This window comes from Pelophylax lessonae, assembly GCF_965119305.1.
Source record: "Pelophylax lessonae genome assembly, chromosome: 2".
NCBI lineage: Eukaryota > Metazoa > Chordata > Amphibia > Anura > Ranidae > Pelophylax > Pelophylax lessonae.
Window position 1 is genome coordinate 236193373 of NC_138769.1, and position 72089 is coordinate 236265461.

Sequence of the window (72089 nt, forward strand, 5' to 3'; positions counted from 1 at the left end):
TTGGCGACCTCCTCCTCCTCCTCCTCTGCCTTGTGCTTCCACTGTGGCCCCGCTGTCAGATGGGAATGCCAGCAGCATGGCGTCTACCAGCGTGCGCTTGTACTCGCGCATCTTGCGATCGCGCTCCAGTGAGTGAATTAAGGACGGTACGTTGTCCTTGTAACGGGGATCCAGCAGCGTGGCCACCCAGTAATCAGCACAAGTTAGAATGTGGGCAACTCGGCGGTCGTTGTGGAGACACTGCAGCATGTAATCGCTCATGTGTGCCAGGCTGCCCAGAGGCAACGAAAGGCTGTCCTCTGTGGGAGGTGTATGGTCCGTGTCCTCTGTATCCCCCCAGCCACGCACCAGTGATGGCCATGAGCTGGCCTGGGTGCCACCCTGCTGTGAACATGGTTCCATCTCCTCCTCCAGCTCCTCCTCCTCCTCATCCTCCTCATCCTCCAGAACTGTGCCCCTGCTGGACAATTGCGTCCCTGGCGTTTGCGTGTGCAGGAACCCACCCTCGGAGCCCCTTGCGAATGACTGCCCTGAAAGCCTTGGAAATGTTACCTCTTCATCCTCCTCCTCCTCCTCATCCTGTGCCACATTCTCTTCCATCATCGCCCGAATTGTTTTTTCAAGGAGGCATAGAAGTGGGATAGTTAAGCTGAGAACGGCGTCATTGCCACTGGCCATGTTGGTGGAGTACTCAAAACAGCGCAACAAGGCACACAGGTCTCGCATGGAGGCCCAGTTAAATTAAATAGCGGAATAGAAAATATGATCCAAAAAAAGTGTATGTATATCACACGTACACAACCACACTAGGCCCCAATTACTATTGTTTGTACCCCTAAAAGGCTAGATGAGGAGTAGGGGGAGTATGGAACAGGCAGCACCCTCAAACCTTCAGAAGTATGAGATGAACCCCAACAACTTGGAAAGGTGGATCTCTCTCACACGTACCGACACAGACTATCCCGCAATTCAATTGATCCTCAAAGGTTTTTATTGAATAGCGGAATAGGAAATATGATCAAAAAAAGTGTATGTATCTCGCACGTACACAACCACACTAGGCCCCAATTACTATTGTTTGTACCCCTAAAAGGCTAGATGAGGAGTAGGGGGGGTATGGAACAGGCAGCACCCTCAAACCTTCAGAAGTATGAGATGAACCCCAACAACTTGGAAAGGTGGATCTCTCTCACACGTACCGACACAGACTATCCCGCAATTCAATTGATCCTCAAAGGTTTTTATTGAATAGCGGAATAGGAAATATGATCAAAAAAAGTGTATGTATCTCGCACGTACACAACCACACTAGGCCCCAATTACTATTGTTTGTACCCCTAAAAGGCTAGATGAGGAGTAGGGGGGGTATGGAACAGGCAGCACCCTCAAACCTTCAGAAGTATGAGATGAACCCCAACAACTTGGAAAGGTGGATCTCTCTCACACGTACCGACACAGACTATCCCGCAATTCAATTGATCCTCAAAGGTTTTTATTGAATAGCGGAATAGGAAATATGATCAAAAAAAGTGTATGTATCTCGCACGTACACAACCACACTAGGCCCCAATTACTATTGTTTGTACCCCTAAAAGGCTAGATGAGGAGTAGGGGGGGTATGGAACAGGCAGCACCCTCAAACCTTCAGAAGTATGAGATGAACCCCAACAACTTGGAAAGGTGGATCTCTCTCACACGTACCGACACAGACTATCCCGCAATTCAATTGATCCTCAAAGGTTTTTATTGAATAGCGGAATAGGAAATATGATCCCAAAAAAGTGTATGTATATCACACGTACACAACCACACTAGGCCCCAATTACTATTGTTTGTACCCCTAAAAGGCTAGGAGTAGGGGGAGTATGGAACAGGCAGCACCCTCAAACCTTCAGAAGTATGAGATGAACCCCAACAACTTGGAAAGGTGGATCTCTCTCACACGTACCAACACAGACTATCCCCCAATTTAACTGATCCCCAGAGGTTTTTGATTAAATAGCGGAATAGAAAATATGATCCCAAAAAAGTGTATGTATATCACACGTACACAACCACACTAGGCCCCAATTACTATTGTTTGTACCCCTAAAAGGCTAGGAGTAGGGGGAGTATGTAACAGGCAGCACCCTCAAACCTTCAGAAGTATGAGATGAACCCCAACAACTTGGAAAGGTGGATCTCTCTCACACGTACCAACACAGACTATCCCCCAATTTAACTGATCCCCAAAGGTTTTTGATTAAATAGCGGAATAGAAAATATGATCCCAAAAAAGTGTATGTATATCACACGTACACAACCACACTAGGCCCCAATTACTATTGTTTGTACCCCTAAAAGGCTAGGAGTAGGGGGAGTATGGAACAGGCAGCACCCTCAAACCTTCAGAAGTATGAGATGAACCTCAACAACTTGGAAAGGTGGATCTCTCTCACACGTACCAACACAGACTATCCCCCAATTTAACTGATCCCCAAAGGTTTTTGATTAAATAGCGGAATAGAAAATATGATCCCAAAAAAGTGTATGTATATCACACGTACACAACCACACTAGGCCCCAATTACTATTGTTTGTACCCCTAAAAGGCTAGGAGTAGGGGGAGTATGGAACAGGCAGCACCCTCAAACCTTCAGAAGTATGAGATGAACCCCAACAACTTGGAAAGGTGGATCTCTCTCACACGTACCAACACAGACTATCCCCCAATTTAACTGATCCCCAAAGGTTTTTGATTAAATAGCGGAATAGAAAATATGATCCCAAAAAAGTGTATGTATATCACACGTACACAACCACACTAGGCCCCAATTACTATTGTTTGTACCCCTAAAAGGCTAGGAGTAGGGGGAGTATGGAACAGGCAGCACCCTCAAACCTTCAGAAGTATGAGATGAACCCCAACAACTTGGAAAGGTGGATCTCTCTCACACGTACCAACACAGACTATCCCCCAATTTAACTGATCCCCAGAGGTTTTTGATTAAATAGCGGAATAGAAAATATGATCCCAAAAAAGTGTATGTATATCACACGTACACAACCACACTAGGCCCCAATTACTATTGTTTGTACCCCTAAAAGGCTAGGAGTAGGGGGAGTATGGAACAGGCAGCACCCTCAAACCTTCAGAAGTATGAGATGAACCCCAACAACTTGGAAAGGTGGATCTCTCTCACACGTACCAACACAGACTATCCCCCAATTTAACTGATCCCCAAAGGTTTTTGATTAAATAGCGGAATAGAAAATATGATCCCAAAAAAGTGTATGTATATCACACGTACACAACCACACTAGGCCCCAATTACTATTGTTTGTACCCCTAAAAGGCTAGGAGTAGGGGGAGTATGGAACAGGCAGCACCCTCAAACCTTCAGAAGTATGAGATGAACCCCAACAACTTGGAAAGGTGGATCTCTCTCACACGTACCAACACAGACTATCCCCCAATTTAACTGATCCCCAGAGGTTTTTGATTAAATAGCGGAATAGAAAATATGATCCCAAAAAAGTGTATGTATATCACACGTACACAACCACACTAGGCCCCAATTACTATTGTTTGTACCCCTAAAAGGCTAGGAGTAGGGGGAGTATGGAACAGGCAGCACCCTCAAACCTTCAGAAGTATGAGATGAACCCCAACAACTTGGAAAGGTGGATCTCTCTCACACGTACCAACACAGACTATCCCCCAATTTAACTGATCCCCAAAGGTTTTTGATTAAATAGCGGAATAGAAAATATGATCCCAAAAAAGTGTATGTATATCACACGTACACAACCACACTAGGCCCCAATTACTATTGTTTGTACCCCTAAAAGGCTAGGAGTAGGGGGAGTATGGAACAGGCAGCACCCTCAAACCTTCAGAAGTATGAGATGAACCCCAACAACTTGGAAAGGTGGATCTCTCTCACACGTACCAACACAGACTATCCCCCAATTTAACTGATCCCCAGAGGTTTTTGATTAAATAGCGGAATAGAAAATATGATCCCAAAAAAGTGTATGTATATCACACGTACACAACCACACTAGGCCCCAATTACTATTGTTTGTACCCCTAAAAGGCTAGGAGTAGGGGGAGTATGGAACAGGCAGCACCCTCAAACCTTCAGAAGTATGAGATGAACCCCAACAACTTGGAAAGGTGGATCTCTCTCACACGTACCAACACAGACTATCCCCCAATTTAACTGATCCCCAAAGGTTTTTGATTAAATAGCGGAATAGAAAATATGATCCCAAAAAAGTGTATGTATATCACACGTACACAACCACACTAGGCCCCAATTACTATTGTTTGTACCCCTAAAAGGCTAGGAGTAGGGGGAGTATGGAACAGGCAGCACCCTCAAACCTTCAGAAGTATGAGATGAACCCCAACAACTTGGAAAGGTGGATCTCTCTCACACGTACCAACACAGACTATCCCCCAATTTAACTGATCCCCAAAGGTTTTTGATTAAATAGCGGAATAGAAAATATGATCCCAAAAAAGTGTATGTATATCACACGTACACAACCACACTAGGCCCCAATTACTATTGTTTGTACCCCTAAAAGGCTAGATGAGGAGTAGGGGGAGTATGGAACAGGCAGCACCCTCAAACCTTCAGTATGAGATTGTGTTCACTGTACCCCACAAAGATTGAGTTCACTGCACCCCACAATGATTGTGTTCACTGCACCCCACAAAGATTGTGTTCACTGCACCTCACAAAGATTGTGTTCACTGTACCCCCCAAAGATTGTGTTCACTGCACCCCACAAAGATTCTGTTCACTGTACCCCACAAAGATTGTGTTCACTGCACCCCAAAAAGATTGTGTTCACTGCACCCCAAAAAGGATGTTGTTCACTGCACCCCAAAAAGGATGTTGTTCACTCCACCCCAAAAAGATTGTGTTCACTGCACCCCACAAAGATTGTGTTCACTGCACCCCAAAAAGATTGTGTTCACTGCACCCCAAAAATGATTTTGTTCACTGCACCCCAAAAAGGATTTTGTTCACTGCACCCCAAAAAGGATGTTGTTCACTCCACCCCAAAAAGATTGTGTTCACTGCACCCCAAAAAGATTGTGTTCACTGCACCCCACAAAGGATTTTGTTCACTGCACCCCAAAAAGATTGTGTTCACTGCACCCCAAAAAGGATGTTGTTCACTGCACCCCAAAAAGGATTTTGTTCACTGCACCCCAAAAAGATTGTGTTCACTGCACCCCAAAAAGATTGTGTTCACTGCACCCCACAAAGGATTTTGTTCACTGCACCCCAAAAAGATTGTGTTCACTGCACCCCAAAAAGGATGTTGTTCACTGCACCCCAAAAAGGATTTTGTTCACTGCACCCCAAAAAGATTGTGTTCACTGCACCCCACAAAGGATTTTGTTCACTGCACCCCACAAAGATTGTGTTCACTGCACACCAAAAAGGATTGTGTTCACTGCACCCCAAAAAGATTTTGTTCACTGCACCCCAAAAAGATTGTGTTCACTGCAGCCCAAAAAGATTGTGTTCACTGCAGCCCAAAAAGATTGTGTTCACTGCAGCCCAAAAAGATTGTGTTCACTGCAGCCCAAAAAGATTGTGTTCACTGCAGCCCAAAAAGATTGTGTTCACTGCAGCTCACACACAGAAAAATGGATGTGGATCACTGACACCTGCCTATCTCCAATCCCACACCACACAGCAATATCGATTGTAGTTTGTAGAACACAGTTTCCCTAAAATTCAGCAGACTCTGTCCCTAACAGGATTGAGAAGAGATCGTAGATCAGGATTGAGTGCAGACCCCACCCCCCACACAGCAATATCGATTGTAGTTTGTAGAAGACACTGACCCTATATAATTCAGCAGACTCTATCCCTAAAATGCCTACAACTCGCCCTGCCTAAACACTCCGACCTGTCCCTCAATTCTATCCGGACACAAATGGTTTTTTCCTGCCTATCTTTCCCTAATCAGCAGCCAGCACGTTGATGTGTGCTCTGTCCCTGAATCTAAGCAGCATAATGACGCCGCTGCGGCTGCCTCGAACTTATAAAGACTTGGTCACATGCTTCAGACGGCCAATCACAGCTACTGAGACATTTGCAGGCATGGCTGGGATGGCTTAAGGCACACCAGTTAAACGATTGTTGATTGGCTGTTGAAAGCCCGCCATGAAAAGAGCGCCAAAGCATGCAAAACCCGGAAATAAAACGACCGAACACGGATTTTTACCCGAACATACAGTAAAGTGTCCGTGTCCGTGTTCGGGTACAAAAAATCCAATTATTCGGTACGAACACGAATAATACAGTCCGTGTTCGCTCAACACTAGAAGTGATACAAACATACATTTAAAAAAAAAATTGAATATGAATCCCAATAATTTAAATATGAAAAACAAATGTGACAAAGTCAGTATAATCATATAATGAAGAAAGTGTCCATATCCAATAAAGGAATAAGAATCCACTCCAGTAAAAAGAAGGGGGTATCTTTGGAAAAGGAACCACAAGTCCAAGCATGCATAGAAAGCCACACTTCCCAGCTTTTATAGTGGAAAGTCACCAATGAGTGAAACAAGAGGACTGGCTGCTTACCAGATGAATGTGGCAAATTAATGGGTAAGCCTGAAACGCCTACAGAGGATGAAACTCATTAGATGACAATCATCAGATGTACCATTCAATAGGTGGAACAGTGGTGTATATAATCCAAACGCCATAAAAATAGATAAAGAAAATCCATAGTGTAATAAAATATTATAAAGATGAAATTTATTAAAAAGGAGATGCACTCACATGTAACAGTGGTAAATGAGCATGGATAAAAGTCCTAGTAGTAAAACACAGCTGCAGCGTTCCAATTCAGTTCGGCCGAGGGGCATGGTGATGTCACCTCTGGTCCCACCCAATGCGTTTTGTCATAGGTTTGACGTCATTATTTTTTTAAATGTATGTTTGTATCACTTCATGTTAGCGCTGCACGTATTGTTATATTCCTGACTTTTATCTGAATTCTGAGATGTTTGCAAAGCAAGTATTTTAGAAATAGACCCCTAAGTCAGATGAAGGCCTCTTAAAGAAACTCAACCTGACAAATGCTCTATTCTTTCACCAAATTATCCAAAACCGAATTAAAAAACGTTCTTCCCGCATACATACTTTAAATTGAAACTTCTTAAATCAGTTCTATGCCCTGGACATTTGCCTGCATTAAGGTAAAAAATAGCCCAGTGTTTGTATTGCCCCCCCCCCCTCTATTATATTTAGTCCTATCTTGATCCAGCGTTGGGCCTATATGCAGCAGCTAATCACCCATTTATTTATGCTTACAGGGGACTCAGCAACAGAGAGAGCCATTAAGGAGGGAGTGGGGGCAGGACCAAGCCACACTGTGTGCCTATAGATGCACACAGCCCAGCTCAGGAACGAGCCTGCAGGTGTGCCCCCATAAGAAGAGGCTATGGCGGTGCCCTGAGAAGAGACAGGGGACCCCAGAAGAGGAGGTTCTGGGCTACACTGTGCAATATGATTATAAGTATAACATGCTTGTTTTTTTAGGGAAAAAATATGGTTTACAACCACTTTAAACAACCATTTAAAAGTAAACTACATTTTTATTTAGCATGTTAAAGTACGACTACATAGCATACATTTTATTTGAATGCAGGAGATAGGAATAGATAAAATCATAAAAATAACCCCTTAAGCTATGTTTCCACAGTGCATTAAATGACAGACTGAGCTATGGTTATCCCATATTAGTTCCGCTTATCTTTAGCAATCTTAATCTAATTAAGCAATTGCTACTTAGAAAATGATTACAAAAAATAATTATCTGGAAAAGACGTAAGAAACCATTTATTGCACTTGCATCTGTAAAGTTGAGTATAAACTAAGGAAAAACCTCTTACATGGCTGTGCTGCAGGGCTACAAATTATATCAGTGTTCATTCTGCCAGAGAATTGGAAATAAAAGACAGCAACATTGTTTTGTTTCATTTACCAGTACCTAAAGAAGACCTAGCATCAGATTTTATGTTCATGTTAACTGCAATCAATAAGTAATGTGTAAGTGTAACACTTTTAAGTATTTATTATCTCTCCCTCTCCATAAGGCCGTGCATCTATTTCCAAGACTAAAAAGTTGGCTGAGAGTTGACACGAAATTCCTGGTGCCTGAGCAGTTCTTGGCTGTGTCTAGAAATGTCTGACGCATATCACCTATGCAGGGCCGCAGACAAGGCAGTACAGCCAGCCCTCCTGTACTGGGCCCAGGCACCATCAGGTTAAAAGGGGGGCACAGGCACCTGCTGAGCAGGAGGGCCGGCTGTACTGTCTTATTTCAGCCACCGTTTCTCTTCTTCCTCCTCCTGCAGTGCTGCCAGATTCTCTTCCTCTTTCTTCCTCCAGCTTTCACATGTGCCCCTTCCATCTTCTGTCTGGGCCCCCCCCCCCCCCGTTTGCCCCTGTTCCCCACAGCCCTTCTGGCTTCCCTCCTCTCCTCTCGCTCCAGCAGCTACTGTGAACACAAAGGTAGATGTTCCAGGATAGAGAATGAGGGAAGGGGCCGATAAATATGTAATTTACTTGCCCCTTCCTTTCTTGAATAAACACAGTGAGTGATCGGTACCAATTACTTCTGTGTTCATTGATCACTGAAGCCTAGCAAACTGTGTTTACTATGCTTCCATTTGTGAATGAGCAGGACGCTTCAGAGTGTTTCCTAATTATGCATCTGTGCTGTTAAGGCTGAAAAGAAAGGGACTGATAAATCTATGTCCTCCGTCACTTTCGGCTGAGAAGGAGGGGGGGGCCTTGTCAGGTAGGCTGTATGGGGGCCCCGTGATTTCTAACAGCAGCCATGCACCTATGCAATGTAGTAATGCAAATAACAGCTACGTCAAATAGTGTGGAGCATTGGGGCACCACTTATGCACCCCAATGTACTAAGAAAACACAAATGACCCAACATGTGTGGTGGTATGTCTCAAGCTTCATCACAGTCTGCAGTTGTGTTATACTGGCAAAACCGGTTAGGCAATTTTCCCATCAAAAATACAAAAAAAGTGCAGCTCTAAATAGGATAGTGACAAATATATGTATACACATATATAAATATGAGAACAAAAGTTCATAAGTGAGTCCCAAGTGAAAAGAAGCATAAACATCCAGGCTCATAGGTGACAGTAGACCGTGAAAAGAATTCCCACATCAGAGAAGACAATGAATGCGCTCACTGGAGGGTATGGACCCAAATTACCCTATAGTAAATGGGTCATACAGGATGTTATTACTGGAAATCCCCAGAGGTAGTGGAAAACACCCGATGTTTCCAAAGGTGGTCAGATCGTCTCATATAAGATGCCAGGAAATCTCCCACGGTTGTGCATAAAGGGATAAGCCAGACAAAACCGACATAGTGTAAAACTGCTTAAAATGTTATAAAAAAAAAAAAAGAGAGATACTCTTACAAGCATCCAATAGACACATTCAGGGAATACAGATTTAGATGGCAATTCTGACTCCTGGCGCGTTTCATCTTAACAGACATAATCAAAGGAAGCTGCCCCAATTTCCCCATCACCCTAGGTTCCTGCTGGTCCTAGTAATCTATGCATTGCAGACATGATGGAAGGATAAGTATTTGGTTAACAAACAAAAACGCTGCCATGGCTTATTCAGTGACCTTTATTCTACTATATACAATAGATGGTGCTTGATCTTGCAACTGGGGGCATGGATGCCTTATGCCACTGATATAACTTATGGGGATGTCCTTTTGCTGATTTCATCATGGATACGTGAAAATGTACTGTTATACTGCAGTGTTGTGGCCAGTGCATCAAATGTAATGCATGATTGAGATGTACATTGATATAGGATTGTATCACCATCTGTGGTAAATACAGTTTAAAACTAGCACAGTTGAAAGCTGCTTCATCAGTTTTTGATTTTTACATATTTATTATATGGAACTGGATGCACAAGAGAAATATATGTACACAATAAAAGAGACAATAAAGGCACAGTAGTCGAATCGGAGGACTTACAAACACTCCTTAGTTATGTGTAAGCCATGGCTTCTTGGTTACCATATTTAACACGTGGTATATCTATGCATACAATATTGAACTGAACAATGCACTTGACGATCACATTGATGTGAATAAAATATTGCCATGTTTATATAAATAATGTATATTGTATACATTTTGGTGTGTTACCTATTCCTTCCAATACCTCAAAAGAGGTGGAGTTTTGTAAGTCAGAACCAGGTTTTTAGCGTTTTTGAGCTACTGTAAAAAAAAAAAAAAAGCATAGGAGGAGGGGGTGGACACTACCCTGGGGGACATGTATCGATGTAAAAAAAAATGTAAAAATTTAAATTTTGCCAGATTTTATTTTATTACATGCTTAATATGAAATATTAAGAATGTCCAATTCTTTTAAAACACATGTTAGGGGCAGGCCCTAATTGTGATTTTGAAGGGCTGCCTCTCCGTACTGTACAAAAAGAGCTGCAGCAGTACTGCCATTTACAAAGGAAAAAGGTGTTTAAAATCAAAGGCAAATGACATTTTATTGCTTGCTTCTTAAAAAAAAAAAAAAAAAGCACACAGACCCCTCCAATGGTTATGTTTTTTGGGGACCTTTGGAGGGGTCTCTATGCCTTTTTTTTTAAAGAAGCTGGCCATGAAATGTCATTTGCAGACAATTTAAACTGTTTCTTTTTTAATGCCGCTTTGAAATTCTAGGAAGAACCTTAAAGGGGTATTTCATGCAGAAAAAAACAAAAAAAATGTGTGAGGTCTCCAGAGGAAATCCATACCAGAATCTTCAGGTCGTGTAACATGAGATGGTTATGTCAAAGATTTCCATGTCCAGGTGGGCACAAAGTTTGTGGTGAATCTGGATGCAGCAAAGGTGTTTGATTCTGAGGAATGAGGCTACATGTTGTAAATGTTACACAGCTTTGGGTTTGACCCTTAATTTATTAAATGACTAAAACTTCTCTATGCCTCTCCGATGGCCAGAGTTTGTGTCAATGGGTAGACATTGTATTGTAAATTAATTGTATACTGACAATTAGACATGTGCATTTTATTTTTTGTTCCGAGTTTAAATTTGGACACATTTTTTTATTTGGAAATTCGGATGTATACGAATCTTCAAATGACAATAGAAACACATTTGATGAATCCAAAATAATGAAATTAAATTTTGTATGAACTTTGAATCATTTTCTAATCAAATTTGAAAATGTTTTAATCTAATTTGAATATTTTTTTAAATCTAATCTAAATTTCCAAAGAAAATAAAATAGAATAGAAAATAAAGGAATATAATAGAAAATAATATTAATAGAATAGAAAATGAAAGAATAGAATATAATAGAGTAAAACAGAACAGAATACAAAATAAAACAAAAGAATAGAATACACTAGCAAGAAAATAACAATATAACCATCTTACACAATTCAAATTTCAAATAGAATAAATTCAAACTTGAGTAGATTAGGAAAGAAAAGAATAGAATAGAAAATAAAAGAATAGAATAGAATAAACAATATAATTGACTGGAATAGAAAGAATGTAACAATATTCCGAAATTCAAATTTTGAATATAATAAATTTGATTTCAAATGGAATTTGAATTGAGTTATTTGAATGAATTGAAAAAATTCTAATCGACTCAAATTCAAATAAACTAAACAAATGCCGAAAATGAATAAAAAAATTAAACAAATTTAACTAAACAATTTTAAATAAATGAATAAATAATTAATTAAACTAAATTAAACACATTTTTTTATTTTTTTCTACTGGCAATATGTTTTTTTTGTTTTTTGCTTTTTTTAATTTTTTATTTAAAGGACTCTTTTTACTGATCTATTAATGAGTTTTGGTGGTTATTCAGGTTTGATCATTAACTGGTCAAAATCATAAAATTTGCAAAGCACCTTGTCCACATATTGATAAGGACAAGGGTCTCATCCCCACACCTCTTGCCTGGCCCACCACTATGTAAATAAGTATGGGGTACATAATTACCCTACTCATTCAGAAAATAAAATTAATATGTTGTCTGGAAACAAAGACACACAAAAGTATTTTATTAATGTAGCACCCTACAAGGTAGGTGCTAGGTAAAGTGTAGTAGGCCTTGTCTGCTTATCAGCAGGGCCATGATTTTCAGCTAGGTTGTCATGGTTCCCAGATGTGGCTGTTGAGACTGGGGAGTCTCCCCACTGTGCTCAATGAAGGCTCTCATTGGGCAGTGGAGGAAACCCAGTCAATAGCGCACCCAGGCTTGTATATACCCCAGAAAGTCATATTCTGCCGCACAGCATTCTGGGAGGGGGTATAAGTTTGAGAGGAGCACATGACGCAGCGTCTTTGGTGGGAAGCAGAGTCCCAGGAGGGAGAGTACGGCTGTCTCTCCATCTGTCAAGAGGAATTGGGTGTCCCAGGCAGCTTGCCTGAGGGGACAGAGGGCTGAGCTGAGCTGCAGAGAGGATCTAGTGCAGAGGACCAGTGGAGCTGAGAGGAATCGAGTTTCAGGAAAACATACCCAGTCATGAGTACTGCAAACTGCCCCTGGGGGTCTGCCTAGTGAGAGAGGACCGGAGAAGGTTAGAGGGATCCGGGAGCTAGCTAGCCAGTGCAGGAGCAAAGTAAAGAGAGTGCAAGTGTTGACCCTGAAGGGGAAAGGGGGTGACAGTGAGTGGCCCTGAAGTATTCAGTGTACAGTGGAAGTGTACAGGGTGCAGTGTACAGTGTTGAGAGTTGCAGCAGCAGCAGTGTTAAAAAGGCTACCTCAGTCAGGAAGGATTGGAGGGAGCAGTGTCAAAGACTTTTGAGCTAACCAGAGCGTCAGAAATTAGTCTTCACTACAGTCAAAGACTTTTGAGCTAACCAGAGTGTCAGAAGTCTGTTTTTTATTCAGTACAGCAAGTCAGTGATTTCAAGCGCCAGCAAGCGTTGGTCGGCATCCAGCCGGCGTCAGTGCTGAAAGGCATTTTTTTCTCAAGTGTCCCAATTTGTACCTAGTTGAACCAGAGGAGTATCCCACTCATTCCCTTCTCCCATTCCCTTATAAAATAAACAAAAACAAACCAAAGATGCCGGCCTGTTCTCTGACTCAAATTTCACACTTGGGCAATCAGCTTAAATGTACTGTTGGTGTTACCGGTGACCATGGCAGACCCCCATCCGGCCCAATGCCTGGAAATATTGCTACATTAAAAGAATAAAAATCTGCAAAAATGTCCCTCAATCATGATGGCTGCTATCATTGCCTCGCTAGAAAAAAAAAAAGAAAACTTGATGACCCACTGTACACATAGACAAATGGCAGTTTTCCTAGCTGTCATCAGTTAATTAAAGGAAGGGGTGGGAGAGTAGTTATATCATTGCCCAAATATGGCCATGTGGAGTGGATGTAATGCTCTGTTACCTTTCCATTATTTATATCACCAGGGATTCTTGGTCATATAAGTGAATCAGCTGTCAGTGGTTGGTAGAGACGCAGCTGCTTCCTTAGCAATCATTCACAGTCAAAATAGTGCTAACATCATTGCCCAAAAATGGTAATCTTAAGGCAATGATGTAACCCGCTCCAATCCCCACCCGGTTGCTTACGTGGCCCAGGGATTGTGGGTAATTCTCAGTGAGTGCAAGCAGCCGCTGCTTCTTTAGCAATCATTGGCAGATGGAAACTATAATGTTTGTCCACACAAAATATCCAAAATGCTCAGTATTAATGTTGGGCGAATGGTTTGGCCTGAGCATGAAATTCAGGCCAAACACCCATTTGGCGAACACCCGAATTGTCGGAGCCTTCGACCCTTGCACAGTGCACTGGACGCCCTGATTGGCTGAAGCAATGAAAGATTTTCCCAATCAGGGCACAGAACACTGTCAGAGAAATTATTATAAAAAGTAATGATGACTGTGCCCAGTCATGGCTCATTGGTCATAGACCCACCCCCCACTATAAAATGATCCTTCCCAAAGCAGCCATTTTCAGTGTGATATCAGATTGGAGTTAGATAGAACAGGACTCTTTTTTTTGCTACTAGCACGTTAGTGTGCTATTTGCTATAGATTGCTATTGTGAGTGTAGAGTGTAAGTGCAGTGTGAATATAGTGATAGGGCAGCGTGAATGTAGTGTGGCCACTCATTTTTACTTTAGTGTCAGTTTAGTGTGAACATAGTGATAGTGCAGTGTGAGTGTAGTGTGACCATTCATTGAACTGCATTAGTGCATATTTACTGTAGTATATTGAACTGCGTTAGTGCATGTTTATTTCAGTATATTAAACTGCATTAGTGCACATTTACTGCAGTATACTGAGGTGCATTAGTGCCTGTTTACTACATCAATAGGAGAGTTGTGTGAGCAATGTGTAACAGTAAATTTATGTGGTGTGTCAATAATATTGGGCTTAGACTCATAAAATGCAGACATTAGAACGGTGGAAGAATTAGAGGGAGACTCATGAAGCCAGTCATAGATAAAGGTAATTTGCGATGCCAGGAAAAAAATTCAGAAGATTCGGGTAAGCCATGCCACCATACGATTTGAAAGGCTGGAGAGATGTTCTTGCGATAAGTGGGTGAGCCCCCTGCCAAAGAAAGAAGGGAAAAATGGAGACAAGTTTTTTAAACAATTTCTTTGGCAAGAAAACAGGTAATGCCTGAAAAACATATAAAAATGTAGGTAGGTAAATCATTTTAAAGATATTTACCCAGCCAATCAAATTTAGAGCAGGGAGGACCAGGTACGCAGACTAGTCTCCATATGCATTATAATTGCTGTTATATTTAGAGACTCAAAAACAGACAGATTTGAGTGAATATGGATCCTTGTATACTTGAACGTGGGCTGAATTGCCACTTTTGAGTGAAGCAGATAACCATAATAAAGACTAGGGCCAAGTGGAAAAGCCACAAATTTTTCCCATCCAATTCATAGGCCAAAGACCACCCCAAACTCCTCCACCACCTTCATCAAAAGAAATAAATTAAGTCTTCAAGCCAACTAGATATATCAGCGCATCATCTGCATAGAGAGAGATCTTCTTAAATAACCCACCATAGCATGTGCCTCCCACCGTCACCGTCTTCCGCACTACCAGAGCCAGGGGGCTCAATGACAAGTGCAAATAAAAGCGGCCTTCAGTTTGGTGTAGAGCAAGCGGACCCAATCAATGTATTGAAGGCTAAAACCCATCCGAGACATGGTCTCCCAAAGAAAAGACCACCTAACAGTGTTGAAAGCCTTCAACACACCAAAGAAAGCACCAAACCACTCTTTTTGTCAGTGGCCGCTTGAAATATGTGTAGATAAAGGTGACAAATGTTATCATAAGTGCTCTTTCCAGGCATGAACCCAGTTTGATCCAGGTGTACAAGGTGGGAAATGACCTTTGCTGTTGTATAGCTAGGAGCTTCGCAAACACTTTCACTTCACTATTTAACAAAGAGATGAGATCCGTACTGTAACTTGTATTGCTCAGGTTTGGCAATACCACTATCAATACCTCACACATGGAAGTGGGAAACTCTCCCTCCACCAGTGCTGCACAAATAGCACATGTAGCCTTTTAGCTAGGTCATCTACATAGTTTTGGTACCATTCTGCTGGTAAACTGTCCAACACCCGAGTCTTGTTCAGGGAAAGGGAGTGAATGCTTTCCATCATTTCCTCGAATGTCAGGGGCTTATCTAGTAGTCTAGTAGAGTCTGTGTGAGTCATCTAATTCTGGAAAGTTAATAGATTTAAATTCAGTTTCAGCTGGCAACACTTGTGCAGAGCACAGTGTTGCCAGCTGAAAATGCCAGCTAAAAGGACGGAAATGTCTGGTTGATAGTCAACGAATTAGAGGAAACCAATCCATCAGGTAATTGTATCTGTGGTATAGAACGGTCAGTGTATTCAGTTCTGAAAATGTAAGCCAGCAGTTTACCATTTTTCCCACTGTTATCATGTAATTTAGCCAATAAATAAAGCTGTTGTTTCTGTGTCATATCCACCATTTGGAGTTGGAGAATCTTATGTGCCCAGACTAACACTCCATGGGAGTCTAGAGTAGGGTGTGCGGTATATTGGGCCCTAGCTGCATCCAAAGAGTTCTCAAAGGCCTGTAGAGTAGCATGATTAGTCTGTCAATGGCCAGCTATATTAGAGATATATGAGCAAAGTACAGTTGCTTTAAAGGCATCCCACATGGGACCTGTCAAAGAAGATTGGCCATTTGTCTCCCAATGCTCAGTCATGTCCGTGTGAATGGGGTTTTAAAATTTAGATGTGGAGATCCAAAGAGTCTCTAAAAGGGCTGAGTCTCCACAACCGAAAAGATGACCTATACCCCAATGTAAGATTGACTCGAAGAGCAGAATGGTCAGATATTTTTTGAACTATATAGGAGATTGTTTGAATGCATAGCACCTACTCTTCAGTAGCTAATGCATAGTCTGGAAAGAGCAGGATAAGTCTGAGATTGACATGAATAGGCTCTGTCCGTAGGGTATTTCCATTGCCATATTTTCACATATCCAAATTAAGCACATCACTGATTAAACAGTTTAGATTCAGAATGGAGAGGCTTCAATCCGTCCAAGGATGGGTCAAGCACCGAATTGAAGTCTCCCAAAATAATAGTCCCTACTGTTGGTAAATCAGACAAATGGACACTCATTTCCATAAAGAACCTTATACCCAATCAAATGGGTCTCCTGCAAACATATGATATGTGGTTTGTGATATTTAAGAAATCCAAATAAAGAAGCCCTCTTAAATATAGAACTTAGAATTAACCCCCCTTACATTCCAGGAGATACATGTGACATTGGACATAGTTGGATACTAACTTAGATGGGCAGGGTAAAATTGGGCACGAGGCCCCGTAGATCAGCAATAGGCCCCAACACGACTGCAAATCCTGGGGGGGACGAGGCAAAGCAGAAAACATTCACATACATACACACCACATACATACCGAAAAAACAACAATGAAACCGAAGGACATCAATATTGAAAATCACAAAAATTGTACCCCTGCCCTGTACCAAAAACAAGGAGCAGGCTTTATCCCAAAACAGAAAGCAAATGTAGAGATCATGACCAACATAGCCATAGTTTATGGAACAAAAATTTGAATCCAATTGTGAACATACGTGTAACTATCAGTGGAAGCAACATTTTTTAAGAAGAGGACACACTCCTCTTGCCAGGGCGAAACTGTAGTCACCTGCCCCAGCAGACCGCTTCCAAGAGCTGAGATTCCAAATGTGTAATAGACTTCCAAAGGGAACACCCATTTCAGGTCTCAGGGGTGAGCTTAGATGAGTCTTGACCAGGCTTACGCAGAGAGGGCATTTACCAGGGGATTGGAAAAAATGCACCTGGCCTTCGTAAACAACTCTCAGAGTAGCTGGAAACAACATAGAGTATTGAATGGCTTTTTCTTTCAATTTCTGCTTAACATGTTGGTACTTGGCTCTCATGGTGCGGACCACAGGAGAGTAGTCCGACAAAAGGGACACAACCGCATTGTTGATCTTGAGGCTCCCTTTCAGGCGAGCAGAGCATAACATGAAATCCCTGTCTTGATAGTTGTGAAGGCGAATCACCATGGTATGGAGGGGTTGCTCTCAGGGAGAGGTCTGCCAGGGACCCCATGGGCCCTTTAAAATACAAAACAAGTAAGCAGACAGTCCCAGTCAAATTCTTGCGTGAGCCAGCTCTCCAAGAAGGATCCCTCCACCCACTCAGGCAGGCCCAACAATCTGAGATTGTTTCTTCTCAGTCGGTTCTCTAAGTCATTCATTTTGTCCTTCAATGATTTCATTTTGGTGCCACAGGTTTTAATTTCAGGGGGATAGTGATGACAGTGTCCTCTAGATCACTAATGTGCTGCTCAGTATCAGAGACACGGTCTCAAATTTTGTACATGTCCTGGCAGTGATATATAGTGATCTACAATTTAATTTCCTCCACCTTACCCATGAGATTAGAGTGGTTTACCTTGATGGTTTTGAGGACATCCAGCAGGGTAGGTTCTGGTGCCACGTCATCTTCCAGCCCATCCTCGTTCGGAGAGGTTTGAGATAGTAGCAGCGGAGGTGCTCATGCCCCCAGGGAGGGCACCGGAGATGGTCCGGGCACCGGAGATGGTTCGGGCACCTCTTGAAACAATTCTGGAGATGCCAGAGAAGATTTCAGGGCAGTAGAATGGTGGCCATCTTGGCAGGAGTGCGTGATAATACTCATCTTGGCCAGAGGCTGTTTCTTCCCCTACCCATCCACCAAATCCCACACTGAGAGTGCCTTGTCCCACTCCCCGGGGGCCTGACAAGAAATCAGCTGAACTGGGGGATCAGGTAGAAAGGATTACTGAGGATTATTCAGAGAGCCTGGAGCTGCCGAGAAGAGCGCCCGGTCACATGCTGCGTTAGGCCACAGCATCTTTATAGGGTTATGGTGTGAAGGCACCTTCAACACCCAAAGCACAATTTTTCCACACTTGTTACTTCTATCCATAGTCTGCAAAACAGACACCAGAATTTACCAAAAAATCTATATTTTTTTTCCGAGTGCACTAAATTGTGGCCTCATCATACAGACTGGCTCCCCAAGCCATTGTTTATAAAATAAAGAAAGCTTGCAGGGAAAATGTCATTTTTTGCCTTTATAAATTAAATTTTTGCTGCAGCACATTCTATACATGATACAGATGTGCCACTTTACAGGCAGACTAAGGAGACCCCCCCCCCCCAATTACTATGTTTAAAGGCATTTTTCATTTTTATAATTTCACTTTAAGTATCAATAAATCACTACTCATTTGAAAATTATGTTTTTCACAAACTTTTTTTTCATTGATACATGCCCGCCAGGGCAGTACTCTGGCCCCTATAACCTTTGTATGCCCAATAACTTGCATCTAAGCCCTCAAAATGGGCATGATTGATTTTTCCAGTTCGGGTCCCATAGACTTCAATGGGGTTCATTATTCGGCTCTGAACTTTCTCGTTGTTCGAGAGTTCTGGCCCAAACTGAACAGGGGTCGTTCAGTCCATTTCTACTCAGCATACATATGAATATCCACAAAGCCAGTCTCAAGTCCTAACTTACATTTAGAACAAACACTGAGCTTATCCTTAGAAGGAATAGGCATTGCCTGTGATTTCAGATTAACATGTGGCTGTTGTTATGGTTCGAGCTTCTCTAACAAATTATTTGGGGATTCTAAACAGCTTTCCAAGACCCCATGGAATAAGATTTTTTGGGAAGCTGATTTATTATAGTTCTGGGAAGAGTTTCTAACAAGCTACTGATTAGTCTACATGAAACTTACTGAAATGCTCACCCTTCTGTTTATAATCTATTGTACCTATTTAATACCAAATAAGTTAGTGAGGTATACACTATCGTATACCCATTATAAGTTTTGAGGTGCCTTGCCTCCTTTTCCCACCTGTTCTGGTCCTGCCCACAAATACAGGCTTACTGGAAGCAAATAATATTTTTTTGCATGATTTCATGGGTTTCCTGGTATAATTAGACCTTGGCTATGTATGCTGGGCCCGCATGAGTTTTAGGAGGTAAACATGTATCTATGCACCTTTTTGCATGAAGAATGGTTAACTGACAAGAAGTTAAGATGTGGATTCAAGCTGGGGAGAACACCTGGAAAACAGTGATTAGTAAAATGCTCCCACATAGGAAACTGAATTAGGAACACAAAGGTTGCCCCCCCAAAAAGAAAAAAAAATGAGGGTATGTAAAAGACAGACTTTTCTACTTGCTGTCTATTCGACACAGCTCTTGACTATTAGGGATGATCGAACTTTTCAAAAGTTCGGTTTGACCAGAACACCAAAACTTCCCGAAAGTTCGGCCCGGATTTCAGAACCCCATTGAAATCAATGGGACTCGAACTTCGGTAATCAAAAAACCCCATTTTGAAACCCTAAAACCCAATAAATGCCCCTAAAAAGTGCCTAGGGTTCTGGGTCATGCCCCAGAGATTATTAATCACACAAAAAAAAGTTCTTAAAAAATTTTTCATTTTTGATAGAGAGACAATTATTGAAAAGATTAAAAAAAAAAAATTCTTTGGATTTAGTGTCTGGGGGGTCTAAAAAGTGTACCTGTGAAGTTTCAGCTCTGTAGCATGTCCAGAACCAGAAAAAAAAAAGATTGTTTGTATTAGGCCACTTATAGAACAGGGATATGGCTCCGCTATTTTCACACCTTGCCGGTTTAGTAGCAGGCATTTTTTTGGGCATTTTTTGGGGGTTATTGGAGGCAGGCATAACATCAGAACTTCTGTGTAGGGGTATATATACACACACACTTATATGTATTTATACACATACACATATATAGGTGTGATAGAAGCTGAGCCATATTCCTGTTAATTATTTCATTAGCGCAAGCATAGGTTTCTGCTACTTTCACACCTATATATGTGTATGTGTATATATACATACATGTGTGTGTATATATACCGCTATACAGAAGTTCAGATGTTTTGCCTGCCTCCAAAGACCCCAAAAAAATGCTCAAAAAAACGCCTGCGCCAAAAAAAAAACGCCCAGGTGTGTTATTGCAGGCGGTCTTTTTGGGCATTTTTTTAGGGTCTTTGGAGTCAGGCATGACATCTGAACTTGTGTATAGGGGTATATATACACACACATGTATGTATATATACACCTACACATATATAGGTGTGAAAATAGCAGAACACTATGCTTGCGCTAATGAAATAATTAACAAGCATATGGCTCCGCTCCTATAACACCTATATATGTGTATGTGTATATATACATACATGTGTGTGTATATATACCCCTATACAGAAGTTCAGATGTTTTGCCTGCCTCCAAAGACCCCAAGAAAATGCCCAAAAAAAACATCTACAATAACACACCTGGGCGTTTTTTTTTTTGGCACAGGCATTTTTTTGGGCATTTTTTGGGGTCTTTGGAGGCAGGCAAAACATCTGAACTTCTGTATAGGGGTATATACACACACACACTTATATGTATTATACACATACACATATATAGGTGTGATAGGAGCTGAGCCATATTCCTGTTAATTATTTCATTAGCGCAAGCATAGGTTTCTGCTACTTTCACACCTATATATGTGTATGTGTATATATACATACATGTGTGTGTATATATACCGCTATACAGAAGTTCAGATGTTTTGCCTGCCTCCAAAGACCCCAAAAAAATGCCCAAAAAAACGCCTGCGCCAAAAAAAAACGCCCAGGTGTGTTATTGCAGGCGGTCTTTTTGGGCATTTTTTTAGGGTCTTTGGAGTCAGGCATGACATCTGAACTTGTGTATAGGGGTATATATACACACACATGTATGTATATATACACCTACACATATATAGGTGTGAAAATAGCAGAACACTATGCTTGCGCTAATGAAATAATTAACAGGCATATGGCTCCGCTCCTATAACACCTATATATGTGTATGTGTATATATACATACATGTGTGTGTATATATACCCCTATACAGAAGTTCAGATGTTTTGCCTGCCTCCAAAGACCCCAAGAAAATGCCCAAAAAAAACATCTACAATAACACACCTGGGCGTTTTTTTTTTTGGCACAGGCATTTTTTTGGGCATTTTTTGGGGTCTTTGGAGGCAGGCAAAACATCTGAACTTCTGTATAGGGGTATATACACACACACACTTATATGTATTATACACATACACATATATAGGTGTGATAGGAGTGGAGCCATATGCCTGTTAATTATTTCATTAGCGCAAGCATAGGGTTCTGCTATTTTCACACCTATATATGTGTAGGTGTATATATACATACATGTGTTTGTATATATACCCCTATACACAAGTTCAGATGTCATGCCTGACTCCAAACTTGTCCTCAAAAAAGCCCTATCAACGCCTGCAGCAAAACGCAGGCTGACCAGCGAGACGCCATATCGCTGCTCTGAAAGTCACATAAGAGAAAACGATCTTTTCTCTATAGCGGTCACCCTGAAATGGAAGGGTTTGGTCACCCTGCCATAGCAGTCAGTGTCAGTTCACCCTACACTACACTACGGTCACCCTTGCACTTAACACTTTCCCTACAGAAACTAGATTTTTGAAGCTAACTAAAGTGGAAAATAGCACCCTAACTACACTTGATATCCCTTTCCTCACACTAATAATTGCTAAATGACACTTTTGAAGCAGAAGTAATAGAACTGCTTCCACTCTCTTCCATGTCCCTGTATTAAAATGGTAGAAATTTGGCGGGGGCTATGTTATATACTGGGGGGCGTATTCACTAATGATTGGCCTCTGGACCCCCTAGTTACTCCAATCACATTCCTAGCATTCTCCTGCCCCCTCAATTGGCTTTTACTGATGGTTCTGGTCCAATCACGGGCTTTTAAAGCCCATTTCCTGGCCCATTGCATTTGGTCGGTTCTGGTTGCCGAATTCCGAACTTTTTCAGCAAAAAGTTCTAAATTCGGCCGAACCTCGAACACCCAATGTCCGGGTCGAACCGATGGTCGACCCGAACCGTTCGATCATCCCTATTGACTATTATATGTTTAGGTCCAATATACTCAGGCTGTATGTAAGTGTATGTAAAAAGACAGACTTTTCTACTTGCTGTCTATTCGACACAGCTTTTGACTGTTATATGTTTAGGTCCAATATACTCAGGCTGTAGTGCCATATACTCATTTGTGATCTGTTATGTCTAAGAATTCTGTGAAGTTCCAAGTATCCCTATATATGTGATATCACAAAAAACTTTTTATTTTGGTTTCAGTTTGTCAACCAATTTTACTCATTATTTGGATTTTTTTATAGTATTTTGCACCTTTTAAGGCAAAAAATCCTGTGATTTGGTCTCTTATTTAATTTGTCCTTAGCAGTTTGATAACTTTTAATATAATATATTCCTACTGTATATGCTATATTGCAGAGGCCTTGTTTTGTTTATTTCATTTAACGAATATGTATAACATAGGTGCATGTCTTTGTCAGCATTGTTTTTTTCAGCATGTTAAAAAAAATGCATTCTTTAAGATCATTTATTTAAAATATTTTTTTAAGATCATTCATATAAAATAATTTAGACAAACATCAATGGAAAAAATCAGTCAATAGAGGTAAAATTTATAGGCATTTTTATTGAACAAAACTATGTCTTCCTATTGCTTTGCAACCAATTTAAGATTGCAATGAATATGCATGTGCATTTTATCTATTTAAAATAGATTACCAATTTGCCATTGTTTATGACTGAATCTACTCCTATCATGTCGATTCTTAGTTTATTAATTATTAACCGGTTCCCGACCGCCCTCCGCCTTTTTACTGCGGCAGTGCGGCTCCCCTGAGCGAACCGATGTAGACCTACGTCGGTTGCGCGCCTGCAGCTAGTAATGTCACTGGTCCCCCCAAAAGTGTAAAAAATGTCAGTCAGGGGTCTGATCTGTCCGCCGCAATGTCGCAGTCCCACAAAAAAATCGCAGATCACCGCCATTACTAGTAAAAAAAAGAATAAACAATAAAAATGACATTAATCTTTCCCGTAGTTAGTAGACGCGATAACTTTTGCGCAAACCAATCAAAATACGCTTATTGCTAATTTATTTTTACCAAAAATATGAAGCGGAAAATAAATTGGCCTAAAATGTAAAAAAATTTTGATTTTTACATTTTTTTTGTGGGGAATGTTATATAGCAAAAAGTGAAAATTGTTGTGTTTTTCCGAATTGTTGCTCTTTTTTTATTTATAGCACAAAAAATAAAAATCACACAGGTAATCAAATACCACCAAAAGAAAGCGCTATTTGTGGGGAAAAAAGGACATCAATTTTATTAGGGTACAGCGTCGCATGACTGCGAAATTGTAGCCCAGTGCCGAATCGCAAAATATGGCCGGGTCATTAAGGAGGAAAATCTTCCAGAAGTGGTTAAAAGGAATGATGTCCTGGTTTGTTGCTACCATGGGTTTTTGCGGTGAATCCCTGGAATTTTAAAAATTCTTGAACTTGCGGTGAAAAACTTCGTAGGTTCACCACCAGAAAAAGGGAACCATGTATAATGCAGTACATGGGGTAGTCTTTCCTGCAGTTCATTTGCTGAGCCACAAGAGCCAATATTTTTAATAAATGGTTGCCCAGCCCCTTTTTGAAAAGGGCAGGCCCAGAGCAGCCATATTTTCAGTTTTGATAAAGCTATTAGGGGGAGCTGACAGTTCTGCGTTGAGCGAGATACTGGTTAATTACTTCATTTTTCATTTCATTTTGACATTGGTACGTATCTCCTATGTCAATCGCTGACTTCCTATTTGTGTCCGACTTGCCTTTTGTTTGACAAGAGCTTTCTTTTGAGCCCTACAAATAATCATAGTTGAGTAATTTGAGCTGAAATTAGATTCATTCCCAATCAACTTTAATGGCGTTTGTGCAAAGTTCAAAAACATAAAAATTCCAGCAAAAGACAAAACTGTTTGTGAACTAAACCGATGAAGATTTGCTCATCCCTAATTATAAACCCGGTGAAAAAAAATGTGGTCCTATCAGAAAAATCCTTTTTTTTTTGTCATTCAGAATTTACCTACCGTTTTACCACTACCATTTCTAAATGACTAGTAGAATGGAATTTTAAACACACTTACATGTGTTCAGCTGGTGATGGGCTTTTTGGTAGAAGCTTCCTGAATGTCAAAACCCCACCAAAGGTACTGCCTCCCTACCTGATGGCTCCTGCCATGGTATTGTGGGTGTCACACACCCACTAGGTGGAACAGAAGAAAATCAGCGAACATCTGTGTGGTGGAGAATTAACATGGACATATTACTTCCTGGTTAAGCTGTAACTTTCTATAGCTGCTGTGGCTGAAGAAGAAGCTAATGGAGCACGATCTTTGCTCCATTAGCTTCAGTGGAGGGCAGGGGAGACATCTGAGGTCTAAAAGACCCATGTTGTCTCATTAAATCGGAGTTCCACCCTAAAAATGCACCATCCACTAGCTTAAAAACACCTGAAAAAGAATTGGATAATTAACATTTTTTTTTTCAGTTACCTTGTTTTTAATGAAAATATACTTACCTTCCTTCCTCTTCCTTCCTCTGCAGACACGGCACATGATGTCACTTCCTCCTTGCATTGATTCCTGGGAGATGAGCGTCATCAATCCCAGGAGTCAATGCGCCTGCACCGGAGTCACTCGTCACTTCCAGTGCAGGCGCGTCATTCCCTGCTGAACAGCTTCTGGGCATGCCCAGAAGCTGTTCAGGGATGACGCGCCTGCCCCGCAAGTGACGAGCAGGGCATTCTGGGACTCCGACGTCACCGAAGAGGACACGAAGAGGGATGCTCCGTCTCCAGCTGCCCACACCTGAGATGGCAGTGCTGGACAAGACATTTTTAAGGTAAGTATTTCTTCTTACAGGTAAGTGAAACAGGGGACAGTTCAGAGGCTATCGTTGCTTTTATGCACTAGCCCTGACTGTCCCGGGGGTATTTTTAGCTTAAATTTTTTTTTTTTTGCCCGGAACTCCACTTTAAGTGAACCTGTCATTACAGTATGCTATCACAATAAAGTTACACTTAAGGGATTAAAGTAACTTATGATTTTAAAAAAAGCAGCCCTTCAACCCTACATACACAAACATAGGAAAATAAATTAATGTACCAGGTGCACTTGTGTATAACATGTGTTAAATATTGCCACAAACATAAGAATGAGAGCAAGAATTCTAGGGCCATCATTGATGATTAGCTCTAAAATAATAACTGATAAACTGTATGGCAATGATGATCTGAAAAAAAAAAAGCAATGGCTACAGGCACTTTTGGGTACAAAAGTTTGACGCTGTTTCACAAGAGCACATCATTTTAAGGCTTGAAATGCTAGGTATCTATTAACTCTATGCAACCTCATCTTTTAAATTTTAAAAAAGGGTAATTTATTGTGTGTGTGTGCCTTCAAATAAATTTTAAGGTATATACTGAAAATATATGCTTTGTCTTTTTTAATGGTGTATGGCATAAAAAAAATGCAACTACCAATATTTTATTCTCAATGCTCCTTTCTTTTAGCAAATATATACTGTTTGGGGGCTTTAACAAATTTTCAGACCTAAAACATGCATTTTAACATGTGTGCAAAATCTGGAAAAAATTGTTCTGGTAGAAAAGTGGTTAAACAAGCTGTATGGATGGATGGGGTTACTGCTGTAATATATAAATATGCACAGCATATTTGCATCTACACTTACCTACTATCATCCCCTCCTCCCCATCTAGCAGATATGTGCTTGCTGTTGTTTCACTGCCACTACCATCTTCCCCATTACTTGTTCTTGGGACCAGCACTACTCCTAGAAGTTAAATCATCCCCAACTCTTTGTTCTGTTCTTGGCATCTTCCAGATGTGCTACAACCAAGGGCAAGAGGTTTTTGTGGTAGAAGATACTTTGTGTCCAACATACTAGCATTTTTGAAAATATTGTATCTTTGGTTCTGTTTTTTTATTTTTTTTTAATTCTCTTGATTATTAACATGATTATCACTATTCCATTTCATTATCTAAAAAATATGTCCAGATGTATTACAATTAAAATTAAATATATATATTACAAATAAATAACTTCACTTTTAATCAACCATAATTTAAAAAAACCCAAACCCCCCCTCCCCAACCCAAGAAAAAAAATACCAACTTCCCTGGGTAGTGCTTCCAGCTATACAATTTTTCCATGCTTTAATTACTAGCTCCCTAATAAAAAAACCCTCATAGTATGCCAGCTAGGAAAAATGCCCACTAATCATGTATACTTGTCACTTCTTATTAAATGTCCTTCTTATTCATATTTTTCTGTACTCAAGGGTTTGGTAATTTTTTCTGACTTCTTAAATGTTAACCATTTCTCTCATATAGCATCACATTTCTCTAAAGTATCTTCCCACCTAAACTGCACATATCATTTACTTTTAGAAGCCATTCTTTCACAGTAGGGATTTTATGTGAAGACCAATGCTTACGGATCAACCCTCTGCTCACATTTAATAAATGGGGCAGGAGAGATTTCTTACTATATACTGGGCCACCAGGACTTCATTGCAATGAAACAAAACTATTCAAGGTTCTATGAGTAACTCCTGCCCTGGCTGCTATGTCCTGGATAACTAAAGCTATTATTTTCCCAAAAACTTTTATTCTAGGGCAGGTCTAGTGCAAAGGTTCTAGTCACATCGTACTCCCTCCAACATGCAAGCGATGTATCTGCCCTAAATATTCTCACTCTCACCAGAGTCACATATCATTATGCCAGTAGCTTGAAAGACATTTCTGTCATTTTCAAGTGAGCTGTAGAGAAATTCCCCAGCTTTACTATTTTTGTCCTCTGGGAGGCAATTTATTCTATGTCCAAGTCCTATTCCTACTTCTCTAAATACGGGGTTATTATAGGTTCCACCTCTTTTGCTAGAATACAGTACACTCAAGATATACTATGAGACTTGCCAGCAGGGGTGCAAAATTACCTTCTCTATTGGCAACAAACCATCCCAATTGCATAATGGCTAAGGATGTGCAGTTATAAAATGCTGAATTTGTGCATACCTCCATTTATCCAGAGGCATTGTACCCCATCTTTGCCTTCATTCCAAAAGTATTCATCTTTCCCAGTGAAAAATAATTTGTATTATTAAAGAAGTCAAAGCTTAGCTATACATCCAATGAAACTGCCTACATGTACCTTAGACATATTTTTGGTTAGAGGATTAGTGCTTCTATTTAATTCTCTAAATCTTTGTGGAATTCATACCATCTTCTTTAGATTTGCTTTGCTCTGGGGCACCTCAATCCCGACTCAACTTTTTTTTTATTATGAACCCAATCAATCATCCTTGAATTATTTATAGCTTGATAGTACCTTACACAATCTGGCAAACCTATTCCTCCTTCCTCTTTTGCAATAGCCATTACAACATAAGGGATCCTTGGGCGCTTACAGTATATGACCATATGAATTTTAATATAATTGATCCTAATTTCCTTAAAGATCTGCTTAAAATTGGTGTAACTATTGGACCCACAAAAATCCAAGAAGTTCCCCCATAACACTGATACCAACAATTTACCAGTCAGTCCCTGGAAGTTTTTTTTTTATAAAGGAAGCACACCAAACCATATATGTTTGGGTTTCAGCATGCTAAAAACATCTTCTTGGCATGAGAAGCAATAAATCATTCCACGTCTCTGGTTTCAGAGTAACAGGGGACAGCATGGTTGTAGACTCTGCGGTTATTGGCAGTTCTGTCATGAGTATAGAAGTTTTATTACCAGTTTTTGCAGTTCCTTACAAAAGATATACTTATATTAACAAAAATGCTTATTTTTTAAAGATCAAAGCCCAGCAAAAAAATCTGCTTCCTTTTTTGTGACCATTATAGTGTAATTAGACCTGTTTATGAGCATTATCTGCCTTGTCAGCTGCAGCGATATGTTCTACAATTGGCCTTTAGGTCAACAAGAAACCAGCACATCCCACAAGGCCAGTTCTCCTGGGTAATTAATAAATTTACCACATCACCTCATCAAGTGAGTAATAACATTAAAGGGATTAAGTCAGAAGGAGTAAAAAATTTTGAATAGAATAACAGTACTTCTGGCTGTCATATTGTGAACTATTAAATAACTACAGTACCAATTACAGTAACTGGAACATTAAGCTTGACAGATCGATGTCTTTATTAGCCTGTTATATTGTTACTGTGAATGCTACAATTATTTTAATTGAGTTTCATCCATTAACCAATATCATTTTTATAGCTGACAACATTAGAAATATAGGTCCTAAATTAAATATGATAAATATGAACCTGCAAACATGACACAGAACCACATTTAGGTGCTTCAGTAATTGACTTAATGTAAATTAAAGAAGCAGTTATTTGGTAAAAAAGTATTAATGTATATATTTTTTTCTATACATACTATATAGGAAAATGTTTGTGTACACTTGACCATCAAGTTTGTTGGGTATCAAAAACAATGGACATAAATATGGAGTTGTTCCTTCACAAATGGTTATAATGACACACACCATTCTGAAAAGTTTCACAAGAATTTAGAACATGCCTATCTCACAACTAACATTTTATTCATCCCAAAGGTGTTCAGAAAAGCTAGGTACACACTTTCAATTTATTTTTTCCTTTGAACCAGTGGGTTGAACAGAAATAATAAAAAAATGCAAAAGCAATGTTGATGCAGCAATCTCTCCCACTAAGACCTTGTATTTTGCCATGGGGACCACTCCCCCCCCAACCCTAGCCCAGCCGCCGCTGCCAGAATACACTTACCAGTGCTTGCAGCCATTGGCTGTGAGCGACGATTGTATGCTGATTTTTTAGCATGCCCATTCAACAGAAGCTGAACCAACGTCTGTAGATCAGACAGCTGCTCACTCAAAAGTCAGCTAGTTCAGTCTGACTGTGCGTGTCAGATTATGTCGTTCCTGACTTTGTGCTCATTGGTGGAGTCATGAAAATGGCATTTTCCAAACTGTTTCAACAGTTGGAAGCATAAAATGGTGTAAAATTCTTTGTATGCCGTAGCATTCAAGAAAAGCTCTCTTTTTTTTTTCTTAAATCCTAAAGGTAAGCAAGTGTCTAACGGGTGGGGGGTTGTGCACTGTCACTGTCAAATCATGTTGATTACAAACAGTAGGAGGGGTTGCAATAAAACCAAGTGCTAAATGCACTTGGCCCCTTAACTGGTTAAATGACAGTATTTACAAGTAAGACAGATTAATGACTACCCAACATGGTACTGGTCATTAAATCTACTAGAGCACTCACACTTAAATCCCAAGACTAGATAGGTCCATTCAATATATTTGTTAGAGGTGAAAAACACAGAAAAGCTGGTGCTAATTTTATCACTGAACAGTCAACACCGCTTTCAGAGATTTCCTGTTAGTCACCTCTCCCAATCTAAACCCACATATGGTACTTTGTATTATGTTTGACTTTTTTTCTTTTGTTTAAAAAAGAAAAAAAGTAAAACGATGGACAAAGTGATATGGCTTGTTATAGCTCATGCTAGTGATTTCTCCAGAGCTTTTCTCCAAAATGCCAAATCTTTGTATTATAATACTGACGGGTTCCCATCTTTATAGTTTTCTGTTTTTTTGTGATATGTTTTATCTTAAAGTTTACTAGCAAGATCAACTTAGCGGACTTAAGTTTCTAAAGAAGATTAACCCTTTTGCTGCCAGGCCCTGTGCTCCACTTTTAAACTTAGCTGGCCATGCCATTTTTGCAATTTTTCCTCTACTTTTTTATTGTTCCCTTACAGCTGTCAGAGTTTGTTTAAGACTTCCCCAAACCATATTTTTTCTGAAAGCACATGACCTGTAGAATAAAAAGAAGGTGCTACTGATTTTATCACCCTGCGATATTTGCGCAAATGTTTATCAAAACTATATATTCGCCGAAAATTCTCTAAATTAATTTTTAGCAGATATAAACACAGCAAATTTTACAAAATTCCTGCTAAATTCCTATTAAATTAAAAGCTTAACCTGTATTGAGGTAATAAATAACAAATATTTGTCATTTTTAAATGATGCCTTTTTGCTAAATGATGAAAATTGAGCGTACGCAAAAATGTAAAGAACCACATTTCTCTAAATATCTGAAAGTTTTCATTGTTCTCTTACAGCTTTCAGAGTTTGGTAAAGACCCCCCAAGCAATATATTTTATGAAATCATAGGACCAGTAGAATAAAAGGAAGGTGCTACTGATTTTTAAGGCCCTGTGATATTTGCACAAATGTTTGCCAAAACAATATTTTTGCTAAAACCGCACTAAAATTATTATTAGCAGATACAAACACAGCAAATTTTCCAAAATCCCTGCTAAGTTCCTTCTAAATATAAAAGCTAAACCCGTATTGAGTTAATAAATAACAAATATTTGTACATTTTAAATTGCGCCTTTTTGCAAATTTGTGAAAATTGAACATATGCAAAAATGTAAAGAACCACATTTCTCTAAAAATCTGAAGGTTTTCCTTTTTCACTTACAGCTTTCTGAGTTTATAAAAGACCTCCCAAAACCATATATTTTCTGAAAGCCCATGGCCAGTAGAATAAAAAAAAGCTGCTTCAGATTTTTAAGGCAATGGGATATTTGCGCAAATGTTTATTAAACCAATATTTCCGCTAAAAATACACTAAAATCAATAATAGTGGATTTATACATGGCAAAATGTACAAAATTCCTACTTAATATAAAAGTTAAAACTGTTTTGAGTTAACAAATATTTAAACAAATATTTGTAAATTGTACCTTTTTGTGAAATGGTAAAAACTGAATGTACGCAAAAGTGTAAAAAACACAATTTACTCTAAAAATCCAGGTTACCATTTTTCACTTACAACTTTCAGAATTTAAAATGTCCCTTCAGGCTCCATTCACACTGGTGCGATGCGGGAAACCCTGCAAATCGAGTGCGGGTTCCTGCATCGCACCTGAATCGTCAGCAGTTCTCACTGCCTTCTGTGAACTTCTGCGGTGGTAATACACAGGTAATGACACCCCCAGATCGGTTTGCAGATCACAGTACGAACTGTGATTTCAGACAGGAGTCGAATTGCATTGGTGTGAACACCCATACGATCGGATTCTGGCGAGGACAAAACAGTTTGTATGGCTGCATTTGCATCGCACAGACATTGCATCTGATCTGCACAGCAATGCGGTGCCAATCACATGCGATGTCTGGCATTGCACCAGTGTGAACCAGCTCTTTAAACTAGATATTTTCTAAAAGCACATGACCTGTAGAATAAAAAAATGTGCTACTGATTTTTTGGGCCCCGCAATAATTGCGCAAATGTTCATTTTATCGCTATTTTCCCAAAAAATACACTAAAATCCTTAGTAGTGCACACAAACACAACATAACTTGCAATATTCCTGCTAAATTACTACTAAAGCATCATTCACATATGGCATACTCAGGTGTACGCCCATGGAGGGCCATGTTTACCCACGCAAGGATGCACAGATGTTCCGTGCATCCCCATATTATGTCAATTGGGATGCAACGGCTGCACAGGCATAGCTGCTGTTCCCAATCCGACATCCGTGTGGGTGTGGGTGCCCGACCCCAAACACAGACAGTGTGAGCTCAGGGTCATGCACCTAAATGGATGTGAAATTGTGAGTGACAGCTCTGTTTGTGCAGTTGCTGCATTCCAAATTACATCAATGGGACTGCCTTCACAGGGATGCATGGAACACCTGAACATCCCTGTAAAGGTACGCTGTGTATGCCCTGTGTTAACAAGGCCTTAGGACCCTTTCACACAAGCAGACCGATCGGGTCTGCCTGTCTGTTTTTCAAGCGGGCCTAATCGGGCCACCCATTGTTTTCTATGGAGAGCCTGCATCTGATTCGATCCAGTCCACTAAAAACAGATGGATAGGGATCCCATTTCCCATCCATCTAGCAGATTGGATCAGGTGGAAATGGATCATGGATCCATTATTACTGCATCAGCGGAGCAGACGTGGACCTGTTATCCACCTGCTCAGCGGGGATCAGCAGAGAGATCCCTCGCTGAGCAGGCAAATCTGCTTGACAGAGTCCACTCCATGTTTTTTTTTTACTTTTTTTTATTTTTTTACAACTATATTTATTTATTTTTAATTTTTTTTTTTGGGGGGGGGGGGGATTTTGGTGAGATATCAGAGGTCTAAACAGACCCCCATATCTCTTTTTTGAGACAGAGAAAGGTACTTAAGAATCAGTGCTGAGGGGCAGGAAGGGGGGTGAAGGGGGGTGAAGGAGATAGGAAAGGAGGGTGGGGGGGGGGGTAATTTTAGATGACAGGGAGTGGCGGGAGGTGGAGAAGCTGGGGACAGGGAAGCCACAGCATGGGGGGGTTAATAACTCTGTTTAGCAGATTGTAATCCACTGAACAGAGTTATAGAATTGTTCAGCAGAGTTTGCTGAACAATTCTGTTTTGAGTTCATGGTCATTGAAGTGACCATGAGCTTATAGCAGGGGGTGAAATGAGGTCCATACGGCGTACTGACCAGGCCAGCTTCAAGCAGTGCTGTAGGTCCGTACGTCGTACAGACCTGGCAGTAAAAGGGTTAAAGCAATTGCCTGGATAAATTACAATGGTACGCTTTCATGTACACATACACAAAGAACTTGATTCCTGAAACTATTTAGCTAATTGTACACTATTGTTCAATAAAACATTGCTCATTGAACATCCAAATAATGCTGCTTTTGTGCTTTTTGTTCCAATAAAGTCAAAATGTGTGGCAACATTATACCTGAAAAATAAAATTGATCTGTCTCACTAAGCAATTAAGTGCACACTTGCCAAGCAAAGCAGCAGGTCAAAGAGACCTATACACTGCATGCTGCTGGAGCAAAAAAAAAAAATGCTATATGCCGGCATTAAGAGCCAAAATATAATGTTTTGCAAAGAACATTATTACACATCTTGATATATTCAGAAATGTGGGGACACACTGAACAGAATGCAATTATGTTTCATTGATTCATTTTAAATTTTAAAATGTATAGTGCAATGTAATGCCCACTAGAACTTAGAGTTTAAAACATCTAAATACATTTCAGGTACAGCAAAACAAAAGTGTGCAAAAACTGACAGTATGTTTTCTTTAGAGGCAGTGCCAGCGTGCTGTAGAGAAGAACCTCTGCTCGCTGTGTGAAAGCAATGGCCTGCCTGCAGAGGTCCAATATTCTCCCTTGCTGAGCTCATGCTCTGTGCTAATTGTAGAGCTTAGGGTCTGACTCAGCAAGGAATGTATGAAAACTCTGCAGAGAGACCACTGCTTCTCCACAGAGAGCAAGGGTTCCACTTTGAAGCATGCTGGCAGATAAAAGGATTATTTACTCATTACTCAAGGTGTTGCTGCTTTTCAAAGGAAGCAAACTGTAGGACTTTTTTCATTTTTTTTTTAATGTACCTTCTGGGTATTTAGCTTATTTAACCAGAAGGATTTGCCCCCTTAATGACCAGGCCATTTTTTGCGATTCGGCACTGCATTACTTTAACAGACAATTGCACGGTAATGCGATGCTGTACCTAAATAAAATTGATGCCTTTTTTTTCCCACAAGTAGCGCTTTCTTTTGGTAGTATCTGATCACCTCTGCGATTTTTATTTTTTGCGCTATAAACTAAAAAAGAGCGACAAATTTCACATTCTGCTATATAACATCCCCCCCCCCCCCCCCCAAAATGTAAAACTCAAAATTTTTTAAAATTTTAGGCCAATTTGTTTTCTGCTACATATTTTTGGTAAAAAAAAATCGCAATAAGCGTATTTTGATTGGTTTGCTCAAAAGTTATTAACTACTAACTACGGGAAAGATTTGTATCATTTTTATTGTTTTTTTTTTCACTAATAATGGCGGCGATCTGCGATTTTTTGCGGGACTGCGACATTGCGGCGGACAGATCGGACCCCTAACTGACATTTTTTTACACTTTTGGGGGGACCAGTGACATTACTACAGTAATCAGTGCTATAAATATGCACTGTTACTGTAATAATGACACTGGCAGGGAAGGGGTTAACACAGTGGGTGATCAAGGGGTTAAATGTAAGCCTAGTGGAGTGTTTCTAACTGTATGGGGGTTGGGCTTGTGAAATGATCATAGAGACCTGTGATCCTATATAGAAGGATCACAGACGCTCTGTGATCATTCCAGAGAGAAGAACTGTCAGCTGTGTTTACAACAGCTGCCCGTCCTTCTCTCTCAGCGGGGAACAATCTAAGGTGCCCGGTGGCAATCGGAGCTGCCGGCCCCATGCATCAGAGTCCCCGCTGCCGAGTGTGGGCGGGAGTGCAGGAGGGGCTGCCTGCAAAAATTGCTATTAATGCAGTTATACGGCAGCAGGTTCCAGCGAATTGCCGTACCTCGCCAGTGCGGAAGCCGATCCATTGGGCTGGCAGGCACGGTTGTCTCCAGGCACCCGAAATCGCTCCCCATGAAGAGAGAATGGCGGTATGCTGTCGTAAACACAGCAGACCGTTGTTCTCTCAGGAATTAATGCAGAGCTCTTGTGTTCCTCTTATTTAGGAACACAGGTCTCTGTATTGATTCCATAAGCCCACCCCCTCACAGTTAGTAAACACTCCATAGGCTCACACTTAACCCTTTGATTACCACTGGGTTAACCCCTTCCCTGCCAGTGTCATTTTTACAGTAACAGTGCATATGTATAGCACTGATTACTGTAGTAATGTCACTGGTACCCCCAAAAGTGTCAAAAATGTCAGTCAAGGGTCCGATCTGTCTGCCGCAATGTCGCAGTCCCGCAAAAAAAATCGCAGATCGCAGCCATTACTCGTTAAAAAAAAACACCAAAAATGACAGAAATCTTTCCCTTAGTTAGTAAACGCAATGACTTTTGCGCAAACCAATCAAAATACGCTTATTGCGATTTTTTTTACCAAAAATATGTAGCAGAAAACAAATTGGCCTAAAATTATAAAAAAATTTGGTTTTTACATTTTTTTGGGGGGGAATTTCATATAAAAAAATGTGAACAATATTGTTATTTTTTCAAAATTTACGCTCTTTGTTTGTTTATAGCACAAAAAGTAAAAATTGCACAGGTGATCAAATACCACCAAAAGAAAGCTCTATTTGTGGGGAAAAAAGGACATAAATTTAATTTGGGTACAGCGTTGCATGACCGCGCAATTGTCCATTAAAGTAACATAGTGCCGAATCGCAAAATATGGCCTGGTCAGGAATGGGGTAAAACCTCCCGGTCATAAAGCGGTTAAAAATACGCTCATTGAGAATTTTTTTGTCAAAGACACGTAGCTAAATACATTTTGGCCTAAATATATGACAGAAAATTAATATATTGGATATTTTTTAACTGTCAAGTAGAAAAATATTGTTATTTTTTCAAAATTGTTGAATTTTTAATTAATATTGCTAAAAATGAAAATCGTACAGGTGATCAAATACCACCAAAAGAAAGCTCTGTTTGTGAGGAAAAAAAGGACATAAATTTAGTTTGGGTACGGCGTTGCATGACCGCACAATTGTCAGTTAAATTTGCACAGTGCTGAATCGCAAAAAGTGGCCTGGACGTAAGACAGCAAAATCCTCTGGTGGTAAAGTGGTTAAGTGTCACCACAATCAACAAGAAACAATAAATAAAAAATATAAAGTGCAAAGTATAAATATAAATATAGAATAAATAGTAAAAAAAAAAAAACTTTTCAGGTCCAAAATATATTCCTCCTGTGTATAGTGAATCACAGTCCAAACAAATCTTTTACAGGTGCAAAATAGTAAATTCCTCCTGTGCCAGAGTGGACCCCAGGAAATCACCAAGTGAAATAACAACACCTTGTGAGTGTAATGGCCGCTCACCTCACTGAGGATAAATCACACTTTGGAATCAATCCAGCAGGGGCACAGATCCAATCCTCCTCAAAGATGGTGATATTATGCTTGTGGTAAAGGATAATAGCTGCTATATAAACGTTTCTCCAGTATTGTCAGATGATCACATCAGCTCATGAATGGATGACAAATAAGGGGCTCCATAGTGAAGTACATTTTAAACAGGTAGCTTTAGTAATAAAAACACTTACATCAAGGTAAAATGCAGTATACAGGAAAGAGACCAGCGGGGTCTCTGAACGGCATCTGTCTCCTAATTCAGGTACTTCCAGTTTCAGCATAAAACTGGAAGTGACGTCAACCGGCTCCTCCCGAAGCGTTGCATCATAGATAGACGTGACTTTATCAAGGATAATCACCCTTGACTTTCTTAATGATGGGCCAAGGATGTGATTTACTCTGGACTTGCAAATTAGTGTGTTTCACTTAGGAACAGAGCCCTTGGAGTGTATGTTTTCTTTAGGGAAAGTAGAAATGTTAGCTTGAAAAGAAGACCCTCTCTCTCATCCTGCTCTCACTGCCACCCCACCATATCCCTTCTTCCTTTGCAATTCATTTTTTATGTATATCCATCCCTGTATGTAAATAAACCCTAACCCACACTAAACAGGACACTTTCTACAGTCCCTATAAGGAAATTCTAGAGGTTAGAAACTATAAAAATAAGCTATCAACCACATACAAAGGCCTTATCTTGAAAGTACATTACTGTGATCTTGCACATTAAATATTCAAAACAGAGAACACTAGGTCTGGTGTGTTTTTTTCCCATTTTTACATGCACATCTTCGATTCCTGAGGCTGGTATGTTGGCATAGAAGATACAGAGGAGTAGGAACATTATATCTGCAACCTTATTTCCCTAAGGGAATAACAGCTGGTGATGCAGGGGTCATGGCTGTAGGGTGAGTAGTTATGGGAGCACGGGTGTTTAGTGGCACAAGACACTTTGGAATATCCATAGCTGTTTTTTTTTTAGCACAGTGGTGATTTATTGGGAGGTTTTCATGATGATCCAAAACTACAGTGGGGATCGAAAGTTTGGGCACCCCAGGTAAAAACTTGTACTAATGTGCATAAAGAAGCCAAGGAAAGATGGAAAAATCTCCAAAAGGCATCAAATTACAGATTAGACATTCTTATAATATGTCAACAAAAGTTAGATTTTATTTCCATCATTAACACTTTCAAAATTACAGAAAACCAAAAAATGGCATCTGCAAAAGTTTGGGCACCCTGCAGAATTTATAGCATGCACTGCCCCCTTTGCAAGGCTGAGACCTGCCAGCGTCATGGATTGTTCTCAATCATCGTCTGGGAACACCAGGTGATGTCAATCTCAAAGGTTTTAAATGCCCAGACTCATCTGACCTTGCCCCAACAATCAGCACCATGGAATCTTCTAAGCAGTTGTCTAGAAAACTGAAACTGAAAATAGTTGACGCTCACAAAGCTGAAGAAAGCTATAAGAAGATAGCAAAGCGTTTTCAGATGTCAATATCCTCTGTTGGGAATGTAATTAAGGAATGGCAGTCATCAGGAACAGTGGAAGTTAAAGCAAGATCTGGAAGACCAAGAAAAATATCAGACAGAACAGCTCGCAGGATTGTGAAAAAAACAATTCAAAACCCACGTTTGACTGCACAATCCCTCCAGAAAGATCTGGCAGACACTGGAGTTGTGGTACACTATTCCACTATACAGAGATACTTGTACAAATATGGTCTTCATGGAAGAGTCATCAGAAGAAAACCTCTTCTACGTCCTCACCACAAAAATCAGCGTTTGAACTTTGCAAATGAACATATAGACAAGCCTGATGCATTTTGGAAACAAGTTCTGTGGACCGATGAGGTTAAAATTGAACTTTTTGGCTGGAATGAGCAAAGGTACGTTTGGAGAAGAAGGGGCACAGAATTTAATGAAAATAACCTCTGTCCAACTGTTAAGCATGGGGGTAGATCAATCATGCTTTGGGGTTGTTTTGCAGCTAGTGGCACAGGGAACATCTCACGAGTAGAAGGAAAAATGGATTCAATAACATTTCAGCAAATTTTGTATGGTAACTTGATGCAATCTGTGAAAAAGCTGAAGTTAAAGAGAGGATGGCTTCTACAAATGGATAATGATCCCAAACACACCTTAAAATCCACAGGGGATTACATCAAGAGGCGTAAACTGAAGGTTTTGCCATGGCCTTCACAATCTCCTGACCTCAACATAATTGAAAATCTATGGATAGACCTTAAAAGAGCAGTGCATGACAGACAGCCCAGAAATCTCAAAGAACTGGAAGACTTTTGTAAGGAAGAATGGGCAAAGATACCTCAAACAAGAATTGAAAGACTCTTGGCTGGCTACAAAAAGCGTTTACAAGCTGTGATACTTGCCAAAGGGGGCAGTACAAGATATTGACTCTGCAGGGTGCCCAAACTTTTGCAGACACCATTTTTTGTTTTCTGTTATCTTGAAAGTGTAAATGATGGAAATAAAATCTAACTTTTGTTGACATATTATAAGAATGTCTAATCTGTAATTTGATGCCTTTTGGAGATTTTTCCATCTTTCCTTGGCTTCTTTATGCACATTAATACAAATTTTTACCCAGGGTGCCCAAACTTTCGATCCCCACTGTAGCTGAGATTGAACATCTTTAAAATATTAAAACAAATTAATAAGACCACTTTCATTGATCCGATTCCTTTTTTATTTATCTATGCCTGTACCAAGTTATAGTTATATAGATTGTATTTAGGTGGTTTTCTGTCTGTATTTACCTGATGCACTAGTGTATAACTGATCAATCAACAGATTTGTACAGGTCAAAAACGTGTGCCATTATACACGTTAAACTATCCATGTTTAAATCTGCCTTTATAACAACCCTTTACTGTATACTCATATGCAATTTATTGTAATATAGGATACTAAAGTTCTGCTTATTGTGCAATAGTGCAATTGAGTGGAAAGGATCAGTGCTTTATCCTGTGAAATGCTGGGTCATTGCTTTACAGAGGGACTTGGTCACAAAGGCATTACTGTGAGAAGTAGTCTAGGCTCTTCATTTAGTTCATTAGTGAATGATGTTTGCTGTTATTGGAGCTGAAAGCATAGCCAACAAACTCCCTATCCATGAACTTTTAATGGCTGAGTTTGCTTTTTTTTAACTGACAAGATGCTTTTCTTGCATTTTCTTCTTGTTTTAAATCCATGTATATTTATATTTTTCTGCATAAAACAATTTATCTTTTTTGGTATGTATGTTTTACAACCATTAGACATTTTATGGAAATCTGCATAAAGTGATCATAAATTCACCTAAGTTAAAAGAGTAAAGGAAATCTTGTTTAAAGTGAGACTCTTACTTTTAAAATACCAGTCCAAGTCAACTAAAGAGATTACTAGGATATATTGATTGTTTGGTTGTGTGCAATGATCAATCTAATAACTTTCAATAATAAAACCATTTTTGCTTCTAATTGGGTACGATGGCTTATTTGGAAGGAATACACGTATAATGGTGCCTGTACTGAACACAGCTTTTGAGGGCAGTCATAGTGCAGGTATAATATTAATTTAAAGATGCTTTTAACTGCACCCAAAGCTGGTCATCTATGGAAGGAAAGTCGGTTGGTTCAGTAGGGAGCGGAACAATTCTGATCCATGTATGGGCAGGCTAGTACAGAAGTTGACCCTTTGCATGGGAGATGTTTGCTAGCTGCAGATTCCTCTGCTAAAACTTCAACGAAGGGACCCCTCCTATAACTACTCACAGGTGGACAATGATAATGAGGTATTGGTGTGGGAGAGTGGGGTGCTCTACCCAGAAGTCTAGTCAGGACTAAACATGTAACAAGAAAGATATTGGGGGGTACACCATAAACACACAATTCTAAGGCTGGTGCCGCTAAAAGACCAATATACAAAGTGAACAATATAATAGCGCACACATACACAAAAAAAATTGCTTTCAAATCTTGCAAGGCTACTTAAAAACACCTGCTCTTATTAGTGAACTATGGGGATTTGATCACACCATATGGCCATATTGTGCTTAAGCCCACCACTATGTCAAAGTACCCCATTTCCAGTGGGTCCTACACTATTCATAGAAAAGATAAATCCCACTTCTCAGAACCATAGGGCATACTCACTCCTTGCACTCCACTCCTTTTTAGTACAGAAGTCGATCAACTGATCGACTTCTGTACAACCAGCTTATTGAATTTTCCCTGCTTGATCAATGCCCCAGGCTCTAATCAGAGTATTCTGATAGTGGGCAGCCTCCCCACTGTCAGAATACAATAGCCACAGGTACATAGAAAAGTTTATAAGGAGCCAAAAAACTTTGGGGGGAGAAGCCAACCCTATGTGAAATAGAAAAAAGAGCGGTATTACCCCATAGGGGGGCAATAAAATATGGGCTTTTAAATTGTCACCATTTAAAAGCCCATCTTTTATTGCCTCCTATGGGGTAATACCTCTCTTTTTTTCCAGAATACAATAGCCCTGTGGGAAGGATTCCCCCTTGCACATTGAATGCGTGGATTGGGGAATTGTGCCATTTGAAAAAAAATATATATACTAATCTATGGACTTCTAAGAAGAAAATGGGCTTAAACCACAAGAAGCAGACATTAGCACACTGTCACCCTTTAGCCTCAGTTCACACCATGAACCACATATGAATTGCACAGGAACAGCACTGCAATTCTGTTCAATCAAATGCAATTCATTTTGAATGGGCTCAAATTGCACCCCATTGCACCAAAGCTGTGCATTCACCAATTTTGGAACCACACTGCAACCAGATCGCATGTTCATTTTATACCATGTGATCCAGTGCAGGCAAACACACGACATGTGCGACCTGCATTTAGGGTGTCAATAATATTGCACTGACACCCGCTGCAGATTGCAAGGGCAGTGCGATTTGAACACAGTGCAGGAAACTTCTTGTGTGAACCTAGAAAAAGTGAATTGTTTATATTCAACAATACATGGGAATTTTTATATGTTTAGGAAAATTATATTGGGGGGGGGGGGACAAATCATGGGAAAGCTGTTCAAGCTATGAAGATTACACAAGTTTGAAACCATGGCGATGGGTAGCGCTCCCACATGAAAAGATGATAACTAGTGTTGAGCGAACACGGACTGTATTATTCGTGTTCGTACCGAATAATTGGATTTTTTGTACCCGAACACGGACACGGACACTTTACTGTATGTTCGGGTAAAAATCCGTGTTCGGTCGTTTTATTTCCGGGTTTTGCATGCTTTGGCGCTCTTTTCATGGCGGGCTTTCAACAGCCAATCAACAATCGTTTAACTGGTGTGCCTTAAGCCATCCCAGCCATGCCTGCAAATGTCTCAGTAGCTGTGATTGGCCGTCTAAAGCATGTGACCAAGTCTTTATAAGTTCGAGGCAGCCGCAGCGGCGTCATTATGCTGCTTAGATTCAGGGACAGAGCACACATCAACGTGCTGGCTGCTGATTAGGGAAAGATAGGCAGGAAAAAACCATTTGTGTCCGGATAGAATTGAGGGACAGGTCGGAGTGTTTAGGCAGGGCGAGTTGTAGGCATTTTAGGGATAGAGTCTGCTGAATTATAGGGTCAGTGTCTTCTACAAACTACAATCGATATTGCTGTGTGGGGGGTGGGGTCTGCACTCAATCCTGATCTACGATCTCTTCTCAATCCTGTTAGGGACAGAGTCTGCTGAATTTTAGGGAAACTGTGTTCTACAAACTACAATCGATATTGCTGTGTGGTGTGGGATTGGAGATAGGCAGGTGTCAGTGATCCACATCCATTTTTCTGTGTGTGAGCTGCAGTGAACACAATCTTTTTGGGCTGCAGTGAACACAATCTTTTTGGGCTGCAGTGAACACAATCTTTTTGGGCTGCAGTGAACACAATCTTTTTGGGCTGCAGTGAACACAATCTTTTTGGGCTGCAGTGAACACAATCTTTTTGGGGTGCAGTGAACAAAATCTTTTTGGGGTGCAGTGAACACAATCCTTTTTGGTGTGCAGTGAACACAATCTTTGTGGGGTGCAGTGAACAAAATCCTTTGTGGGGTGCAGTGAACACAATCTTTTTGGGGTGCAGTGAACAAAATCCTTTTTGGGGTGCAGTGAACAACATCCTTTTTGGGGTGCAGTGAACACAATCTTTTTGGGGTGCAGTGAACAAAATCCTTTGTGGGGTGCAGTGAACACAATCTTTTTGGGGTGCAGTGAACACAATCTTTTTGGGGTGGAGTGAACAACATCCTTTTTGGGGTGCAGTGAACAAAATCCTTTTTGGGGTGCAGTGAACAAAATCATTTTTGGGGTGCAGTGAACACAATCTTTGTGGGGTGCAGTGAACACAATCTTTTTGGGGTGGAGTGAACAACATCCTTTTTGGGGTGCAGTGAACAACATCCTTTTTGGGGTGCAGTGAACACAATCTTTTTGGGGTGCAGTGAACACAATCTTTGTGGGGTACAGTGAACAGAATCTTTGTGGGGTGCAGTGAACACAATCTTTGGGGGGTACAGTGAACACAATCTTTGTGAGGTGCAGTGAACACAATCTTTGTGGGGTGCAGTGAACACAATCATTGTGGGGTGCAGTGAACTCAATCTTTGTGGGGTACAGTGAACACAATCTCATACTTCTGAAGGTTTGAGGGTGCTGCCTGTTCCATACTCCCCCTACTCCTCATCTAGCCTTTTAGGGGTACAAACAATAGTAATTGGGGCCTAGTGTGGTTGTGTACGTGTGATATACATACACTTTTTTGGGATCATATTTTCTATTCCGCTATTTAATCAAAAACCTTTGGGGATCAGTTAAATTGGGGGATAGTCTGTGTTGGTACGTGTGAGAGAGATCCACCTTTCCAAGTTGTTGGGGTTCATCTCATACTTCTGAAGGTTTGAGGGTGCTGCCTGTTCCATACTCCCCCTACTCCTAGCCTTTTAGGGGTACAAACAATAGTAATTGGGGCCTAGTGTGGTTGTGTACGTGTGATATACATACACTTTTTTGGGATCATATTTTCTATTCCGCTATTTAATCAAAAACCTTTGGGGATCAGTTAAATTGGGGGATAGTCTGTGTTGGTACGTGTGAGAGAGATCCACCTTTCCAAGTTGTTGGGGTTCATCTCATACTTCTGAAGGTTTGAGGGTGCTGCCTGTTCCATACTCCCCCTACTCCTAGCCTTTTAGGGGTACAAACAATAGTAATTGGGGCCTAGTGTGGTTGTGTACGTGTGATATACATACACTTTTTTGGGATCATATTTTCTATTCCGCTATTTAATCAAAAACCTTTGGGGATCAGTTAAATTGGGGGATAGTCTGTGTTGGTACGTGTGAGAGAGATCCACCTTTCCAAGTTGTTGGGGTTCATCTCATACTTCTGAAGGTTTGAGGGTGCTGCCTGTTCCATACTCCCCCTACTCCTAGCCTTTTAGGGGTACAAACAATAGTAATTGGGGCCTAGTGTGGTTGTGTACGTGTGATATACATACACTTTTTTGGGATCATATTTTCTATTCCGCTATTTAATCAAAAACCTTTGGGGATCAGTTAAATTGGGGGATAGTCTGTGTTGGTACGTGTGAGAGAGATCCACCTTTCCAAGTTGTTGGGGTTCATCTCATACTTCTGAAGGTTTGAGGGTGCTGCCTGTTCCATACTCCCCCTACTCCTCATCTAGCCTTTTAGGGGTACAAACAATAGTAATTGGGGCCTAGTGTGGTTGTGTACGTGCGAGATACATACACTTTTTTTGATCATATTTCCTATTCCGCTATTCAATAAAAACCTTTGAGGATCAATTGAATTGCGGGATAGTCTGTGTCGGTACGTGTGAGAGAGATCCACCTTTCCAAGTTGTTGGGGTTCATCTCATACTTCTGAAGGTTTGAGGGTGCTGCCTGTTCCATACTCCCCCTACTCCTCATCTAGCCTTTTAGGGGTACAAACAATAGTAATTGGGGCCTAGTGTGGTTGTGTACGTGTGATATACATACACTTTTTTTGGATCATATTTTCTATTCCGCTATTTAATCAAAAACCTTTGGGGATCAGTTAAATTGGGGGATAGTCTGTGTCGGTACGTGTGAGAGAGATCCACCTTTCCAAGTTGTTGGGGTTCATCTCATACTTCTGAAGGTTTGAGGGTGCTGCCTGTTCCATACCCCCCCTACTCCTCATCTAGCCTTTTAGGGGTACAAACAATAGTAATTGGGGCCTAGTGTGGTTGTGTACGTGCGAGATACATACACTTTTTTTGATCATATTTCCTATTCCGCTATTCAATAAAAACCTTTGAGGATCAATTGAATTGCGGGATAGTCTGTGTCGGTACGTGTGAGAGAGATCCACCTTTCCAAGTTGTTGGGGTTCATCTCATACTTCTGAAGGTTTGAGGGTGCTGCCTGTTCCATACTCCCCCTACTCCTCATCTAGCCTTTTAGGGGTACAAACAATAGTAATTGGGGCCTAGTGTGGTTGTGTACGTGTGATATACATACACTTTTTTTGGATCATATTTTCTATTCCGCTATTTAATCAAAAACCTTTGGGGATCAGTTAAATTGGGGGATAGTCTGTGTTGGTACGTGTGAGAGAGATCCACCTTTCCAAGTTGTTGGGGTTCATCTCATACTTCTGAAGGTTTGAGGGTGCTGCCTGTTCCATACTCCCCCTACTCCTCATCTAGCCTTTTAGGGGTACAAACAATAGTAATTGGGGCCCAGTGTGGTTGTGTACGTGTGATATACATACACTTTTTTGGGATCATATTTTCTATTCCGCTATTTAATCAAAAACCTTTGGGGATCAGTTAAATTGGGGGATAGTCTGTGTCGGTACGTGTGAGAGAGATCCACCTTTCCAAGTTGTTGGGGTTCATCTCATACTTCTGAAGGTTTGAGGGTGCTGCCTGTTCCATACCCCCCCTACTCCTCATCTAGCCTTTTAGGGGTACAAACAATAGTAATTGGGGCCTAGTGTGGTTGTGTACGTGCGAGATACATACACTTTTTTTGATCATATTTCCTATTCCGCTATTCAATAAAAACCTTTGAGGATCAATTGAATTGCGGGATAGTCTGTGTCGGTACGTGTGAGAGAGATCCACCTTTCCAAGTTGTTGGGGTTCATCTCATACTTCTGAAGGTTTGAGGGTGCTGCCTGTTCCATACTCCCCCTACTCCTCATCTAGCCTTTTAGGGGTACAAACAATAGTAATTGGGGCCCAGTGTGGTTGTGTACGTGTGATATACATACACTTTTTTGGGATCATATTTTCTATTCCGCTATTTAATCAAAAACCTTTGGGGATCAGTTAAATTGGGGGATAGTCTGTGTCGGTACGTGTGAGAGAGATCCACCTTTCCAAGTTGTTGGGGTTCATCTCATACTTCTGAAGGTTTGAGGGTGCTGCCTGTTCCATACCCCCCCTACTCCTCATCTAGCCTTTTAGGGGTACAAACAATAGTAATTGGGGCCTAGTGTGGTTGTGTACGTGCGAGATACATACACTTTTTTTGATCATATTTCCTATTCCGCTATTCAATAAAAACCTTTGAGGATCAATTGAATTGCGGGATAGTCTGTGTCGGTACGTGTGAGAGAGATCCACCTTTCCAAGTTGTTGGGGTTCATCTCATACTTCTGAAGGTTTGAGGGTGCTGCCTGTTCCATACTCCCCCTACTCCTCATCTAGCCTTTTAGGGGTACAAACAATAGTAATTGGGGCCTAGTGTGGTTGTGTACGTGTGATATACATACACTTTTTTTGGATCATATTTTCTATTCCGCTATTTAATCAAAAACCTTTGGGGATCAGTTAAATTGGGGGATAGTCTGTGTTGGTACGTGTGAGAGAGATCCACCTTTCCAAGTTGTTGGGGTTCATCTCATACTTCTGAAGGTTTGAGGGTGCTGCCTGTTCCATACTCCCCCTACTCCTCATCTAGCCTTTTAGGGGTACAAACAATAGTAATTGGGGCCCAGTGTGGTTGTGTACGTGTGATATACATACACTTTTTTGGGATCATATTTTCTATTCCGCTATTTAATCAAAAACCTTTGGGGATCAGTTAAATTGGGGGATAGTCTGTGTCGGTACGTGTGAGAGAGATCCACCTTTCCAAGTTGTTGGGGTTCATCTCATACTTCTGAAGGTTTGAGGGTGCTGCCTGTTCCATACCCCCCCTACTCCTCATCTAGCCTTTTAGGGGTACAAACAATAGTAATTGGGGCCTAGTGTGGTTGTGTACGTGCGAGATACATACACTTTTTTTGATCATATTTCCTATTCCGCTATTCAATAAAAACCTTTGAGGATCAATTGAATTGCGGGATAGTCTGTGTCGGTACGTGTGAGAGAGATCCACCTTTCCAAGTTGTTGGGGTTCATCTCATACTTCTGAAGGTTTGAGGGTGCTGCCTGTTCCATACTCCCCCTACTCCTCATCTAGCCTTTTAGGGGTACAAACAATAGTAATTGGGGCCTAGTGTGGTTGTGTACGTGTGATATACATACACTTTTTTTGGATCATATTTTCTATTCCGCTATTTAATCAAAAACCTTTGGGGATCAGTTAAATTGGGGGATAGTCTGTGTTGGTACGTGTGAGAGAGATCCACCTTTCCAAGTTGTTGGGGTTCATCTCATACTTCTGAAGGTTTGAGGGTGCTGCCTGTTCCATACTCCCCCTACTCCTCATCTAGCCTTTTAGGGGTACAAACAATAGTAATTGGGGCCCAGTGTGGTTGTGTACGTGTGATATACATACACTTTTTTGGGATCATATTTTCTATTCCGCTATTTAATCAAAAACCTTTGGGGATCAGTTAAATTGGGGGATAGTCTGTGTCGGTACGTGTGAGAGAGATCCACCTTTCCAAGTTGTTGGGGTTCATCTCATACTTCTGAAGGTTTGAGGGTGCTGCCTGTTCCATACCCCCCCTACTCCTCATCTAGCCTTTTAGGGGTACAAACAATAGTAATTGGGGCCTAGTGTGGTTGTGTACGTGTGATATACATACACTTTTTTTGGATCATATTTTCTATTCCGCTATTTAATCAAAAACCTTTGGGGATCAGTTAAATTGGGGGATAGTCTGTGTCGGTACGTGTGAGAGAGATCCACCTTTCCAAGTTGTTGGGGTTCATCTCATACTTCTGAAGGTTTGAGGGTGCTGCCTGTTCCATACTCCCCCTACTCCTCATCTAGCCTTTTAGGGGTACAAACAATAGTAATTGGGGCCCAGTGTGGTTGTGTACGTGTGATATACATACACTTTTTTTGGATCATATTTTCTATTCCGCTATTTAATTTAACTGGGCCTCCATGCGAGACCTGTGTGCCTTGTTGCGCTGTTTTGAGTACTCCACCAACATGGCCAGTGGCAATGACGCCGTTCTCAGCTTAACTATCCCACTTCTATGCCTCCTTGAAAAAACAATTCGGGCGATGATGGAAGAGGATGTGGCACAGGATGAGGAGGAGGAGGAGGATGAAGAGGTAACATTTCCAAGGCTTTCAGGGCAGTCATTCGCAAGGGGCTCCGAGGGTGGGTTCCTGCACACGCAAACGCCAGGGACGCAATTGTCCAGCAGGGGCACAGTTCTGGAGGATGAGGAGGATGAGGAGGAGGAGGAGCTGGAGGAGGAGATGGAACCATGTTCACAGCAGGGTGGCACCCAGGCCAGCTCATGGCCATCACTGGTGCGTGGCTGGGGGGATACAGAGGACACGGACGATACACCTCCCACAGAGGACAGCCTTTCATTGCCTCTGGGCAGCCTGGCACACATGAGCGATTACATGCTGCAGTGTCTCCACAACGACCGCCGAGTTGCCCACATTCTAACTTGTGCTGATTACTGGGTGGCCACGCTGCTGGATCCCCGTTACAAGGACAACGTACCGTCCTTAATTCACTCACTGGAGCGCGATCGCAAGATGCGCGAGTACAAGCGCACGCTGGTAGACGCCATGCTGCTGGCATTCCCATCTGACAGCGGGGCCACAGTGGAAGCACAAGGCAGAGGAGGAGGAGGAGGAGGTCGCCAACGCAACCAGGGCACCGCCAGCACCTCAGAAGGCAGGGTTAGCATGGCCGAAATGTGGAAAAGCTTTGTCAGCACGCCACAACAAACAGCAGCACCAGCAGCTCAGATGGAACGTCTTAGCAGGAGGCAGCATTTTACCAACATGGTGGAGCAGTATGTGTGCACACGCCTACATGTAGTGAATGACGGGTCTGCCCCCTTCAACTTCTGGGTCTCCAAATTGGGCACATGGCTTGAGCTTGCCCTTTACGCCTTGGAGGTGCTGGCGTGCCCTGCAGCCAGTGTATTATCTGAACGGGTATTTAGCACGGCTGGGGGCGTTATAACAGACAAGCGCAGCCGCCTGTCCAGAGACAATGTGGACAAGCTCACGTTCATTAAAATGAACCAGGCATGGATCCCACGGGACTTTTCCGTACCTTATGCAGAATAGCAATGGATACCGACCTTACCCACCCATTGTTCCATTTTTGCTCTTTCTCACTCTTTTGGGGTGTACCCTCATTTAAAATTTTTGAAAAGAAGCAGTGTTGGCTACCTCGTCCTCCTCCTCAGGGCCAGATTAATGTAGGGGCTATTGGAGCTGCAGCTCCAGGCCCCTACCTTTTATATAGGCCCCGGGTTGGCCATATTCACTGTTACCGCTCTTCTGTCACTTGTAAACACAGAAGTCTGGCTTCTATGCTCGCTTCCCCAGGCAGCACCCTCAGAACCTCCCCACACAGCGTGAAGGCCGGACAAGGAGGGACAGTTGGCGATGCATGGATGTGTTTATGGGCTTCAGAGACAGCATCCCATGTTGAATTAGGCATGCATGGCTGCACCCTTCCTCCTCTGGGTGCATGGCAAGGCACGGCCCTTAAGGCCCTTCAAAATCCTCAGCACCAAGCCCATGATGCTGTTAATCCGGCCCTGGTCCTCCTCCACCGCCGCTTCCACCTACACCGCCCATAGGTGTGCGCAGCCTATTGCATTAAGGTGTGCACCCCAAAGTTGAAATACACATGCATGTGTTTGCCAGCAGGGAGAGTAATGTATCGGGGCCATGTACCTGTAGGCAAGGAGAAATAGAGCAGAGCAGGTCCCAGGGAGATCTTTCCCATCTCCTCACTGGCAATGCTATGTGCCCTAGGTGATTAGGGTGTGCCCAGGCACACCCAGCACACCCTGTGCGCACGCCTATGTCACCGCCACATCCACCACCACCTCAACCTCCCTCCTACTCCATATGGGCCTCGTCCTTCAGAGATGAAGAAGAACATTGTTTTATTTTTCTGTTTTTTTTTTGTTGTTTTAAGTTATTTCCCTATCCACATTTGTTTGCAGAGCACTTGCCATGCTCTTAATTACGTTTTGCTGCCATTTGCAGCACTCTAGCCCTTTCCTTTGGTGTTTTAGAGCCATTTTAGTGCCTTAAAGTTCGGGTCCCCATTGACTTCAATGGGGTTCGGTGTCCGGGAAAAGTTCGGTAAAAGTCCGGGACACGGACCCGGACTTTTTTTTAAAGTTCGGCCGAACCCGTCGAACACGGACATCTAGGTGTTCGCTCAACCCTAATGATAACGCAAGCAGTGAGACATCTGTTTTGCCTTCTCTAAAAAATTCACTACTGGAACTGCTTACAAAGTTTAGCCATAAATTAGGTGGTGTTTAAATGTAAAACACTTTGAAAGAAAAACATTTAAAAGATTAAACATGAACATCCCCTTTTCTAGGGGAAAAAAAGCATATAGAAATGGTAGTTTTCTGCAAGTTGTTCTTAGTGCAGAGTTTTCAGGACTCTTTTTTTTAAATCACAGTGTACAACATTTCCCTGACACATCACCTGCCTGTACCTAAAAACATAACCCTAAGACGTATCCCCTCCTTTACCCCAAATTCTAGCACCCCCCCTAACCCCAAAGTTGGCCCTAAGCTTTTAAGTTATAGCCCACAAATTTTGATCCATGTATGGGCGGGGAGGAGGCAGGGAGGAGGTAAAGAAGGCAATCTACTAATCAACTTCTGTACAACCACCCTGTTGGATCAAGTCTCTCTGCTGTCAGTATAATACAAGGGCTTATTCAGCGCTATAATCTATAAGAATGCGTACAAGCAGCTGAACACTGATAATGGTCAAGACTAACAAATCCAAAAATAGCATATAATACAAAAGTGGTGCAGCGCTATAAATACTAAAAACCAATACTAAAAAGCAATGTCCATATCAATCAAAATGGATAGGAAAATGTCCTTAAAATTCACAGAGCCGAGGATAAAAGCAAGGTAAGGGAGACCTGTGCTGAAAAGGATGAATATATCACCAAATATTCGTGACTCCACCACCACAGTAAGTGCCAGCCTCTCACCTCCATTAACTGACCACAAAGGCCATTGCGCTTATTATCAGAATCTCTGATGAACTCCTGCAATCCCGATCTCATAAGCTTGGATACCTCAGCACCTCAGCAGATCAGCGATTTGGTATTCCACATGAAAGAGTAATGAGGACATCTAGTGCTCTCCGTTTGAAAGGTAAATTTATTGCAAATAAAACAAGGTACTTACAAAGGTAGCACTATTCCTAGTGCATCAGGATCGGCAAACAAACATTAGACACGATGTGCTCGAGCGTGTGATCCTCTCGGAGCGTCGCGGGTGACGTCACAGCTCCTCCCCCGTACGCGTTGCATCAATGGGCGTGACTTCTTCAGCGGGGTACGGAGAGGGCGGCTCCCGCGTGCCTTAAATAGACAATGCCTAGCAACCGGACGCTACTCCCCAGGCGGAAATGACAACGTGTCAATCTCCATCTTGGATATGGGAAAACTCCCAACTTCCGGGAGGCTCTGGAAAGGCAAAGAAAGATACATTAAGAACGGGGCAAAGAGGGCTACAGACACGGAACTGAGAACCTCTTAGCCAATATATTCAAAGGCATACATATATTGCACTTATTCCAATAAATATAAAACCAGCAATTACAGGAATAGCAAGTAGCCTTAAAATGTATATATATTTAAAGTAATAACTTTAAAAATAACATTTTAAAATGAATTAAAATGCGAAGGGTAAAAATAAATATATCATCACATTATACCTTCAAGCAGTAAAATATATAAGGACGTGTACCCACGAAGCTCCGAAAGGGTCAAACACAAATAAAGAGCACCATTTTTATACAATAAAATACAAGACAGTTTATATTCTAAAAACATTATTCTAAAACATTAAAACAAATTCATAAGATCAAAAACCACATAAAACCGCACATTTTACCTGTTAGAAAAAAAAAAATTTAAATCAAATTCAACATTAAGACCTCCAGGTACTAAAACTTTAGTCTGGTAAATCCAGAATGATTCCCTGCGACTTAATTGCCTCACAAAATTACCTCCTCTCCAGTGGCGTGTGGTTTTCTCAATGCCCCAGAACTTCAATCCCGTAGGGTCACAATGGTGATATCTTTTGAAATGTTTGGGGACATTGTGCTTATCTTTACCCTGACGAATCTTATTCATGTGCTCCCCAACTCGTACATGCAATTCCCTCGTGGTTCTGCCTACATACTGATATCCACATTTACATTCAAGCATGTACACTACATCTTTTGTTTCACATGTGATAAAATCTTTAAGGACATGTACTTCTTGTGTAGCTGTGGCCAAGAACTCTTTTCTTCGCTTGATGTTGCCCTTGGAGGTTTTACAGGCAGCCCACCTACCACAGGCGTAGAATCCTTTTAAGGAGGGGAAAAGCCTATTATCAGATTTAATGGGTGGATCAATAACTTCCGGGGCTAACCGATCTCTAAGTGTAGGTGCTCTACGATACACAAACTTCGGTTTGACCGGGAGAGCTGGGTCCAATATCCTGTCATGTTGTAAAATAGGCCAGTACTTAGCAACAATGTTTTCAAACTTCCTGTACTGGACATTATAGTCCAACACAAAACAAAATTTGTTGCTGGAGGTAGTTTTTCTGGAGGGCATAAGGGTGGTCTCTCTTGCTGTGGTGCTAACTTTAGACAATTCCCTATCAATATGCTCAGGGTCATAACCCTTCTCCAAAAATCTAGATGCCAGTTTTTTTGATTGGGACTGAAAATCCTCTTCCAAGGAGCAGTTCCGTTTCATCCTCAGGAACTGCCCTCTTGGGATGTTACAAAGCCACAGGCTGTGATGACAACTGCCTGTGGGTATGTAAGAGTTTCTGTCCGTGGGCTTGAAATACGTGCGGGTTTTCAAGCTGCCTTCATTTTTGAATATCTCCAAGTCCAAAAATATAATGCTCTCAGTATTCACATTCCACATCAACTCAATATTCCTGGTGTTGGAATTGAGTCGATTCATGAAATGTTGCAAACTGGTCATGTCCCCTCTCCAAATAAGGAGGAGGTCATCGATAAATCGACGATAGCAGCTCGATTGGGGAGGACGGTTTGAAAAGATGACCTCTTCCTCCCAGTGTGACATAAACAGGTTAGCCACACTGGGGGCAAACCGCCCTCCCATCGCTACTCCCTTCACTTGTAGAAAATATTTTTTGTCATACCAAAAATAATTTTTTAGTAAGCAAAAATCAAGGCATTCCACCAAAAATCTCCGGTGTTTAGATGACAGATCTGATTTATTCAGTGCCCACTTGACAGAGTTCAGAGCATCTTCATGGTTTATAATGGTGTAAAGCGACCCTACATCAGCAGTCACCAGTATGCTGTCTGAAGTCTCTGTCAGGTCGCCCAGAAGTTGTATGACATGTTTCGTGTCTCTGAGATATGCGGATGTGCCACACACCAAAGGCTGCAAGTAATGGTCTATGTATTGACCAAGCCTTGCCGTTATGGAATCTATGCCGTTTACAATCGGACGGCCTGGTGGGCATGTCTGATGCTTATGGATCTTAGGGAGAAAATAAATAATAGGGGTCCTGCAAAACAAAGGGTTAAGGTACTGAGCCTCCTTGGAGCTCAAAATTCCTAGTTTCTCTCCCTTGTTTATCAGGCCACCAAGCTCCTTTTTAAATTTTATCATCGGGTTTCCAGGGAGAGGGGAATATGTATCCCTATCACTTAGCAATCTTTGCATCTCTTGGCGGTAATAAGTGCCACTCATTACCACCAAGCCTCCTCCCTTATCCGCAGGGCGGATTACGAGGTCTTTTCTACCCTCCAGTAATCGGATACCTTTTTTAATTTGTTGTGGGTTACTAGCTTTTCTGATTTTGAGTGATTCAAGGTCCCTACTCACCATATTTCTAAATACCTCAATATTTTTATTATCCACATTAGGGGGATTAAACACTGACTTATTTCGTAGTTTAGAGTGGTGTGAGACACTAGCCTCTCCTTTTCCTTGTTGTAGATTTGACAAAAAATATTTTTTGACACTCAAAGTCCTGGTGAATTTTTGGAGATTAATGTACGTATCAAACTTACTCAGATTTTTTGTTGGCGCGAATTTTAGCCCTTTATCTAATACTCGGATTTCATCAACTGTAAGAGAGACACCACTGAGATTGAAAATCCCAGTGCCTATCTGGATTTTGGCTTTTGTATCCTTCTGCCTCCTCTGCTTCCACTTTTTTTCTTTTCTTTTTGTTTTCCGTTCCCTTTCCTGCTGGATTCGAAGGGTACTGAGGTGGGTAATAGGGTCTTGTTCCTATTGGAGTCGATGGGCCCGGTTGAGGGTCCCTCCAAGGGGTCCTCTGAGTCCCTAAAAAATGGGGATCTTCTCCCTGATTTTGAAGTGGTTGGAACCTGTTCTCGGTCACAATGGGCCGGTTTCCTAATGGGGCACCACCTCTTTGGCCTCTATTACCTCTCGAGCCTGTTTGATAACCTCTATTTTGATAGGGTACAGTTTGCCATTGATAATTGGGCTGGTAATGATTGTTATCATTCCAATTATCTCTGGTTGAGGATTGGTAATTGGATCTCTGGCCCCTCCCTCTTCCTCTACCTCTCCCTCTTTTACCACCACGGCCTCTTCCCCTCGGTGGGGGACCACCCACAGAGGGAAATCTTGGTTGAGGTGTTCCATAATTTGGCGGGGAGTCATCCTCATTCTCTAAGGAGTCTGGGATTACTTCGGGGATGGCCGTGGGTGCAAGGGGGACTTGCCACCTGTACACCATATTACTACCAAAGTCCTCTGAATCTCTTAGGAATTTTTTCTTTTTCTTTTCTTGAGCTTCCTTATCCCACTTGATAAGTTTGTTTTTTAGCTCCTCTGATAATTTCAAGAATTCTGGCTTATCTTTCTCTTTTTCTATAGCAGTTTTTATAGTCTCTATTTGGGTCTCAAGAGCTGTCATTCTTCTCTGTTTCCGTGCCAACAGAAAAGTAAGAAGCTCTAGACCTTTTTTAGTAAAGAACTCACTCCATTCAGTATTTGACTCCTCATCTAATAGCCCATCGTTGGGGGGGACATCCCAGCGCAATGCCTTGGGATAATCTTGGAGGATATATACTGTTGGAATGATGCAACATCCCACCATATTTTAATTTTCTTTTCGAACAGGTGACCTAATTTTTTGAAATGGTGGAAAAGGTCACTCGGTTCTTTAGATAAGACAGTGCTTGTAAATACATTATCAAGTATAATCTCACGCTCTTCAATATATAGAAAAACATCCATTCTTAAAAGATTAGCAGCTAAATAAATATAGAATTGGAAACAAAATATAATACAAGGGCTTATTCAGCACTATAATCTATAAGAATGCGTACAAGCAGCTGAACACCGATAATGGTCAAGACTAACAAATCCAAAAATAGCATATAATACAAATACAATAAAACAATATACAATAATACTATAAATACTAAAAACCAATACTAAAAAGCAATGTCCATATCAATCAAAATGGATAGGAAAATGTCCTTAAAATTCACAGAGCCGAGGATAAAAGTAAGGTAAGGGAGACCCGTGCTGAAAAGGATGAATATATCACCAAATATTCGTGACTCCACCACCACAGTAAGTGCCAGCCTCTCACCTCCATTAACTAACCACAAAGGCCATTGTGCTTATTATCAGAATCTCTGATGAACTCCTGCAATCCCGATCTCATAAGCTTGGATACCTCAGCACCTCAGCAGATCAGCGATTTGGTATTCCACATGAAAGAGTAATGAGGACATCTAGTGCTCTCCGTTTGAAAGGTAAATTTATTGCAAATAAAACAAGGTACTTACAAAGGTAGCACTATTCCTAGTGCATCAGGATCGGCAAACAAACATTAGACACGATGTGCTCGAGCGTGTGATCCTCTCAGAGCGTCGCGGGTGACGTCACAGCTCCTCCCCCATACGTGTTGCGTCAATGGGCGTGACTTCTTCAGCGGGGTACGGAGAGGGCGGCACCCGCGCGCCTTAAATAGACAATGCCTAGCAACCGGACGCTACTCCCCAGGCGGAAATGACAACGTGTCACCTTTGTAAGTACCTTGTTTTATTTGCAATAGATTTACCTTTCAAACGGAGAGCACTAGATGTCCTCATTACTCTTTCATGTGGAATACCAAATCGCTGATCTGCTGAGGTGCTGAGGTATCCAAGCTTATGAGATCGGGATTGCAGGAGTTCATCAGAGATTCTGATAATAAGCGCAATGGCCTTTGTGGTCAGTTAATGGAGGTGAGAGGCTGGCACTTACTGTGGTGGTGGAGTCACGAATATTTGGTGATATATTCATCCTTTTCAGCACGGGTCTCCCTTACCTTGCTTTTATCCTCGGCTCTGTGAATTTTAAGGACATTTTCCTATCCATTTTGATTGATATGGACATTGCTTTTTAGTATTGGTTTTTAGTATCTATAGCGCTGCGCCACTTTTGTATTATATTCTCTGCTGTCAGGATGGGGGGGGGATAGCAGTTTCAAGGCCCCCCTTTTCTTCATTGTAACACCGCAGCTAGTAGGAGGTTTCAAGTTCCCCTGCAGGTGAGGGCATGGTCTCTCGGGGGGCTTGACACCTGATAGGTGTAGGCAGGTAGAAGGTGCTAAAAGCTGCTAGAGCTTGAGGGGATAATTATAAATAGGGGGTCCTGACTGGAATTTGTGCCAGTCAGCGCGGGAAGAATCAAGCAACAGAGCTCACCCAACCCTCCCTCCCTTGTCGTGGCCTTGTTAATGTGGTGGGTCACCTTTTCGTGTGAGAAGGGGGACAGTTTATTTAATATTAAAATGTGGTTATTCGACTCGAGCTGTAACAGCTGAGTTGGAAATGGTATGGAAGTAAAGTTAAAAGTGGTTTTGTGATGAATATAAAGTTGTTTGAAAATGATATTTGAAAATACCAATTAATAAAGGCCGCGGCCATTCGTTTTTGCCAATAAGAAGTGGTAGTGTTATTTATTAAGCATGTTTGGAGGTTGTTTGGGTATGAATGCTGCGTGTTTTACCATACAAAATACAAAGACTCAGCAGAAAGGATTCCCCCATGCACATCAAGTGTGTGGATGGGGGGATTTTTTTTTGCTCAACCTGCTGGTTGAATGAAAAAAAAGATTCATCTTTGGGCTGCCTATTATGCAATCTTAACGCCAAAACAAATCTCTTAATACTTTATTGTAATACTTAACTGTCACTCTAAAACTAAACATCACTTAAAGTGATGGTAGAATGGAATACATTGTGTGTGCAAATTTCAGGTCGTGAACTGTTTTAAAGCTGCACTTTGGAAAAAATACTCTCCTCCCCCACACTGCAAGGGTTAGTTGCTCATTACATCTAGGTGTAGAAGGGGCTTATAAATGTGGCTAGTTTGCCTAACATACTAAATTCCAAGTACCACCAGCAGACCCCAGCCCTTGCTCCACACCATTGTGGACCCCCCACACATATTGGGAAAATCAATTGGGCATTGATGTGGGCAGAGTGGGAGGAGGGGGGAGGGGTTCTGGAAGGGATTGTTTTTTTGTAAATATCCTAGAGTTCAGTGTAGGTACTAAGCCATTATTACTTCATCAAAAATTGGGGGTTTTATACAATTTGATGCACACAGGACAACAGGTGAATCTGTGCTCTTTTAAAACTGTAGCTGTAACAAGGAGGAAGGACCTGCATTTTATTGTAACCAGATTCAAATCAAACACTTTTCCATTATTTTTTTTCAGCACTATAAAGAAAAAAAGTATTACTTATAGTGAAGCTTTAGCTGATAAAACAATTACTAATTTTCGTTTTCTACTTTTTGAATCTTGACCTTTAACAGAAAATTTCCTAAAGCCAGAACATATTTACGACCAATACAATAATCTGTTTCCTTATTAATAATATTCCATAGCTTTGAATAGCTTTATCTGGTATCATTCTTAAAAGGTTAGACATTTTTAAATGAACACTTTTAACGTTTAATGTGCATGTTGCTCCTTTGAACCTAATAATTTTTAACTTTCAGCAAGGGACAGTCTCAACTCTTGAATATTTGGTAACAACATGTTATGAAGATTGGTAGGGATGGACAAATCTGCCCAGGTTTGATTCCTGGTGGGTTTGTCAAATTTGTAAAATTTCAAATTAGCAGTCAATATTAATTAAGTCTTTAAAGGGTGAACCTTGATACTAAATTCTGGACATCTTCCACGCTAATGCCTAGAACACACAATGAGAAAATCAGATGAAAAATACAGTTTTCGGAGTGATGATAATCTGATCATTAGTACACAGCTTTTGAACACTAATCACAGCAGTTCGTGCAAAATTATTCAAAGGGACAAGCACGGAAATGTTTCTTGTATGAAACCAGAATGAACAATTTTCATTTAAACAGTATAGTGTTCATCTGAAAAAAATCGGGAGACCAAGATCACGCATGCTCGGAAACTAAAGAATACATTACAATACAATACAACACATTAAATCACTTCCAAATAGGGATGTTCATCTACCAAGCGCACAGTCAATAGGTTGTTAAGGAGCAAGGCCAGTAAGCCGGCAGCCGCATCCCTAACAACGGATGAGTCAGCAGCTATCAGCAGGCTTCCCCGCTGACAGCTAAATTTAAAAAAAAAAATTAGCTGAATTTGCTGGCAATAGAAAATTTAAAAAAAAAACTGCTGGAGCCCCCCCCCCCCCCAATACATATCAGGCCCTGTTGGTCTGGTATGGATTTTAAGAGGAGCCCCACAACAAAATTAAAAACAAAAACGCTGTGGGGTCCCACCCAAAATACATATCTGATCCTTATCTGAGCATGCAGCCTGTCAGGCAAGAAAAGGGAGGATGAGTGAGTGCCCCCCTCCTGAATCACACCAGGCCACATGCCCTCAACATGGGTGGGGTGCTTTGGGGCAGAGGGGCTCTGCCCCCCCACCCTAAAGCACCTTGTTCCCATGTTGATGAGGACAAGGGCCTCTTCCCCACTACCCTAGGTGGTGGTTGTGGGGGTCTGCAGGCAGGGGTTTACTTTGGGAGTGTGTGTAAGCTATTTTATTTTGCTAGGGCCCTTTTTTATTTTTGGGTTCTGTTGCTGACAGTGACAAAGTGCCCTTCATTTGCAGCATGTCACTGCATACCTATGCAGTAAAGTAGTGTGTACCAAGGCACCATATTTAGTCCCTGTATCGCCATAGTTGACATTAAATTTAGGCAATTCCCTAAATTTAGAGAGGTCTACAAGCAGAGGTACTGTAGAGAAGAACACCAGCACCCGGTCCCTGGATGTCTGAAATGCTTTATACAGCACAGGGTAAAATCTGCATACATGCTTCCATGCTTACACATTTTAGCACTACAGGGATATAATCATAGAAAAGTAAGCAGCTCACTTCATTCCTTAAAAATACTCCACCCGAAGGTGGAATTACAAACAGGTGAGATTTAACCATTAACTAACAATAGAAGGTACAGCAGCTCAAGTAAGCATACAATACATAATAAAACATGAAAAAAGGAGGATAATAAAGGCAAAAATAGACAAGAAAATTAAATTTGAATAAAAATCAATGGAGGGAGGGAGAGGAAGAGACGAAGAGAACAATATACATAGATGTATAGAAAAACAAGTATCCTTTTTAAAAAAAAAGGTTATACTCCCCGCGCCTAGGAGTTGGTGTATTATTAAAATATATAAATTACCCTAAAATGTGATAATATGTGTAAAATTATGTGTGAAATTATAAGTTAATAGAAATAGCAGCAGCAGTAGTATGAAATGGAAAAATGAAAACAAATAGTCCTATTGTTAGGGCTATCTACAGCGCTTGCTAAAGTGTATAAAATGTGTAAAATTATATACGTGTGGTTGTAGGGTTAACAAATAAAATTACCAAAGTGCAAATGCTTGTGCAAATCAATTACTCAATATTATAAATTCATGCATAAAGCAATAAAGTTTTTCCTTTTGTGCCATAAATATATACCAAAAAATGTCCAAAGTATAAATAGGTGAAAAATTATGTAATCCGTGAGAGATCCTTTTCTTAGGAAATGTGCCAGTGCTCTTTCAAGACATAAAATGGTGACTGGTAAAAAGTGCAAAGTGCTTGAAAAACGTTCTTCCCGTGCAGTAAAATATAAGGTGGGTAACTTACCAAATGGAGTGGGTCTCACATATCGTATAATATTGAGACCAACCAGGCTTAATGGTAAGTTCCCTTTAAGGATCCTCCTCTGCCACTGGTAGTTTTCCTCCTCATAGATCCATAAAGCAGCTCAGGTAGCAATAGAAAAAAGGCCTTTGAAAACGTCACCGGATGTGACGAAACGCGTCAGTACGTGGACCGCATAGCGTAACACACGTGACACACGATTGGAACGCAAGCCGGAATCACTGCCGCTCGCCACTCTGCACAGTCGTCTTGTATGTCACGGATATCAGTACAAGATATCCTTGCTGGAACTTGCTGATTTGCTGTATAAACTTTGACTTTTTTGGGAATAAACCTTCTATTACAATATCACACTATCTGGAGTTTATCTTTTTTCTATTGCTACCTGAGCTGCTTTATGGATCTATGAGGAGGAAAACTACCAGCGGCAGAGGAGGATCCTTAAAGGGAACTTACAATTAAGCCTGGTTGGTCTCAATATTATACGATATGTGAGACCCACTCCATTTGGTAAGTTACCCACCTTATATTTTACTGCACGGGAAGAAAGTTTTTCAAGCACTTTGCACTTTTTACCAGTCACCATTTTATGTCTTGAAAGAGCACTGGCACATTTCCTAAGAAAAGGATCTCTCACGGATTACATAATTTTTCACCTATTTATACTTTGGACATTTTTTGGTATATATTTATGGCACAAAAGGAAAAACTTTATTGCTTTATGCATGAATTTATAATATTGAGTAATTGATTTGCACAAGCATTTGCACTTTGGTAATTTTATTTGTTAACCCTACAACCACACGTATATAATTTTACACATTTTATACACTTTAGCAAGCGCTGTAGATAGCCCTAACAATAGGACTATTTGTTTTCAATATATATAGATGCTGGATCTGAAAATGAAAATGCCAACCATCTATTTTAAAAATAAGCATTTCTGGTAAAAATAGGGATGACACCTCCTCCCTTTAAATCCAAACACAGGTTTAAACCCGAACACAGGTTCTGTGACTTAGTGTCTTATTAGCATTAAATTAGCCTCAGAACCTGTGTAATTAATATGTGTTCGGGTTTAAAGGGATGACGCGGCAACCCTAGGTACAAACCCAGAGATATGTGGGCAATAAGCTTATGCATCCACAATGTCTCCTGTTCCAAAAGTTGTTTAAGATGATTTCCACCCCTATCTTGCTGTTGTACTTTATCTATACCAGATAACTGAAATTCTCCAATGTCTCCTTCATGCAAATCCCTAAAATGTCATGAAAACAGATGACAGCTGCTTCAGGTTAAGATTAGCTGTACCATTATAGTTTTCCCCTATTGTAGTACTGAGGGGACACATAAAGCATAAAAGTTCTGCTTGCAGAGGTAATAGGGTGCAAGCAGGTTTTTCAGGACAAAGTGGTAATCAAACTGCACCATGCATTTCCAAAGTGGCCATGCTCTACAGTTATTCTTCCCCCAGGAGCAAAGCAGCTAGCTTTCTCCAACTTCTGCTAATGCAACTTTTCTTCCTCCTCCTCCTCTTCTGCTAATTCTGCCATATATCTGCAAACTGGTAATAAGGTGTTGGCAGAATTATTTATATAGATGATCACTGATTTGCAGCAAGAGAATGATTTTGGTCATTGTCAAGTATTCCTTCTTAGATATTGAGGGTAAGAATGGTAATGCCATGACCACAGAGGAAGAGGACACGGGGCAAGAACAACAAGAAACATTGATGTCCCAGCAGCTCACTCTTACTGAGAAGTGGGCTCCAGCAATGAGGAAGAGCTGGAAAATGAGGTTCAGGCTGTCTGTGGGTGCAACCAAATGGAGAGAAGGAATTTTCTGAGAAATAGGTAGAATGGCACTAGGGAAGAATTTTTTTTCTAGGGGCAGGGGCAGCTTTCAGAAGACTGGAGGAAGCAACCAAAACTTTGTCATCTGATGGCATCCCCCTATGGGTTTAGGCCATTGCTGTCCCCAGGGATGGTGCACAGAGCTCTGCAATGTGAGCCCTTTTAATGTATCAGCTGTAGACAGCACCGTTGTGCTCTGCAGCCTCAGCCTGCAATGTTTCAGTCATGGTAAAAGTACCAACCATACAGATCTACATTAATTACTATTTATGTGGGGGTTATTTGTATTTGTTTTTTCTGAATTTTGGTAAAAATGCTCTTCTTGTATAACACTTTGCTTATTTGGATCCTTGGATAAAAAGGTTTAGGAACCCCTGCTCTACAGTAAAATATTCTAATTCACTGTAGAGTGGTTATACTTTCGGTTGTAAAATAGGAGCCAGGAACTTAAGCCTTGCATTGTAATTGTACTATAAATGTAGTGCTTTGCTTAATTAGAATGAGAGGGTCGAGAAAGTCAGCAGGGAACCAGCACTCCAATGTTACTATCTGAAATGTGTAATGTTTTTAGAAAGTAAGGCAAAGGCAAACTATGATCTACCACCCTGCTAGGCAGATGTAATTAATCCACTCTGAGCGCATGAATAACATTTCTCTTTGGGTACAGCGTGCATAAAACAGTAATGTTATTCAAGGAAAACAAAACTGCTTAACTTCTCTCATTGAGCAAGATTCGATTTTTATCAGATGAGCTTTGATTTCCTTTTTGAAGTTAATGGTATAGTCAACCTCATTCTCAGCAGTCTAAATGGGCTTTTAGCAAGGCCCCAGAGTGTCTAGCCATTTTGTCCTAAAAGCCTGTTCTTTGGTTGTGATTTATAGTTAGCTTCTGACCTGTTAAAGCAATGACCCTTCATTCCTTCAAGATTAAGTACATATGTCAGGTCTGAAAGAGGTTTGTGTTGATCATTTCACATGCTCCGCTGCATTAAGGTTTGGTACCCAGAGCATCTAATAAAAGCAATTGAATCAAGGATTGCAAGCTTTTATGAGCAGAACTCTTTCTGTCACTTGGATCAGGTTTTTTTATCCCCATGCCAAGCATAGTACCTTTTATTTGCATAGTGCAAATATATTTACCAGTGCAGTAAGACATACAGTATATTCTAGTGGTCCCTCCTAGTGTAGCTCACGAAGATCGAAAACTCCACTAGCAAATAATACATTAGTCAATATCCAACTACATTAGTCACTGCATAATTAAATTTACAGATTAAACATTTACACACATACACACGTCATGAATATCTACTTTTACCTTGGGTTTTGTTACTTTTACCCACTAACTACTTATAAACCTGGAAATTGACCTGTATCTAGCCTTTTTGCTAACTTTAACCACTTCTGGACCGGAAAGGATTTGCCCCCTTAATGACCAGGCCATATTTTGCGATTCGGCACTGTGTTAGTTTAATGGACAATTGCGCGTTCATGCGATGCTGTACCCAAATAAAATTGATGTCCTTTTTTCCCACAAATAGAGATTTCTTTTGGTGGTATTTGATCACTTGTGCGATTTTTATTTTTTGTGCTATAAACAAAAATAGGGCGACAATTCTGAAAAAAAAAACAATATTTTTCACATTCTGCTATATAACATTCCCCCCCCCCCCAAAAAAATAAAAATCAAAAGTTTTTAACATTTTAGGCCAGTTTGTTTTTTGCTACATATTTTTTGGTAAAGAAAATTGCAATAAGTGTATTTTGATTGGTTTGCGCAAAAGTTATCGCGTCTACTAACTACGGGAAATATTTCATATGTCATTTTTACTGGGGTTTTTTTTTACTAGTAATGGTGGCGATCTGGAATTTTTGGCTTTTTTTTTTAAACTTAAAAAACAATTTTTTTTATATTTTTGTCAGTGGGACTATGTATTCACGTGAATAGGTTATATACACGGATTGTTATAATTTAGTCACACATGTATAAGCAGATCCACTGTCTTTAGCGCTGTGTTATAGTTATATATTTTGATCACTGGGTGAAGAGCAGCAGCGGCAGTATTTTTTTGGAGTAATATATTTGCTTAGCGCAGGGTAGACTCTTTGTCTAGAGTCATTGATTATAAAGTATAAACATTACCCCCATAAAAAAACAATATTTGTGATGGAAGAGATGCTTCATTATTCATTCATCTCTTTGCTTGCAACATGGTTGGCATCGGTGTGGGGAGGAGACCATGCAGCTCAGATTCAGCACCACCTAAAAAAGACAGGAAAAAGATGTCAGCCAATGCAAAATGAGCCCTGTCAATCAGATAGGAAATTATATGGGAAAGATGGGGCAAGGTTCACTATGCACTTTGTCTCCTGGGGGACTGGTATAACTGCTTAAGGACCGGAAGGTTTTACCCTCTTAATGACCAGGCCATTTTTTGCGATATGGCACTGCATCAATTTAACTAACAATTAAGCAGTCGTGCGATGCTATACCCACATAAAATTCCTGTCCTTTTTTCCCACAAATAGAGCTTTCTTTTGGTGGTATTTAATCACCTCTAGGATTTTTATTTTTTGTACTATAAACTATAAACAAAAAAATTGCGATAATTATGAAAAAAAAACAATATTTTTTACTTTCTGCTATAAAACATTACCAAAAAAAAAAAAAAAAAAATCTAATGTTTTCATCATTTTAGGCCAGTATGTATTCTGCTACATACTTTTGGTAAAAAAAATCCCAATGAGTGTATAATGAATGGTTTGCGCAAAAGTTATCACGTCTACAAACTAGGGGAAAATTTATTTATTTATTTATTTTACAAGTAATGGTGGCAATCAGCAGATTTTAGTGGAACTGCGACATTGTGGCAGACAGATCGGACACCTATCTGACATTTTTGACACTTTTGGGGGGGACCAGTGACATTACTACAGTAATCAGTGCTAAAAATATGCACTGTTACTGTACTAATGACACTGGCAGGGAAGGGGTTAAAACAAAACCTCCTGCGCTCAAGTGCTGTCTGATGGAGTAGAAAGAGGTGCACTACAAACTCGGATGTAAAGAGAACTGTTTGGTCTTGCTGCCCCCTTCAGGATCAAGGGTATCCAGAACCACTGGTAGAAAAGACAAAAAAGAAAAAGAGGGGCGCACCGACCTAGTGCATTACCATAAAAACATTTATTAAAATATTAAAAAGTGTAAAAAGTACTCACAAGACTGGTGTGATACATCACACATCAAGAATAGCATATACAGTCTCCAAGGTAGCCAGGTCCCAATTGTGACGAATGAGCATGCAAATAGTCGCATGGGGCTGCTGTGGCTAAGCTGACGCGTTTCAGGGGCGAACCCCTTCCTCAGAGCCAGAAAAAGTGCAGCACCTTCACATTGTACATATACTATGTATTCTGAATGAGCATTTCAGATGCCAGCATCCACTTAAAGTGATTGTAAACCTCAGTCATGAAATCTGAACAACACACATATATCTGTAGTGTTTACTTGTCTATCTCCAAAGCTCTAAGTGTCATTTCTCTCTGGTGCTTCATTCCTCTGTCACCAGCATGAGTCACTTCTAATGATACATGAGATACATGTGTGACCGTGAGGAGAGCTCAGCACACAGCTTGTCTATTCAGAACACAGCTCTGCATGTTTCTTCGTTCCTGTGCTGTGTGTTGAGGGGGCGTGTGTCCCTTTCCTCCAATCAGCTCTCACACACTAACTGCAGCTCTCCACCCCCTCATCTCTGCTCCTCACAGATGCAGAAGGATTCTATCACAAATCTGCACTTTTGACGGGATGTAGAGACAATAAGATTGCAGATAAACAAGAAAAACCTATGTAGAATGAATTGTTTTATCTCTGTGTATCACCAGAAGCTATTCACTTCACTGAGTATTTGAAAGGGTTTACCCAGTTCTTGGAGTGGAGCTCCAAGCTATTATGCCCCATACACACGTGCAGATTATCTGCAGACTTTTGTCTGCAGACTTACCAAAACCATATAATATGAGGTCAAACCTAAACACTTTCAATTTGTATGCAATCCGGCAGGCCCTTGCACTACATAGGAAAGGTAAGTCTGCAGACAAAAGTCTGCAGATAATCTGCACGTGTGTACGGGGCATTAGTATAGGTCACATATGACACAAGCTCCTATGCAATCATACAAGGGCACAAAATCACAATGGTAAAAATGGTAATGGTAAGATGTGCAAATGATAGCACAGTTCATCCACTAAGTCATCTGGATAGGAATAGGACAGACTTCCAGAACTCTTGGGTACATCAATAATATAGATCCGTGCAATGAAATTGTAAAGTAAACACTACAGTCAGTTATAAAGTATCAAATATTTTATATAATTACATATAAATATACCATTCATGGTTCTTAAACACACCAAAATGGATCAAAATATACTTGTTGTCCTAAAAGGCTGCAGCTAGATAGTAGTACTATTTATCTCAATTGTAAAATCATAGGCCAGCTAACACTATTCAATAGTTAAAGTATAGTGGAAAGTTCTATATAAAGGACTATAGTGGTAGTTCTCATGCAACTTAGCTTGTATTTGAAGCAGCGGCGGTGCTTTTCAGGACAAAACTGACCTGTATTTGGCCTGTAGGCAAAAAAACACTCATAGACTAATGTTGGCAGTGGCCAGCAATTTTAACAACTATTGATAGTGAGAGGCTGGCATGTGTAATAATAGTAATATTGCTATTATACATGACGTTTGGCTCCTGCCTGCACAGCCAAGGTTCACTTGGTTTTTGGACTGAGCCCTAAGCTCATCCCTAGGGGTGTATCTAGGAACTATCCGTGACACTCTTACAATGATTTTATATCACTAACTGCTGTGGTAAATTTTTCTTCAAGGATATATATTATTGATTTACCTCTGGGATGTTTCCCTATTCTTTTTTTCAGATGAGTTGCTGAATAAACTGGACGATTATTTGCACATAATTAACAGTCACCTGTCATTGTTATTCTGTGTCCGTGCACGATTACAAAAATGTTATATGAACTTGTGTCATATGTGGCTTGATTTGACAATACCATCTATGGCAGTTTCCTATACTTACCAGGAGTTCTTTTTGGATATGCTCATATAGACGTTTTCCAAATGTATATTTGCTACTATTTTGGGTCAGATGTTTGATATCCTTTATTATTTGCACTTTACTTCTGCATTTATTGACCATTTGTGACCAATTTATTGTATGAGATGCTGTGTTATTTTGACTATTTATGGGACCCTGTATTAGGCATGCTTTTTTTGTTTTAAATGATACATCTAACATTGCAAATAAAGATATATTTGTACTTATATTTTGGATACTTTAAAATTATTGGTAAAATATTTATTTTGACATACTTCTCACATAGGAGGTATTATTGAGTGAGACCCATACTTTGTAGCATGCTGTAAATAGTCCGCAGTGAGATAATTTTGTTTATGTGGAATAAAGAGACTGGTTGGGGTCTCCATCAATGCATCAACTTTCTATTTACCAAAAAATGTATAATATGGAAAACTTACCCAAACTATACAATCAATTTTATTCAGTTAGGCAGGCCCTTGCAGTACATAGATGATGATAGATCTAAAGGAGATAGCACATGAACACCCATTCACATTAAATGTGGCTTTAAAATCTCGCTACTTCAGAGCAATTTCAAAGCCGATGGTTAGTGCAATTTCATGTGCGGCTTGCCAACACCTTTGCGACTTCATGCATAGATGTTTATCGAAGTCGCACATGATATAGGAAAAATAGTGGAGGAATTTTTTTCAAATCGGTGAAAGTCAGAGTCATACCGATTTGAATGGCTCCATTGGCACAAATAGGGTGTGACTTGTCATGCAATTTTAAACTGTCAAATCGCATGAAAATTTTCACCTGTGTGAACAGGGGTTTTGAAATGTGTATGGCGACCTTAAGTGGAACATCAAACTTCAATTTAACCTGGTGTGCTCCAGGTATCCAACTACCACAACATTGAAACAGAGAGTAAATTACTGTAGATGTTGCTATGGATACAAGTAGTCTTATATGAGGCAGATGGTGCAGTATCAACTATTTATTTGTGAAATAGTGGTGGCAGTTCTGTATATACCTGCTGCTAGCTGTAAAAGGGGCCCACTATTACTATTTTTTAACATATACAGAATCTCACAAAAGTAATTACAACCCCTCACATTTTTGTAAATAGTTTATTATATTTTTCATATAATGTATAACAGTGTAAATTTGCTGTCCCCTCAAAATAACTCAACACACAGCCATTATTGTATAAACTGCTGGCAACAAAAGTGAGTACACCTCTAAGTGAAAATGTCCAAATTGGACCCAAAATGTCCATATATTGTGTGGCCACTATTATTAGTTTCCAGCACTGCCTTAACCCTCTTGGACATGGAGTTCACCAGAGGTTCACAGGTTGACACTGGAGTCCTCTTCCACTCCTCCATAATGATATCATGGAACTGGTGGATGTTAGAGACCCTGCGCTCCTCCACCTTCCATTTGAGGATGCCCCACACATGCTCAATAGGGTTTAGGTCTGGACTCTGGAGACATGCTTGCCCAGTCCATCACTTTTGTATGGGGTCGTTATCATGTTGGAATGCTACCCTGTGGCCCAGTCTCCAAAGAGAGGGGATCATTCTCTGCTTCAGTATGTCACAGTATATATTGGCATTCATGGTTGGCAATGAACTGTAGCTCCCCAGTACCGGCAGCACTCATGCAGTCCCAGACCATAACGCTCCCACCACCATGCTTGACTGTGGGCAAGACACACATGTCTTTGTACTCCTCATCTGGTTGCTTCTACGCACACTTGACACCATCTGAACCAAATAAGTTTATCTTGGTCTCATCAGACCACAGGATGTGATTCCAGTAATCCATGTCCTTAGTCTGCTTGTCTTCAGCAAACTGTTTGCAGGCTTTCATTTGCATCATCTTTAGAAGAGACTTCCTTCTGGGATGACAGTCATGAAGACAAATTTGATGCAGTGGGTGGCGTATGGTCTGAGCACTGACAGGCTGACCCCCCACCCCTTCAACCTCCGCAGCAATGCTGGCAGCACTCATACTTCTATTTCCCAAAGACAACCTCTGAATATGATGCTGAGCATGTGCACTCAACTTCTTTGGTCAACCATGGCGAGGCCTGTTCTGAGTGGAACATGTCCTGTTAAACCGCTGTATGATCTTGGCCCCCATGCTGCAGCTCAGTTTCAGGGTCTTGGCAAACTTCTTCTAACCTAGGCCATCTTTATGTAGAGCAGCAATTCAGATCCCCAGAGAGTTATTTGCCATCAGGTGCCATGTTGAACTTCCAGTGACCAGTATGCAAGAGTGAGAGAGATAACACCAAATTGAATACACCTGCTCCCCATTCACACCTGAGATCTTGTAACACAAACGAGTCACATGACACCGGGGACGGAAAATGGATAATTGGGCCCAATTGGGACATTTTCACTTAGGGGTGTACTCACTTTTGTTGCCAGTGGTTTAGATATTAATGGCTGTGTGTTGAGTTATTTTGAGGGGACAGCAAATTTACACTGTTATACAAGCTGTACACTCACTACTTTACAGTGTAGCAAAGTGTAATTTCTTCAGTGTTGGCACATGAAAAGATATAATAAAATATTTACAAAAATGTGAGGGGTGTACTCACTTTTGTGAGATACTGTATATTATTCAATAGCAGTATAGCTAAAACAAGGCACAAATGGCAAGGGCGGGGGGGGGGGGCAGGGATATTTATGCAGGATGGCCCCCCAATTGATTGCCACTGACCTCGATAAGAAAGCATAGCAGAGCAATGCAGTTACCCTTTATTATATCCTTTGAATCTGCATAAATATGTAAATTCATCTTCACCACTATGATTTTAAATGGTAGAATTCATCGCTCACTGCAGGCAACAAATTTTTCACAATAGTTAGTAATCAACTCAAGATTTATAGGGCTGGGCTTGAACATACAGATACATTTTGAAAATGAAGGGAAAGTTTCTTGCTTGATTTTTATATGCACCAGCAATCTCATTTACTGCATTCATTATGTTCATTAGTCCTTACTCATCATGCTCATTAGTATAAAAAGAAACATTTTGTTGCTACTGTATATTTTTTTGCTATGACAAAAAATAACAAAAAAATCTGCAGACCTAAAATAGTATAGATAGATAGATAGATAGATAGATAGATAGATAGAGTATCTCACAAAAGTGAGTACACCCCTCAAATTCTTGTAAATATTTTATTATATCTTTTCATGTGACAACACTAAAGAAATTACACTTTGCTACAATTTTAAGTAGTGAGTGTACAGCTTGTATAACAGTGTAAATTTGCTGTCCCCTCAAAATAACTCAACACATAGCTATTAATATCTAAACCGCAGGCAACAAAAGTGAGTATAACCCTAAGTGAAAATGTCCAAATTGGGCCCAAAGTGTTAATACTTTGTGTGGCCACCATTATTTTCCAGCACTGCCTTACCCTCTTGTCCAACAGAGTTCACCAGAGCTTGACAGGTTGCCACTGGACAACCTCTGGATATGACGCTGAGCACGTGCACTCAACTTCTTGTTAAGAGCATGGCAAGTGCTCTGCAAACAAATGTGCATAGGGAAATAACTTAAAATAACATAAAATTCATAAAAATCAAAAAATAATAATCTTGATCTAGGAGGATGAGGTCCATATGGAGTAGGAGATTGAGGTGGTGGTGGATGTGGCGGTGTAGGTGGAAGCGGCGGTGGAGGAGGATGAGGTAGCCAACACTGGTTTTTGTTTTTAATTTAATTTTTTTTTAATGAAAGGGGCATCGTTTTGTGCCCCCTTTTCCTCATGGGATGGGGACAGGGATTATAACTTGGTGTAGGCTAAGTATTAGCAGTCACAGGGTGAGGTAAAATTGTTGCTGGGGAAAGTTTAGTTGACCTTTATGACCTGGGGTTATTCAGCCGCTGTTCCCGCTCAAATTTGTCCCTGTATTTGGGGAGATTGGGCCAGTTCCCCCTCTTCCTGCTCAAATTCCCTTGTATCTGGGGAGATTAATTGAGTTCTGGATAATTTTATTAAGTTGAATTTGTTTATTCGTACAACCTGGGTCGTAGTGACCGGGTTGTTTTCAATGTTTTATAATATTGTTGAAAATCTTTTTTTAAACAAATTTTTATTAGATTTTAAAAACAGTACAAAAAACAGTACAAAAACAATCAACAAAGATAAAACCAGGGAAAGAGTGATCAATGGATAAAGGCATCAGAGTAAATGTCAAAAAAGGGGGGGGGGGTGAATCACAATAAAATGAAAACCTGGTATATGTAACGAAGGTACGACTGTGCCGACTGCCGAGCACAGAGTGGCAGAGAAAGTAGGGGTGGGATGGGGAGGGGGGAAGCAGTCCCATTGATGAATTAGGCGTTATCTCACAGCAGTTTAGGAGTTGGGCCTAAGATGCCAAGGAAATTGTTGTGAATTGTCCTGAGACCCAGTTTCAGTTGTTAGATGAAGCTGTATCCTGCAAGGAAAGTTGTGAAGGGTGCCGCATGACTGATCTACCAGGAGGTCTATTATAGATCCGAGATGGTAGATATTGAAGCCCTGTGTTGCCTTGTGAGATATGATGACATTACCGGAGTTTAACTGTGACAGAGCTCGAGTGTACAGGTAATGAATTTGAGTCCACTATGATATTGACGTGCCGGCCTGTGTACTCCCGTGGTAGAGGGGAGGTTCAGAGATGTATTGTAATATTCAATGAATGAAGACCATTTCTGGTCAAATTTTTTAGCAGACTGAGGATTGGATGCTTCCATGTCCAAGGATTCTCTGTCGAACAATTTTTTAAGACCTGTCTGCAGGTCCCTGAGAGTCTAAGGGAAGTTATTAGTCCATCTGGCCAAGATTGATCTTCTGGCTATCATGTAACAAGCAGTCAGCCAGGATTTATGGTTTATAAGGAGATTTGGAGAGATTCCGGGTTGCCATGTCGAATGTACCGAAAAGCAGGAGAAATGGATCCCCATGAGGG